This window comes from Lethenteron reissneri, chromosome 29 (genome assembly GCF_015708825.2).
Source record: "Lethenteron reissneri isolate LAM-NWPU_2019-01 chromosome 29, ASM1570882v1, whole genome shotgun sequence".
Classification (NCBI taxonomy): Eukaryota; Metazoa; Chordata; class Hyperoartia; order Petromyzontiformes; family Petromyzontidae; genus Lethenteron; species Lethenteron reissneri.
Window position 1 is genome coordinate 11744610 of NC_083807.1, and position 63743 is coordinate 11808352.

The 63743-nt window shown below is 46.2% G+C and overlaps 2 protein-coding genes across 8 annotated transcripts; both read right to left on the minus strand.

Annotated features, from left to right (window-relative positions):
- Positions 1-6823: 6823 nt before the first annotated feature.
- On the minus strand, positions 6824-44651 carry LOC133349247 (double-stranded RNA-binding protein Staufen homolog 2-like). Its single transcript, XM_061562582.1, is given in 18 exon segments — positions 6824-10570; positions 13853-13926; positions 16355-16402; positions 16404-16469; positions 19049-19166; positions 20092-20362; positions 21936-22008; positions 23564-23695; positions 24036-24122; positions 24124-24177; positions 24759-24974; positions 26621-26731; positions 28209-28380; positions 29521-29656; positions 30912-31071; positions 35947-36077; positions 37193-37376; positions 44539-44651. Coding segments are annotated over 17 exon segments (2127 nt in total). The 5' UTR covers positions 37371-37376; positions 44539-44651; the 3' UTR covers positions 6824-10470.
- A 2145-nt stretch (positions 44652-46796) lies between these two features.
- PPP1R42 (protein phosphatase 1 regulatory subunit 42) lies at positions 46797-59085 on the minus strand. 7 transcript variants are annotated; one of them, XM_061562585.1, is made up of 9 exons: positions 58912-59084; positions 58504-58703; positions 56786-56935; positions 55505-55671; positions 54661-54799; positions 52617-52733; positions 51534-51651; positions 50362-50502; positions 46797-47678 (listed from the first exon to the last, which is right to left on the minus strand). In XM_061562585.1, exons 3-9 carry the CDS (start codon positions 56915-56917, stop codon positions 47530-47532), a joined length of 963 nt encoding a protein of 320 aa, XP_061418569.1. In that variant the 5' UTR covers positions 56918-56935; positions 58504-58703; positions 58912-59084; the 3' UTR covers positions 46797-47529. The 7 variants fall into 7 exon arrangements, with proteins under 7 accessions (XP_061418569.1, XP_061418573.1, XP_061418572.1 ...); XM_061562589.1 differs by lacking the exon at positions 58504-58703 and having other exon boundaries at positions 58912-59085; XM_061562588.1 differs by lacking the exon at positions 58912-59084 and having other exon boundaries at positions 56786-56928; positions 58499-58874.
- Between the last annotated feature and the right edge of the window lie 4658 nt (positions 59086-63743).

The window sequence follows — 63743 nt, forward strand, 5'->3', positions numbered from 1 at the left end:
TAAAGCCACGGGGATAGAAAATAATAAATAAAATATCACGACGTTTCGATCGCAACCTGAAGACGATTGCTTGTGTTGCGATCGAAACGTCGTGATATTTGTTTTATTTTTCTATTTACGTGGCTTTACCGAAAGACCCATCGAATTTTAAGTATTGATGTGATTATCCGGTGTTTTTGAAAATCTGGCGCACCCTCCCATCGGATAATCGATTATCTACTGTCTGATTTGTTTGACCAGGTAAGGCCCACTGAGCTATACAGTATAGATTTTGACTTACGACTTTCGTGACTGCAGGAATTAATATTCTATGATTCTTTCGGTAAAATCACGTAGATAGAAAACAAATATTGCTGTGGTTTTCACACCTGATGACGATTGCTTGTGTTGCAATCGAAACGTCGTGATAATTTTATTTTTTATATTTTATTTATTTTATTATTTTATTTCTACGTGACTTTACCGAAAGAAAAAGAATATGAAACTGCAAAATGTTTATAGTCTGGTACCACCTACGAGCAACGGACTGACCACGGCTGATGATGATCGCCTGATATGGCACAACTGGAAGGTTTGTGCAACATCTTTTATTGGCCAATAAAGGGAATTATGCAATAACCTTGTTTCATAAGTATGTTATCACAATCCACCTTTATCTTTTTGGTTCTTTCGGTAAAGTCACGTAGAAGGGAAGTAATAAAATAATAAAAATAAAACATAATAAAATAATTCTCACGACGTTTCGGCCACAACGCAAGCAGCCGTCCTCAGGTGAAACCCAGGTCTGTCGAGGCGACAGCGTCTGAATGAAACAGCACACGAGCTTGGAGCATATATATAGACTGGGTTGGAAGGGGGGGAAAGGGCGCCTTGACGAAAGAATTTGCATATCAAGAGGAATTTAGCATATTTATGGGAAATGCAGGAATGTGATTAGTACTACATATGCCCGTGCATTATGCAGGACTAGCAGCATCAAAGGGAGGGGTAGCATTAATAAAGGGATGGAGTGTTAATAGTATGTAGCTGCAGTAACTAAAACCAACACGTAAACAACTAAAGTATAAACTACATAGTATCATCAGTATACTAACTATACTCTACAATAAGCTGAGTTACTAACAGTAAGTAATACATTACAATTCTACGTTGTAAAAATTATATAATATGCTTCCATCTAAACTTTATTCTCTTACATCACACGAGTCTACACCGTACTATATACTGCCATAGACAAACCCAACATTAAATTACATACTGTACTGTATTGCTATAAACCACCCTTATACATTGTAATATAACACTATGTATTATTCTACCCACCCTAATGTATATCACACTGCTATATATTCACTATACAATTACGATACTATATATTACTTTGTACATTGTATTAAGCATATAAATGTTATACTATTTGTTATTATACACTGTACCATTGACCGTCGTCTGAAAGATACTAAGAGGAAGCAACGAAATATGTCAATGGAAGAGTAGCGAAGCAAAGAATCCATTCCCTGCGGAGAATACAATGCCAGTGAGTGGAACGCGGTCTGAAAGTCACCGTAAACGTGAACACAATCAGTTAAGATCCGAAATGGTTTATTACGTCCTTCCAATGATTGCTAAGCCAGAATCCATCTTCTCGGTTAAAATTGTCTCTGTGTTTGTATATGTGGACCGCCTCATGAACGAATCTCTCATGGTAGCCAGATGGCTTGCAGAGAACCTCTGTCTTGGAGAAGTCAATATCATGTGAGCCCATTGAATTGTAACAGTGATCTGCCACGGCTGAGGTGTTTGTCCTACCGTGTTTCAAGTCTGCTTTATGTTTACGGATGCGGTCCGAGACATGTCGTTTGGTTTCTCCAATGTAACTGCTACCACAGAGGAAACTTAGTTTGTAGACGCCAGGGTACTGTATGTCTGGAACCACATCTTTTACAGACGGGACCAGATCACGGATTTTATGTACTGTGTTGAATCGGACCTGGATCCTGTGTTTAGCAGGATTTTAGAGATCTTTTTGTGACCCCAGCAATGTAGGGTAAGGTGATGGTCTTGAAAGGCTCCTCAACAGGATCCTTCTTGATGGTTGGAGTGATGGCCTTGCGGATTGTGTAGTCGGAGTAACCATTAGCCTTAAGAGCTTGGCGTACGTGTTTGAGTTCACTGGCAATGTGTTCCTGGTCAGAAATGCATTGGGCTCTATGGTATAGAGTCTAATGAGGGAATTCTTCTGGGATGGATGGTGGTGGGAATCCGGTTTTAGGTAAGCATCCGTATGGGTGGCTTTCCTGTAGACAGAGTGGCTCATTGAACCATCAGGTCTCCTTTTAATTAGGACATCCAAAAAGGGTAGCTTGCCATCTTTTTCGACTTCCATGGTGAATCTGATGGCTGGATGTATGGAATTGATGTGGTCGAGAAATTGGTCTAGAGCAGGCCGGCCATGTGGCCAGATGACAAAAGTGTCATCTACGTACCTCTTCCATAAGGTCGGGCGTAGAGTGGCAGTCTGGATGGCGTCAGTCTCAAATTTCTCCATGAAGACGTTGGCTACAACTGGAGATAAGGGGGGGCCCATTGGGGTGCCCTCAGTTTGCTTATAGAAAGTTCCATTCCAGGTGAAGTATGTATTGGTTAAGTAGTGTCTCACCAAGCTCGGTACCTAGTCCCGCTGTCCTAAAGGGACCGGGACTCTGTGTAACCCAGAGGCGGAATGAAGTGTGTGTAGCCAGAGGCATAGGGTCTACACGAGTCAAGTGAAGTGTGTGTAGCCAGAGGCATAGGGTCTACACGAGTCAAGTGAAGTGTGTGTAGCCAGAGGCATAGGGTCTACACGAGTCAAGTGAAGTGTGTGTAGCCAGAGGCATAGGGTCTACACGAGTCAAGTGAAGTGTGTGTAGCCAGAGGCATAGAGTCTACACGAGTTAAGTGAAGTGTATAGTCAGAAGAATAGAGACCACACGTTGTATCGTGACGCGTCAAGATTTAATAAAAAGTGTGTTACCCGTCAAGGAGTTTCCTGCCGTCATTTCCAATACTTCACATGTGTTGCACACTCGAAATGAAGGACGTGGGCAGGTGCTCCAAATGGAGGGCAGACACATTTATTGTGGTTAATAGCAATCTTGTGAAGAACAGCACCGTCACTCTGTAAAATGCAACAGCACATGTGTCACAAACAGCATTCCTTCCGAGTCGCCATTAACCACGTGGCTGGTTTACACGTGCGGTTATTCATTAACCCTGCCAGCCACCTACAGTCCCAACTCAGTCATAACATGCTGCTGTACACACATGCATTGATGCACTGCACAGCACATCAGGATTTTCACAGAACCACACTTTACTCCCTTGCTGCACAAGGATATAATTAAAAGAGTGATCCATTCCTAATGTGCCACACATGGCGATTTTCGCCTGCAGATTCGTCCGATAAATGTACCCATTTCGAACAAAGTGGTGCAAGCACAATGGAAATAGGCATAATCAGCCGTGATCAATCCACTGCTCTGTTGAAGCAGCCCCAAGTCTTCGCCACCTCTCACAGTCTCGTGGTGTAGCAGCATATCAAGCATGTGGCGTCATTATCACACTTTTTCAACGTAAGCTCAGCCTCGATGTATTAATACCTAAAGCGATCGACACCTTTTTAAGTGCATACAAAAGCAGTCACGCGCCTTTTGTTCAATCATTGTCGATTGGCAAAACAGCAAATTTTGGCAACACATTATTTAATTTTTTATATATTTTTTTAATTTCCCTTCTACGTGACTTTACCGAAAGAACCAAGAATATGAACACATTGAAATGTTATCAATGGACACTTCACCACACTGGCCAGTCCACGTAGGTGAAGGAAGGTCACAGGACGCGTTCAACATCATTCGCCACTGCTGTAAGCCATTGTTGGAGGATGACAATCAAGTTGCTGGCTTTGTCGCACAATTCTCGAAAACCACCCAGTGGTTTACCACTCCACCCCTTAAAATTAACATTTTACTGTCTTCCTGTTGTTTTCCTTGGTCTCGTTCCAGGTTTCCTTTATGATATCTCACCTGAAGGGTCTGTGTATATAACACCATAAACACGCGGGTTTGTTTACAATTAGATGCATAATAGTTGGATGTTGGAGGCGCAATCCAGAATTGTGGAGGCGACGTTTGATGGATCGCAGAAATGTTGTGCAACTTCCTTTCTCGGAGGCGTCGAGGCGTCTGTCATACACCCCGGCTTACCAAGAGAACGAATGTGCAGCAAAGTGCAGACAAATATCGCCTTCTCCCTTCTGTACGGGATCGAGTGTTGCCCCCTCACACGCGTGGGTTTTCTCCGAGCGCTCCCGTTTCCTCCCACACCTCTATTATGGATATTATTATGGATATTGGTCGCGAAAGCCTACGTGTTAAACAAAATATATAACGTTTCATACTCTTAGGTTTTTTCGGTAAAAAAATAATAAAAGTAAAATAATAATAAATGAAAATAAATCAATTAAATCACTTTATTTTCATGTACAGTATTATCATTTTATTTTTATTATTTTTTACCTACGTGACTTTACCGAAAAAACCTAAGAGTATGAATCATTGCAGTCACGAAAGCTTCAAATCTAGAATATATAACGTTTCTCAATGCAATTCGTGTTTTTGGTGATTTAGCTAATACGCTGATACGTCATCCTCGAATGTTACATAAAGTACAGGTCAGTTGACAATTGTGCTGAGACATCACCGACGGCTGGAATGACTGAACAGCCACAGCCGTGACCTCTGACAGCAGAAAAGTGGGGCTATAATACTGTTTATTGTGACCCCTTTTAGCGAAGAAACCAGCGAGCGATGATGTCGATGCAATACTGCGTGAATGCCACATGTCAGAGACTACACTTTAAAATATAGTTCTGTACAAGGCCGTAATTATAATATATATTAGGGGGGATCCCCCCAATATTCAAATATGCTCAAAATGTCCCCCCCAATATATTGCTGTAAAATAGATTTCTGTTTATATGATTGTGGTTATGGTTGTACTTTATTAATCCCTAATCTCTGCCATTATATACAATGAAACAAGAAAAAGAAAAAAAGGAAAAACAGCAATGTAATACAATACACTATTAGACATTATTGTCAAAATTTAATTTTAAAAAGTCCATCACATGTGTTAGTGAATGTTTTAATATTTTAGGCAGGAAATTCGTTTTCAATTTTTTTTTCTGGGGGGGGGGGGGGGGGGGGCCTAGAAGATTTGGTCCCCCCTCAATGTTGACTCCATGGCTACGGCCTTGGTTTTGTATATTAAAAAAAAACACAACTCAGTGGCCAAACACCCAGAATGAAATTTTCCTCCTGAAATAGAATTCTGATACTTAGGCTTTCCGTGGTACGTAAAGAGCATTACTGATTTGTTTTTGTGCTACATTGAGGTACCTATCGGATTTAAGGTTAAGACCAGCTACTACACACACATGGCCTGTGACCAAATCACCCAGAATTCGCCCAACTCAAGCTGCACAGGATTGAGGCTGCGAAATGTTTGAGCGACTACGGCGCATAATAAAATAAGCCGACAATCGGCCTCCCGCCAAAATCTGCCCCACCACATGAAAATACGTTAAATATTTTACACATCCAATCAGCCACAATGCCTTTTGAGAATGTATATTAGGAGTATACAAGCGCACTTTGGATGCGATTCCCAGTGTTTCTTCAGTAGCCATGCTTGCTTGATAAACTGCCAGATTTTTATAGCCAAGAAGGCAGCAAAACCAATTATTGTATTCTTTTACACTTCCACGTCGGTGCTGATCTTCGCTAACGCACACGGACCAGTGTGGTCAAATATGGTCAAAAAACCCCCACAGCTAACATGGTTTGTGGAGGCCCTCAACCAGATACTTGAGGCGCCACGGTGGTGAGATGTTAACTACCTCGCCTGGCATACAGGATGTCGTGGGGTCGATCCCGACCCAGATGCCTGTATATTTGGAGTTGGCATGTTCTCCCCGTGGTCGTGTCGATTTTTCTCCAGGTCCTCCAGTTTCCCCCTCTACATTTAGAACCATGGATTTACAGTGTTTGGCTGATTTACATTTCCCCAATGATAAGCCACTTCGTTGAGATATTATTTGTGGCCAGGTCGCTTCTGGTCCAAAAAAAGTGTCATCGTTTTAGTTGACGAGTCTGTGTGGTGAGTCTATGTGTGGCGAGTCTGTGGTTCTGTGTGGTGAGAAATGGACCACTCAAGAAGAGCCAAATAATTAAAAGTGTGTTACATAGCCTGACAGACGCTGTCACGAGTAATGGTTATTCAGGAAAACAGCCAATAGCCACCGTTCGAAATACGTACACCACCTGAACCACACTCAGGGGGTTATGGGTGAAATGTTCGGCTAATCATGCGCCAACATATTTCCAGTACATTGGCATAATTTAATCTCGATGTGTTAAACCATTACGTACCAGAGGTACAAAAAGCTGGGACATATCATGGGAAGAATATCATCCAATGGAAAGGGGGGGGGGGTGAGAGCACGACGTGTAAAAGCAGTCTTGAGCGGTGTCGTGTATTATCATGCCAGAAACAAACCCCGGGGCTTTTAACATCCTGAGAAGACCGACAGATTTCCCAGAACAGACGCTACCTCAAAAAGAATGGCGATCCGGGGAATACCAGAACAGGTGGTCTCATTCTTAGTCTTGCAGTCGCGTAGGAGCACCTACGAACAGCACGAACCGCTTTAATGAAGCACCAACACACCCACGTGAAATTTGGTGGCACCCGGACGCAACAAAACGAGACGCACACACGGAGCTGGTGGTACACAAACTGAAGGTGTCTTTACTGCAAGTTTCTGGGTTCAGCCACACCAACGAGAACACACTCCACGGCCACTCACTGGTAGGGGGGGGGTACACTATGGTGACTATGGGATGTGCATGCTTCCTTACACTTTGTTAAACCAACAGAGGGCGGGGGGGGGGGGGGATGGAAAAAAAATAACAAAAAGTGGCACCCGCGTGCAGGAGACTGTCGTCATTCGCGCTGCACCCGGGCGCGTCAAGAGTACAAAACCGCCACATCTCAATGTTCAAGCTCCAATTTAGTTATTTTTTTTTCTCAGTTACTCGTGTTTCTTCAACTGCGCCGCTATACCGTTCATGTGGAGGAGGAAGAAAGAAAAAAATGACACCGTACCGAATCGATTTTCGAAATGCTGCGACCGTCTCGTTTGCAGCCCGAAGAAAGGGTGCCTCTGTCATCGCGTCCCGCACACTGCGGAGGTTTGTCTGTCGCTGGCTGGTGTGGCTGCCCATTCTCAGGCCAGTCGGGATCCCAATCCCAGACCGCACCCACCGCTGGGATGCGGCGCTGGTGTTGGGAACGCAACATGCGTGCGCCCACCACAACCCCTCGGCGCGAGAGAAAAGAAAACTCAAAAGTGGGGGGATAGCAGTGGAAACATTGATCGAGTCACCCCCCCCCCCCCCACACGGTTTTTCATCATCATCATCATTAGTGACTCGTCCAAGGACGCTTTTACGCCGTGTACTTAACAGCGTTGCGGATTTAACTTTTAAAACGTGGAAATTTGAAAACGGCCCAAAAAACAGGAAGCCTCCAACTAAACCGATGAAGGCATCGTCGCCCACAGATGCTTCTGCGGGCATGCTCCACTCTTTTGTCAATGCTGGCACAGGCTGCGTGGGAGCTGACACAGACTGCAAAGGTCTGACACAGGTGTACAGGTCCTGGCACAGTCTGCAGAGAGCTAATGCAGCAACATAGGCTGTGACACAGGCTGCGTGGGTCCTGACAAAGGACATACAGATCCCGACGCTGGCAGCACAGGGCCGACAGGTTTTCACGGATCGTGACATAGTCTGCCAGGGACCCAACAGTCTAGACGCAACCTAACATAGGCCGAATGGCTCCTGACACAGGCTGGGCAGGTCCTGACGTAGCGACGTAGGTCCTGACGAACGATAAGTGACCTGACTCAGGCTGCACGAATCCTGGCCACCTGGTCTGGACCCAAACCAGGCTAGTGTCACCGAGCATGGAGAAGGGGTGGGGTGTGGTGGGATCAGGGTCAGGTGAGCTCGAGTTGGTGGAAGTCAGAACAGCCACTCGGACGCCACCCGCCACCCCTCACCGCCGCCCCACGCTCCAGAGCGTCGGCGCGTGCCGCCGATGCAGACAACGCAAAAAGATATCAGTCGTTTCCACCATTTATAATTTGTGTTCGGAGCAACAGGCAGGTCTAAATGGTGGGAACGGAATGCAAAAAAAAAAGATCACAACTTAGAGTAATTGATAAACACTTAGCAGTCAGCAACTACAAAAACACAACCTCTAGTCTGCAACCTTGCGTAAAACTAACACGAGATCGAATGTTTCTTTTAGCACTGCATTCTCATCACCGTTACGTGGCCTGACAATCCAACGGTAACCTCTCAGTGCGTTGCCGTCACAATTCTTGCAGACTAAACGAGTTGGATTTTACCGTCCTGACAGGTGATGTAGTGCTGCTAAAGTGGGTATACATGAAGACAACCGCCGTTTCCAAGCAAAGTCTGCAGGATATTCTATGCACAGCCACACCCATACTCCCCCCTCGCTATTTTCACGATAACACACGCATTTCACTGCCATTTCCAATTACTTCAACATTCACCTACAAAACGATGCGTGGGAGCAAACTGGGAGTCCTCGGTTAAACAAAGGTTTTTGAAAGAATCTGTTTGTTATCAGTATCGTTGAATATATTTCATTTTAAATGCAAACATCAAATGTTTCAGAAGCTTCGGTTCCAGTAGAGATGCGAGGAACTGCCAGCCACTGGATCTACTTTGCTACACTTTGAAACGCAAAAAGCAATCCTCTTCTCTAATTCCGTTGGTTACATGATCGCTTTAATCTAAAGCCTTGCCATCGGTTGTCTTCACGTACTGCACGTTTGTCTGGAATCGGCGTACACACGTACGCATACTCACGCACACACAGACACACGAATGGGTCACGCACGCACACACACACACACGAAAACTGCACCGAATCACATTGCACCATGGGGCCGGGCATGTCATGAAGAATTAACTAAATTATTGTCATAAAATTACGATGCAGCACAACCCATTGATCATTGAATCTGGCATGATAAACTGTGTAATCGACAAACTCAGCTGCAGTCGAGAGCAGTTCATCTGTTAATTGCGATCGATGCCGTGTACGTTTGCATGGTTTTCAAAATCGAATGCTCTCTCAGGATCTGTCGGGTCATTTCGATTCAGCTCAATTTGCGAGCACTGTTCAAGCCAAATGAAGGCCACTCCACAGGGGATGGGAGCCTTGTATTGGGCGGCTTGCTGTAGCAGCATGTCCGAATGCTGCCCTCACCATGAAACTCTTCTTCACAGTAAATTCAACTCTTTACCAATGTATCCGTCAGTCAACTTCGACTGACGACTGGCAAACTGCTGTAACTCTACAAGATTCTTGTATAAAGGAAAAATTTACCCTCGTCCTGCATGTCATTTTATTTCCATCAGCACTGCGTAACGTCGACTCAATTCTCGCTCCACCGCTTTGATTTGTCGATGGGGTCGCTTAAAAAACACTTTTGGCTGGGCCATGCGGTGACGACGGACGAGCTACGTGTGTGGTTAGGCCGTGTCCTAAACCAGCGTCTCGTCCAACACCCCTCTTCAGGGCTGAACTGAACACTCACACATTGTTTGTGGGAGTGTGCCGCAGTAATTTCACAGAGGCTGTGAAGTCCCACTCCAAAATGTAAATATCACCAATTAAGAACACATCACTGAAAGCACTTTCAGTTGCAACTAACTTAAAATTTAAAAAATATCAAGATAAATTTTGTTCGTCTGTGATAAATCCAATTCCATGGATGGCAGCCACTCGTAAAAAAATTCAATGCTGATTTCTTTTTTTAAAAATCGTGATTTTAAAATGAACGTGTGAATCGCCTGCCCGAGTTATGGTGCAATGTGTGCGGTTACACAGGCAGCGCGGACCAACGCACTACCACACGCGCCCCCCCCCCTCCCCCCACGGCACACGGAAAAAGACGGGAACCTGGCAGGGAAGATGGGGAGTTGTGAGAAAAGATGGGGAGCTGGGAGAGAATGGGAGTTGGGAAGAGGATGGCGAGCTGGGGGAAGAAGATTTGAAGCTGGGGGTGGATGCAGAACTGGAGAAGAGGATGGGTAGCTGGGGGGAAAGGATGGAGAGCTGGGAGAGATGGGGAGCTGAGAGAGCTGGGAGGGCTGGGAAGAGAAGATGGGAAAAGAGATTGGAAGCTTGGGGGTGGAGGAATCACTGGGGGAAAGGATGGAGAGCTGGGAGAGAAGATGGGGAGTTGTGGGAGGAGAAAAGAGGATCTGGGAAACAAGTTGAGTAGCGTGGGCGCGTGGGGTGTGCGTGGCATGGCGCGTTGCCCGTCTATGTGCCGATGGGCTCGGGGGACGGGCCAGGAGGGGTCTTCACGAGGCCCCCGCCTAAGTCCATCCCCTTGGGGTCCATCTTGTCAGCCAACCCCTTACTGCAGGGACACACAAACACGCCGAGACTTTAACGTTTTTTTTTATTAACACTTAACACATACAACAAGCATATGACCAAGTCACAAGGAATGTGCATGGTCTCACCAGATCTCGAAAGCTAAGCAGGCGCATTTTGCCTGGATAGCGCCTGGATCGGGGGGGGGGGAGAGGAAGCCACCATGCACAACATCTTGCTGCATGGCTGTGTTGGACAGCAAAAATAAATTTTGGTACTGCACTTCTATATTCCCACATCTACGGCCACTGCTTTCACCAACCCACACTGACCAGTGTGGTGAAGCCGGGAAGGCCTTCATCCGGCAGTGGATTGTCAATAGGGCTGTACATGTACAATGACATAGAACGAGTGGTAGGGTCACCAGGGAGAGTGATAAATAAACGTGGTACAGTGTGCTGGACTCAGCACCGACTGTGATCCGGTGTTCGTAATTAAACAATATTCTCACTTTGACGAGTGAACAATTACATTTTTTTATGCAATTGACTGTCATATCTCAGAAGCTAATACGGTTTTAAACTGTTTACTACTTGCATGGCAGACTGCCTGGGAATACCAGGTGTTGGATGCTTGGGCATTGAGGTGGCCGAGAGATGACAGGACAGCAACTTATTCTTGAATCTATCTGTTCCGAACTTTGATAGTTATCCCCAATGAAATGTTGCCAAATATGAAGTGCACATTGGAAAAAAGGACACACTCAGTAAAGCCTCCAGTTCACACCTACACATTCTGAAGCATGACTTTATACAACCTTGGATCATCATTGAACCCAAGCACTCGTTCTTTTTCCATACTTCTGGACTCTGCAAGACCCCGCAGCTACATCTGCACAACATTAGCCACTTTTTCACTGTAGCTACTGCTGAGAACCTTCACCCTTTTAAAGTCATCAACCTCTCACTTCCCCACATTCCTCACCTCAAAACTACAGATGATCCAAAATTCCACTAACAGATTTTCCCTTCGCACCCAAAAATTAGACCACATCTCTCCAATACTCAGATCCCTTCAATGAATACATCCAGACTTGGTCAAACTATGAGATTGCCATCATCGTCTTCAAGATCCTCTCTGGTCACGCCCCTGCCTGCTTGGCTGTCACACCGATGAATGTGCAGCTTCCTTCACGCCGTACGTAGCCGACCGGGCTAATCAGAGGTGCGAGGGAAGGACAACTAACTCTCACTCTATACCACGGCATGTGCTATCTGCTCCAGCAACCAAGGCTTTCAGTTGAAGCCCCAAGTCAATCTTTACTCTGCAAGCTCCACAATCTGAAACTACCCCCACTGGCCAACTGCACTGTCGACTGCCTGCCCCTGCTCATGTATAGGCTCAAGGCCGTCCACTCGCTAAGGGCCACTACTCCTACTACTGGACGGGTATGGCCAATTCAATAATGCACTGACGTGATTGTGTTTTTTTTTTGGGTTAAATCGCGTAAATGTCAACGTGTCGTACACCCATCTCCATCCAGCCAATTAGTAAGGATTAACACGTGAGCAGAACGTGTCAATTGATTACTACTTCAACACAACGGTTGTGTGTGAAAGAGCAAACTCACAATATTTACAATTCAGTACAACGTTTCACTGGTGATTACAACCAGCATCATAAGCATTTACGCGATTTAATAAAAAAAAGTTATCATTAATTCTATTCTTCGCAAAAGCCTACATGGTAATTGAACTGACAATTATTTTTGTTCGCATGCGAGAAGAAACTGGTAGCGAACAGAGAAAACCCATTTGTTCATGCGAAAAACATTAATGTCAGCAATTCTAGATTTGAAGCTTTCGTGACTGCAAGGATTACATACTCTTAGTTCTTTCGGTAAAGTCACGTAGCTAACAGCCAGGTTTGCTGCATCAAGTGATGCATCAAGTGATGCAGCAAATCTGGCTGTGACGATCCCACCTGATGACGGAGACTTGTGTTGCCTCCAAAACGTCGTCATTTTATTGTTTTATTTTTATTAATTTTAATTTCATTTTTTACCTACGTGACTTTACCGAAAGAACTAAGAGTATGAATGTCAGCAATCTCTACTTGCTGTACTGTCATCTTTAGGTCAAACCACATCATGGCCCAGCAGGTTGGGTGTCTCATGCAAGTAATAATGTCTGCTCGATCCACCAACACTGCCTACAAAGAGCCACACCACTAGGCCCAGCAATGCATGCTTATTGATTAGCCTGTGAACAAATGACCCCTCTGTACATAACCTCCCTCCCTTCTGGATTACGCTGATTCTGTTTGTAACTCCCCCGGCTATTTATACAATAATTCCCTGAAAGTGTCTGTCGTATCTAATCTCCCTTGCCGATCTCCCCATACCGGCTTTGTTGTTTCCCACTGTTCCTCTGATGTACAGGGTCTCGAATAATGTACATGCTTTACAAGAGGTCCAGTAAAAATGTTCGCAAGAATGACTTGATTACATTGTGTTAAAATTGACCTGAAAATCGAGGTGTCCGGGTGACTTAGAGTGCTGAGCTGTCACCGATGAGTTCTTGGGTTCGAATCCAGGCAGATACCTGTGATTAAACCGGGTTTTCAAGTGTAGCTAATTGATGGTCTAAGCCCACTCAACATTTATTGTACAAAAATATCCACCAAATAATGTTTTTACTTAATTTGGCCAAATACCAGCTTTGAGAATTAAAATATAGGTTTGACTTTAATGCGAAAAACACTCGTTTTATTTAGCATTGTGTAAAAGGTAATATAACATTTCCATTTGAAGGGTTTCTTTGAAAACGTTTTTACACAAATCTCCTGCAGAGTTGTTCTCATGCACACAGGGTCACAATTAGATTTCCAAATTGACTCTTTGTCCTACGACAGAATGCTAATACAAAACCAGGAATACAATTGTGGATATGTCCAAAGAATAAATATTCTTTAACTTAAACAATTCTTACCCCCATTACTCTCCACACTTTGGTATGCATTCAAGTTGTGTGATTTGGCAGGACAATTACAAAATTAGGACCTGTCAAAATATGCTTTTTTCCACCGTGTGCATTATCGTGCGTACATTTTAACGACGCAACATCAAATGTTCGTGTTAAATTCTCCAAGTTGCCCCCTCTGAGAATTCTGGGCACATTACAACATCCTTGGCAAAGAAATGGGAGCCTAAATCTCACTTCCCGAAGCAACTCAAGTCAAAGACCATGAGGACATGAGAGCGGCGGACGTGATGGGTCACTGAGACCCTTTTTAAAACCATTGGTTTCCAAGATGTGTGAAGTACTTGTCTGGTTTTCCTTTGCTGGCCAAAGCATCCAGGCCCTGTTCAGATAACTGCTTCAATGTGTTGAGGGCAGCCTGTGAAAGAAGATGGGGAGGGATACAAAGCGTTACCATCAGGACAGCTGGGCGATACCTTCCCGATCATCCCCAATAAGTACGCAGTTGGCACACAGCTGCCAAGCCGTGTTGTTGATAAGGATTTTAATTCCACTTTCATCCTCTTTATCCTCATCGATAAAAGTAGAGTGAAATGCCATCACACAGTCTCTGTTCAGCTTGCATAGCATTTTGTTTGTTTTCAACGATGCTGTACAGACTACATTGGTTCACATCTTAACGAATGGGTGTTCTGTACCTGCTAGGCATGCAACGATTCAATTAAAATACAAGTTTTTCTTGCAGGCCTATGGTCAGGGACAAGACATACGGTACAAATCAGCGAGAGAACAGAGATGATGATTGTGCTAAACAGAGCAGCACAAATGAAAGAGGTGGTGTGAGTGAGGTGGTGTGAGTGGGGTGGTGTGAGTGAGGTGGTGTGAGTGAGGTGGTGTGAGGTGGTGTGAGGTAGTGTGAATGAGATGGTGTGAGTGAGGTGGTGTGAGTGAGGTGGTGTGAGCGAGGTGGTGTGAGTGAAGTGGTGTGAGTGAGGTGGTGTGAGTGGGGTGGTGTAAGTGAGGTGGTGTGAGTGAGGTGGTGTGAGGTGGTGTGAGGTAGTGTGAATGAGATGGTGTGAGTGAGGTGGTGTGAGTGAGGTGGTGTGAGCGAGGTGGTGTGAGTGAAGTGGTGTGAGTGAGGTGGTGTGAGTGAGGTGAGTGAGTGAGGTGGGGTGAGTGAGGTGGTGTGAGTGAGGTGGTGTGAGTGAGGTGGTGTGAGTGAGGTGGTGTGAGTGAGGTGGTGTGAGTGAGGTGAGTGAGTGAGGTGGAGTGAGTGAGGTGGTGTGAGTGAGGTGAGTGAGTGAGGTGGGGTGAGTGAGGTGGTGTGAGTGAGGTGGTGTGAGTCAGGTGGTGTGAGTGAGGTGGTGTGAGGGAGGTGGTGTGAGTGAGGTGGTGAGGTGGTGTGAGTGAGGTGAGTGAGTGAGGTGGGGTGAGTGAGGTGGTGTGAGTGAGGTGGAGTGAGTGAGGTGGTGTGAGTGAAGTGGTGTGTGTGAGGTGGTGTGAGTGAGGTGGTGTGAGTGAAGTGGTGTGAGTGAAGTGGTGTGAGTGAGGTGAGTGAGTGAGGTGGGGTGAGTGAGGTGGTGTGAGGGAGGTGGTGTGAGTGAGGTGGTGTGTGTGAGGTGGTGTGAGTGAGGTGGTGTGAGTGAGGTGGTGAGGTGGTGTGAGTGAGGTGAGTGAGTGAGGTGGTGTGAGTGAGGTGGTGTGAGTGAGGTGGTGTGAGTAAGGTGGTGTGAGTGAGGTGGTGTGAGTGAGGTGGTGTGTGTGAGGTGGTGTGAGTGAGGTGGTGTGAGTGAGGTGGTGTGTGTGAGGTGGTGTGAGTGAGGTGGTGTGAGTGAGGTGGTGTGAGTGAGGTGGTGTGAGTGAGGTGGTGTGAGTGAGGTGGTGTGAGTGAGGTGGTGTGAGTGAGGTGGTGTGAGTGAGGTGGTGTGAGTGAGGTGGTGTGAGTGAGGTGGTGTGAGTGAGGTGGTGTGAGTGAGGTGGTGTGAGTGAGGTGGTGTGTGTGAGGTGGTGTGAGTGAGGTGGTGTGTGTGAGGTGGTGTGAGTGAGGTGGTGTGTGTGAGGTGGTGTGAGTGAGGTGGTGTGAGTGAGGTGGTGTGTGTGAGGTGGTGTGAGTGAGGTGAGTGAGTGAGGTGAGTGAGTGAGGTGAGTGAGTGAGGTGGTGTGAGTGAGGTGGTGTGAGTGAGGTGGTGTGTCACACATGTGTCGACTACATAATGGTATTATAGTGCATTTCAAATGTATAATAAACAGTGGTCACCTCATCCCAGGTTTACACTTGAATTTGCAAGTATACCATACCATCTGAGTATTTCTTACCGGTACATACCATCCCACTTTGACCACTGGGTGTATGATCAAGTGGGGTGTGGGTAAGCACGTGGATGAGCAAGCCAGTTGAGTGTATGTACAAGCGTGAGGTATGGGCGGGCGAGCGAGTGAGCGAACCAACATGCAGGTGACCAAATGAGTAGGGCGAGTGGGTGAGCGGGTGAGCAAGTGAGTGGGGAGCGGTGGTGTAGCAGTTAGAACGCTGCACTCTGAACCTGGCGAACCGGGTTCGATTCCCGGTCACGGAGAACACCAGTGATGATAATTATCTGAACCGATTATGGGCCTCCCCTAGGTCGCTCCGGCCTCAAATAAGTGCAGTGTGTAAAGATCGCCACTGGGGAAACAAAGGTGGCCGGGCATGGTGCTGGCCACTCAACCCTCGTGTGCCGTGCCTGCCTTCATAGGTGCTCGCTAACAGCACTTGCTCCTACAGTCTGTTAAGGCTACACGGGGGATCTTTGTGGTGTGGGTGAGCGAGCAAGCGGGCAGGTGTGGCGTGTTCAGTGCAGGAGCACCTGATCGCGTGCCGCCTCCACCGTGCTGCCCACGCCATGGAACGCTATCTTGCAGGGGCAGGATGGTCAGGGTGCTCATGATATCCTTCCCACGCTGCATGTCCATGTACTGCACCTGTTCATCACCAAACACACAAATCCCACATTGATTGTTAAAGTGTGCAATTGCTTTCCAATTTCGCGATCCGTGTCAGGGTCATGGGACAAAACGTCTATTAGGAAGTCTCAAAGAGCAGTGCATCAACCTATAGGTGAAATCATAGAATCAAAACCGCGATACTTTTGAAAAACCCGTTTTTTTCTAATCCACAGTAAGGAATGGTCCATATTCTCACGTGCCCAGCTATAGGGATATTCAGCACATGGCAGTCCAACCAATACTTTATTCATTTATAGAGCTAGACATATTTAAACGTGATGTATTAATGTCCAGTTATTGGTGCCAAAGCTGAGACCATCAACTCAAAAGACTTGAGAAACAAATGCAATAATGATTGGCTGACTGGATTAGAACCTAGGCCTCAGCGAAGCCACTTTATTGCTCTGAACTTTCAGCCACTCAGCCACCTCTGATTAATACATTAAAATCCTATTTGTAGATTTTTTTTAGCAGGTAAAGCCCACTGATCTATTAGTTCTATTCCAGAGGCAACCTGGCCATGCATGATAGCTCGTCTAAGTGGCTCACGTGGATTTTTTGAATTAGCAGCCAAATAATCTCAACGCAAGTTTCTGAAGGTGGAAGGCAAAACTGGTGAGGGCCCAGAGAAAAATCCACGCGACCACGTAGCGTGAGAACACGTCAACTCCAAATATACAGGAGTCAGGGTCTGTATCGAACCCACAACCTACTGCATACCAGGAGAGGGAGATAACATCTCACTAATGCAGTGCCCGAGGAATTCCTGATAATACTTGTTCACTGATTTCTATCCTTATTGCGCTGTTCGCGTTTCGATACGATTATAATGAATTTCCTGTAGAAACCCCACCAGTCGCTAGATTGAAACAATCGGCGTCAAGAACCAGCAACACCAGCAGTATCAGACAACACTATAACCATCAGGGGAGAAAGTGAGATGCTGAATTCAGTTAATGAAGAAGTTCATACTCTTAGGTTTTTTCGGTAAAGTCACGTAGGTAAAAATAAATAATAAAAATAATTGAAATAATAGAAATAAAATTATAAATAATTATAATAGAAATAAAATGATAAATCACGACGTTTCGGAGGCAACACAAGTCTCCGTCATCAGGTGGGACCGTCACAGCTAAATTTACTGTATCAATGATATCAATCAATGATATCAATCAATGATAGCAATAAATTATATCAATGATACAGTAAATTTAGCTGTGACGGTCCCACCTGATGACGGAGACTTGTGTTGCCTCCGAAACGTCGTGATTTAAAATTCTATTTCTATTATTTTTATTTTTACTATTTATTTTTACCTACGCGACTTCACCGAAAAAACCTAAGAGTATGAATCCTTGCAGTCACGAAAGCTTCAAATCTAGAATTAATGTAGAAGTTCCCAGCATGTGCAGTAAAAGGTCGGATATCATGCCGAACCACACAGGACAAAACCCAAAAACACATCTAAAACGCTCTCTGATATTTCAGTGCAAACATGGTCCTAAGAGCTCTTCTCCAGTAGCTGCCAGCTTGCTGTGTGTTCAAGACTATCCGACGCGAGTTTGAAGCTTTTGTGAGCGTAAAAAGACTTTCACATCACAGTCGAATCGGTTCACCGCGATGGTGCTCGAGTGACACCATCACTAAGAGGGTTTTGATTTGAAGCTTTCGTGCCTGCAGGGATTCATATTCTTGGTTCTTTCGGTAAAGTCACGTAGAAGGGAAATAATAAAATAATATTGATATAAAACAATAAAAATTCTCACGACGTTTCAACTGCAACACAAGCAGTCATCATCAGGTGTGAAATCCAATTGTCTTGCTGTGGATTTCACAGCTGATGATGATTGCTTGTGTTGCAGTCGAAACGTTGTGAGAAATTTTATTTTTTATTTTTTATTATTTCCCTTCTACGTGACTTTACCGAAAGAACCAAGAATACTAAGAGGGTTATAACGAAATGTTGTACAGTACATCTAAAGTCAGTGGTAGCACAATGGTCAACGCATTCCAGCACTACGTTATATTTTCCAGCCAAAGATAATATCAGTGGTGAGAAATATATGAACCAATCCTGGATGCCCTCCCGATCAACAATGAGCACTGACCGCCATGGCTAAGTATGGTCAAACAATCTCCACAACCAACAAGGTGTGGGTGATCTTCACGCAGCAGTAGATTTACTAAGGGAAAATCCCCCCCTATAGCCTTAATAGACTGTTGGGGCAAGTGCTGTTAGCGAGCACCTATGAAGGCCGGCACAGTGTATTCGGAGGTTGTATGGCCAGAACCACACCCGGCCAGCTTTGTCAATGTTTAGACACTGCACCAGGTACTCGTTTTAAGGGTGAGTTGACCTCAAGGAGGCCCGGGTCCGATTCACTGATATTGGCTCTGAGCAGAAAACGAACTCAGGTCGCTGGGTTTGTAGCGCCGTGCACTAACGACTCCGCTACCTGCGCTCCACTCAACATAAACACACGCGCGGTACTAAAACGCCGAGAGAAAACCCTTCGCTTGACACGCAGGGACACTGTCCACCGCGGAGCGGTCACCTGGAAGCCTTGTTCACGAGCCAGGTAGTCGAGTTGCTGGCACGCGTGGGCCATGTGGACGGGCGGCACCTTCACCATGGCCTCCGCCGTGGGTGAGCCGCCCTTCATCAGCAGCTCCCTGCATCGTCACACACACACACACACTCAGTTTTACGTAACCCGTGGGTTTTCGCTTCCGTTATTAAGATTGACGATTTTTGGATTAGAGTACGTAATGATTTCGAGAAATCTTTGTCGCGAGCCAAACAAATTAAATTCTTACTTCGTGGTTTCATGACCTGAAGATGCTCGATGCAGTTTCAAGCGAAACGTCTATTCTAACTTATATAATAAGATGAGAATTGTTCTTAACTTACGGATGAGCTGAAACAATAATTGGCACATTAAATTATTGTACACCTGACAATTTCATTTGTTTGACGATGCCGGATGGTGGAGGGTTTTATGACAAAACATTAGCTAGATCACGATGTGGCCTATGCCAAAATGATTAAACAGTTTTACATGCTAGCGCAGAAACCTGTCCAGCAGGACACTCGCTTAGACAAGTTTACCCAAGGGTCCTGGGGAGGCCGCGCTACTACAAAGTTAAAATAATAATAATAGGGGTTTTTCCCCTTTTTTCTGGCAACAAAACTCATGTCTGCATTAACCACAATACTTGCAGTCAAAATGCAAAAAAAAAACATACTATGATAATCCACTCTTCCCCATGCCGTATTAGTCATGGGGGTTGTTTAACCATACTCCACCATGACGGTCAGTGTAGGCTGATGAAGGGCGCACCCAAGACCCACTGGGATACCACACGCCAGTGCTGTTAGCCATGGCCGCGTATCGACCTCACATCGTCGAGTTAATAGCGCAGTACACTCACACCACTGTGCCATCACCCCACCCCGAATATAAAAATACTGCTGTTAAAACGGACACAAAGTTTCGCTCGCGTTTATCAAGAGCGATAGTTTAGCCCGACGCTTATGGGAATGCTCCCGCGTGAGCCGCCTGCTTGAGTGTGTTGCCATGGGGATCCACAAAAGCACCTGGGAATGGTGGCAGTGGTGTTTCCTAGGCCGTGGGGGTGCATGGGGCCTGGGCCCCCCCACGACGGCTCCTTCTTGCCGTAGCCCATGGCAGGATGCTGCTGCTGCTGCTGATGCTGCTGCTGCTGATGCTGCTGCTGCTGCTGCTGCTGCTGATGCTGCTGCTGCTGCTGATGCTGCTGCTGCTGGGGAGGGGGACCACCAGCCCGGTTTCGTGCAGCCTCCATCTGCTGGTAGACATCAGCTGACAGGTGCAGGATACCCTTTTGGTCTGAGCAGCAGAAAGGAGAGAGCGGCACGGGGAGACACGGGGTGGAGCAGGCGAGGTGCACCAATTGCATCTCTGATTAGCACGGTTGGCTATGTATGGTGCGAAAGAAGGTCAACATACATGTACAGTAAAACCTTGGATTCCGATTAACTTGGTCTGCGAGTGTTTTGCAAGACGAGCAAAGTTTTAAATAAATATTAATTTGATAAACGAGCGAGGTCTTGCAATACGAGTAGCACGTGTATACGCTTTGTCTGCCGAGCGTCACGTGATCACAACTGATATACGAGTGCTTTGGATTACAAACACGTTTCCGGAACGAATTATGCTCGCAATCCAAGGTTTTACTGTATAAGGTTTTGTCTACGTTTCAGGGTGCACTGTAGAGGTGGCCGGTGGCTTTGGGAGGCTAACACCATGTCAGAAGCACTGAGCCAACACCACTGAGATTCTGGGTTCGACTCCAGGTTTCAGCCACCTGTAATTAAACCTGGTTATCAAGAGCGACGAGTTGATGGTCTCTGCCTAAACTATGCATTCGTGCAAAGAACCAATAATGTTTAAAGATGTTTTCACTTAATTTAGTATATTCCAGCTCTGAGAATTAAAATAGTTGGTCACACAAAGATGCAATGCACACTCGTTGCAGGGAATATAACATCTGTACTTCATATTCTTGGTTCTTTCGGTAAAGTCACGTAGATAGAAAAACATAATAAAATACAATAAAAATTTCCAAAATAAATTGAAAATAATAAAGCAAAAAACCCACGACGTTTTGATCGCAACATAAGCGATCGAAACGTCGTGGGTTTTTTGCTTTCATTATTTTAAATTTATTAATGAATTTTTTATTTTTATTTGCTATCTACGTGACTTTACCGAAAGAGCCAAGAATATGAATTCCTGCAGTCACGAAAGTTAAGTTTAAAAAAAATCTGTACTCCAAGTGTGGATAAAAATGCCACCTGAAATTGACTTCAAGAGTAGTTCAATTACTTCTTCCAAGGCCATTTCTATCATCTGACATGCGGTGGTGGACGGCGAGCTGTGAGGGTGCCGAACGAAAAAGTTTTTGTCTCATGACATGATGCCAATGACTCAAATGGAATATAAATGAAAAACATAAAAAACACACTACACACAACACACGGAGGATGTGATAGCTGGGTGGTGGATGAGTGCAAAGCACTTCAACTTGACACGACAATCCTGGCTAATTTAATTCCAAATACCAAGTCGAGAACCACTCCAATACACAATTTCCACTGGCACATTCGAGCTGAGCCAGCATTGGGCGCTAGCGGTACAGGTGGTTTCCAATTGGCTATTTGCCATGCTAAGCTGGAACCAAGTGACTTCGCAAGACATCCGAGTCTGGCTCATGGCCAAGCAGGATCAGGGGCAGGAATAATGACTCATTCATTGGGTATGACGTCAATCAGTAGGGCAGAGGGTCGCTGCGATACCTGGCACCTGCTCAAATGCATCAGGCTCACATGTCCGTGTGAAGAGAGGCACAATTCAATCGGAGCCCAGACCACCCTGCCGCAGTAGGGAAAGAGCTACTTACTGGGACTGGCTGGTTCCGCGAAGGTCACTTTGCGTGTATCCACCGGCTTCTCACCCTCTTGCGGCTGACACTGCTAAGGGAGGGGCACAGGGGTAGGGAACAGGCGATGGTGGAGCAGGAATAGAGAGAGTGGGCAGAGTGCAACACATGGAGGAGATGAGGGTCAGCACAGAACATATCCACATTTCATGCTTTCTCGTAACTTTAATTTGTTGGTAAATGCATGATAGTTTTGTCCCTTATCTTCTTGGGAATCATATGACCCCTTCCTATAGGTACAGCCTTTTGCCAATCTTGATTTGAAGCTTTCGTGACTGCAGGAATCCATACTCTTTGGTTATTTCGGTCAAGTCACGTAGGTAGAAAAATAAAATACATCACGACGTTTTGGGCGCAACACAAGCGTCCGTCATCAGGTGGGAAAGCGTGGCCTGCTGCCGATGCAGACTGCGTGCAACAAATGGTTGAGTCATCCCCACGCTGTGCTGCTTGTGGGGGTTATTTGACCATACAATACTCCGCAGCGTTGGTCATTGTGGATTTGTGAAAGCATGGAACCTAGACCCGCAGATCTTTTGTTACACTTCCCCTCTGCTCAAAAAGTAGGCCAACAGCAGCCTTCAATACAGGCACTCCTTGACATAGACGATAGATGCGTTCCTGGAAAAAACGCACGTATCTCAAAATCGCGTATATCAAAAGCAATTTTCCCTACAAGAAGTAATGGTAAAGGAGGTCGGGGTTAGGGGATTTCACTCACGCAGACATAATCGGCTCTATTATCCTCGCTACATATCAATAGGCCTATTGCCAGCGAGGCTCCCCTTTTTAATCTCCCTCTCGATCTTTAATTCCTAACCACCTGTGTGTGTGTGTGTTCTATTGCTACAGTACCCTCTCAGTCATTATCCCTTCACCACCTGTGCCGCTTCCTCTCCGATGTTAGATATACAGTCACCTGTGTTCTCAATTATCCCTTACCAACCTGTTCTCTTTCTAATTTCCCTCAGCACCTGTGTTCTTTATATAAATCTTTAGTAGCTCTGTGTAACGTTTCTTCCCCATTTAGTCCCCTACACGTTGTAACTACGCCGGAGTTGCGTTGTGCAGACAAAGTGAAGGGCGCCCGTAGTACATGTGGCGAGATGCTGTACTTGTATAGCACGCGAGTTATCGTACCGCACTAGCTGCTGCCAACGCCACTGGGTCACGGTGCCTAGGCTAGGGTAGCATATGTCGCGTTGCGGGATGACGTTATTCCGAAAAGTACCTCGCGTATATCAATAAAAGGTCTAAATTCAAAGCGCGAGTTATTCCAAAATGGCGTACCACGAAAGTGCGTAAACCGAGGATTGCCTGGACCTGTTTAATGTTTGGTCATCACCCATCCAAGTATTATCCAGACTCACCCCTGATTAACTTCAAAGATCTGCATTCTAGGCCATTTGATCAGAGGCCATAACATTATCCACTGAGACGTTGCATTTCCTTTGACGCTGGAATGTCAAAGTTGTAGAGGAAAATCAATCAATAGAAAACCTGTTTACCAATTTATCCACACATTTCAATCGGCAACGATGAAGCCGTTGTCAAAAACCGGGCGACAGACAGCCCAGCCTCAGAGCCACCTTTTCATCGGGCGAGGCGGCCGGCAGCGAGGGCTTGTAGCCCAGCTGCAGCAGCAGCGTCTCCGCCGCGTTGCGCTTGGCGATCTTCTTGCTGGGACCAGTGCCCGACGCACAGTCATCGCCCACCTTCACCTGTACACAGCACAAAGGCACGGCACTTCCTTCAGCCTCGCAGACCACCACCGCTGGGACACAGGCCACTAGCGAGCACCCGTTAAGGCTGGCGTGGCGCACGAGGGAACCGGTGGGGATAGCACTACGCATGCCCCGCTGCCGGTGTTTATGATGATGACCACACACACCATGCAGTGAGCAGTCATTTTAAGCATAGTCAATCTTGAGGTGGCTCAGTGCAGGCTTGGATGCCAATTGCAATTTTTATTGCATGACTTGGCCAGGAATTGAAAGTAGGTCACAAGTACTGCTTGGGCATTTGCCCAGCATGCAACTGCATATGTGCCTGTGCCCGTGCCTGCATGATGAACTCGCGTCGACGCAGCGCCAGGCTGCGCTCCGAGACGACTGTGTAGTCGGGCTCACGCTCCTTCTTCGCCTGCTGGAATCTGTGCGAGCCGGCTGATGGGATTCATGCCCTGGCTGTACTCTGGGCTCACCTGCATAGCCACGCAGGTAGGTGAGAGACATCTTATCTAAATGTATATAGCACCTTAATACAAGGCGCTGCACAGCGATGATAAAAATGGTACATGTTATGAAAGTGGTTGTGATAAAAAGTGGGATTATTAAAAGTGGTGGTGCAGAAATGGTGAAATCTGAGAGAACAGGTGGAGGAGCTTAAGGATGGGTTGGGGGAGGGCTAGTCGTAGCTGGTAGGCGGGGGCAGGTAGTAATCAGCAGGATGGGCTAGAGAGAAGACACATGGCGCTGTATTAAGGGAGGAGCGGAAGCAGCTGAGTGAAGGTGATCGTTTCATGTGCAGTGGGAGTTTGTTCCAGTGAAGGGGAGCAAGAAGGGGAAAAGGAACGACATCGTGATTGGGTGCAGGGTGAGGGAAGCACAGAGGGGGACAGAAGAGATTGGGAGTGTAGAAGACGGGACAAGACATCGTAAGAAATCGCATGACACCTGTGCCGTGTATGCACGTGTGGCCCAAAACCAACGTAAGCGCATGCGCCAAGACCCAGGCGCCCACCACCATCCTCCGCACCACACCACCACGGGGCTGAGGCCTCACCTTCACGATCGACTTGGGTTTCTTCTTGAAGAGCGTGGGCCGCGGTTTTTCCACGACGGGCAGGGGCGGCAGCTTGAACAGCTCGGCCAGCACAATAGCGGCCGCCTTCTTCTTGGACAGCTTCTTGCTCTTGCCTTCCTCCTCGGCGGAGAACTGCCCCACCGAGAGCCTCGTCACAAAGCTCTTCATGTGCGGGGGGCCGCTCTCCCGCACCACCTGCACGGGGCGCACGCAGCGTGATGGCTCAGGGACTCGCAGCGACTCTAAACTAAACTATTTTTATTTTACCAGGTGAGGCCCACTGAGCTATATAGCTCTAATACAAAAGGGACCTGATTGCCCAATGTAGAGGCTTATCATGTGGAAATGTATAACAGCCAAATACTCTAAACGCATGTTTCTAATTGTGGAGGGAAAAAACAAAGGACCCGTAGAAAAATCTACGCGACCACGTGGAAAACATGCAAACTTCAAATATACAGGCATTAGTGTCGTGATCAAACCCACAACCTCCTGCATACCAGGCGAGGTATTTAACGTCTCACTACCGGAGTACCCCAACGGTGGCGTCGTGAAGACGCCAACGCTGGGCACACCAACCACGCCGGCGTCTACTCCTCCGTCACCAGTCAGACGCTGTCCCCACCTGCTGCCTGACAACTGCTTCCCAATGCCTTCGAAGTAAACAAACTCACAGAGCGTTGTTGTGCAGCATTGTGTGATAAAAAAATATTGAAATTACACTAGATCCTTCTCCACGTATCATAATCATAAAAATATTGTTTAAATCATATTTGGATACACAGAACGAGTGTCCGTTCGTATATATTAAAATATTTATTCAGTCCCATCAGCCTTTTGGCTTCCCAAACTAGTGTAATACCGTTGACGACTCTTGACGCCGGAGTTGGAGGCACACGGGTTTATTTCACAGCACAACAGTGGGCATATAACACTCGAGGGGGTATCGGCCCCCTCACCCGGCTAGCTGGGAATACACACGCTAGCTACCCTAGCCTGCCTCTTAGTCCTCCACTAACGGGCTAGGGGAGGCTATCTGGCCCGACACTGGTAAGTCGGGCCCGGTACCCGGAGTCCCAGACCTGCTCTGACAAGAGCACCGGCTCTGGCTCTCGGAACCACGCCGCTGGCTCGATCCTGTTCGGCCCTGATAAGGACGTCGAACTAGGGGAGTCCAGGGCTCTAGCTAAGATGTCTTCAGTCTTCTCGTTAGCTTAACATTTCCCCCCGAGCCCTCTGACACATCCCCTTTTATACTCAACCCCCGCTGAGGGGTGGGGCCCCGGGCTGCCCGGTGCGGACGTCGTTGAGAGCACCCCCCCATGCACTCACGTAGCCCCGCCCACTGTGTTTGTTTCCCATAAGCTGCCATGCATAACGGCTCTCTCTCTAACACCCCTACACTAGTAAGCAGATGGACTCACAAACATTTGATTTGTATGTGAAGACAGACGGTATGTCTGCTTATCTACATTTACTTCAGTGTAGTTTGTTGGCCTTTTGTAGGAGTTACGTAAAAATGTGGCTGCTGGGTCCTGTAAATATAATGAACTAAGGAATCCTGGGAAGGGGTCAGGTGACAGGAAGTGGCAGTAGCCTAAAGGACAGTTCCTGCAGCAAGTCAGGAACCGAATGGTGCTCAGGACCACGGGGAACAGGGCAACTATCTGCTAAAAAATGCAACTGTCGGCGAAAACATTTAACCGTCTTCTATACCTGCCACTATGGAGCTGTTTGCTAAACCTGGCACCGATCCGCCTGCCTCCTGGTGTTGGCACCAGTCAGTGGTGAGGGCCTTGTCATATCGGGAGAGCCGTCGTGCCAGGAGCCAAACCTGTCACCTCGAAGTTGACGGGCAAGTTCCTCTTGAGCGCGATCTCAAACACCTGGCTGATCTCAGACTTGTTGGCGTCATGGTCGTTCTCCTCGTCCTCATCCTCGTTTCCATTCTCCTATAACCGTGAGCCACACGCACACACCGCTACATAAGTAACATATGTACGCAAAGACAAAGATCCCCCGGGTAGCATACACATGCTGGGGCAGCTTCTGTTAGCAAGCGCTTATATGAATGCCGCCGTGGTGCGCAAGGGGGTGGTGTGGCCGGCACCATGCTTAAAGACCTGTGTCTGCCAAGTGCTGATGTTTACACACTGCACCAGGTACACACTGCACTAGTAGTGATTTCTCTTAAACCCAGGAGCGGTTAAAGAGAAATCAGCACTGATGTCGTATGTAGCCGAAAATTAAACTAAGGCCGTTGCATTTGTAGCGCAGTGCACTGCGTGTGTGTACATATGTACACATACACACACACATATATACACAGTTATATACTCACACACGTATAGACAAACAAAGACAAAGACCCCCCGTAAAGCCTTGACATAACATTGGGGCAAGTTCTGTCAGCGAGCACCTATGGGGGCCGGTAATGTATACGAGGGGGTGGGTCGGCAGCACTACGCCCACCGCCTTTCTCTCCCCAGTGATGTTTAACACACCGCACCAGACACTCATCATGTATAGACACACACACACACACAGTTACACGAATGCACATACAAAGACACATCCCAAATTCAGCAGACCATTTCTTCTCAAAGAAACAGTACAATCAATTAAAAGTGCTCCTTGGCAACCACTGATTAGTCAAAGGAATCAGTGCAGCCCTATAATTTATTTCTCATGCCACGATTGGCAGAAGGGCTTCAACTAGAGGCAAGCTCAAGAGAGCCCCTCCAGATGATAGCCAGCAGACAGTCTTGGAAGAGATGGGCATATCCACACTTTACTCCAGCACACATGCCCTGCTAACAAACTAACTCTGGCGCATCCATTTATAATACTGCTGGGTGGACATAGGGGGATGGAAACAAAAAGTGCACCGTTGTTTCAACTGGCATGCACGGAGATCATACCAAAGATGCCTTGATTGCAAAACCAACGTGCGAAACCATAATTCATAGTCACTTAATAAATTCGGTATTTGGGACATTCTTATAGTGCAGGGTGATCGCGAAATTGCTATATTTCACAGGTCGATATAGTGTGCTCGTGGGGAGTGATGTTGCTATGGCCTACTCTTTTACAATGGGATCAGAGGATATTTAACGTTGACATGAAGCAGAGGGTGTATTTTGTATGGTTGATACACCCGCAGTAACAGCCAGGGTGACCTGCAGGATTTGAACCGCAAACCTCAGCAACGAGCGACGGACGCTCTAACGTGGGCCATGTCACCGCCACATTACACGACCCCCGATTCGTCAACAACCGGCGTGGAAATGTGCAGAGCTGCAGGCAGCTTTTCTTTCACCCTCGGCCTCACTTGTAAGGGCGACGACGAGTCTCAACGAGCTGTCGCCTGCTTTGTCATGAAAGGAAGCCGGCTCCGTCCAAGCCGTCGGTGGTGCAGCAGAGCATAACCTGTGTGTCGGGCGCAGGCTTGGGAGGCAGCGGGTCGCTTTGAAGGTCCTTGAGCGCGTTGCTGGCAGCGTTGTGGCGCGCGGCCTGTCGCGTACGGCCCTCCCCCGTGAACTTGCGCTCGCCCACCTGCAGCTCCACCAGGAAGGCGCGTGGCATCGGGGGGTGGTGGTACCTGCCCGGCCAGAATCGCCAAACAAATGGGGTCACAATGCAACAGGGATCCAGTGACACAGCGCGGTTGGAATGTGTCCCGGTGTAAGAAATGCAATGGGGCACCGTGAATACTTTCCCTCCCCCCCCTCCCCCTTCATAACCTGGCGCATCGGCCGCTCTGGTCCATGGGTCTGCCCCAGTGCAGTTGTACCGCCTGCACACTCAATAGCTACACTATTGGATGCAGGGGAGTGTCGCAATAATGATCGAGGTTTTACAGGTTGGGGAGATGAGAGGCAGAAACTTCTTGAGATGTCACCCAAACATCTGTCTTGACGACTGGCTTTGCACACAACGCATGTTTGTGTAAGCATGTACATGAACTGTGCATGTGCGTACATATCTGTGTGAGACCGTGACGATGTGTATGCATGGATGTGTGGTTTATGTGTGTTGTGCACGAGCTCATGAGTATGTGTGCACACAACACCAAGTAAGCGTACACGTATGTGTAAAAGAAAATGAACGTGCACTTATGCATCTGCATGTGAGCCAAGTACATTTGCATGATCATGTCCGATGTGTGTGTGCGCACGTGTACACATTGCTGTGTGTGAGCAATGCGCGGGTGTGATTATGTGTTTCCATGCACGTGAGCTTGCATGTGCGAGTGGTGTGGATGTGTGCACTAAATTTGGGCGGCAGGGTGGCACAGTGGCAACATTTGTGTCTCACAGAAGGAAGGGCATGGATTCGATTTCCGGCTCGGGCGCCTTTCTGTGTGGAGTTTGTATGTTCTCCCCCTGTTCTGCATGGGTTTCCTCCGGGTCCTCAGGTTTCCTCCCATAGCTAAAAAAAAAAACATACAATGTAACTGGCATTGGACAAACATCCCAATGCTGAAAAAATATCTGCAAATTACTCAATTGGGATTAAACACAGCAGCAACAGTACCCCCCCCCGTACTGCGAAAACTCGGTAGGACCTTGCTGATAAGTCTTGTGACTCAGTAAGGCTTTTCTGGGTAAGAAAGCATAATAATAAAAATGTGTGCGTGTCAAAGTGCACGTGTGTATGCCTATATACAAGTGGTATAATGCGCAAGTGAATTCTGTGAGTGAACGCGCACGTGCGTGCACGCATGCTTGCAGATCACGACCTCTGGTGCGGCATGCCGCGGTAGTTGTAGTTTGGCCGATATCCGGGCATGGGCGGCGGGTCAAAGTGTCGGTAGAACACGGGCAGGCCCAGCTTCATGGCCATCCCATTGAGCTCCACGGTGGGTGTGATGCTCCCTGCGGGCAGCATAAAAACTGCGGCCATGTGACCACACACTGCGCCATGTCCCACAGATGCTCCGAACCAACGTCGGACTAACCGGCTGTGCCACCCATCGCTGTGGTCCCTTGCCTCCAGAAGCCACGTGGGTGTATCATGTGTCTGATACCCGTGCTATGGGTGGTTATCCATTTACTAGAATGATAGCACAGTCCGTGCAGACAATGCGAGTCGAGAGGAAGAGAAATGGAGATTCATGGAAGGTACAAGTTACATGAGTGAATACTGTACAACACTGTATACATGTTCATCATTTATTGTCAATCCACTGCAGAATTAGAGCCTCCCCATGCTGCGCAGGTGGGGCTCATGTGACCATACTTCACCGTGTTGGTCTATGCAGGTTGGTATAGGGGGAAAGCATAGATGTTAGAAGCATAGTACCGTACAAACATTAATTTTGCTGCACTGCCCTCTGCTGCCTACATAGCCCCGTAACAGCCTACGACACCTGTTTTGTGCAAGGTAATCACCCATCGAAGTTCTAGTCCAGGCTCAAGCCTACTTAGCTTCTGAGATCTAGTGAGATCGGCCGCATTGGAGGTGATATGATCACAATGCTCAACACAGGAGTGACAATACGAGGGGCAAATTAAAGCCAGCATGTGTAGTGGCATGTGGACACATCATGGTGTGTATGCACCAGTGTTTCTGTATTTACAGCATGTAATTACTACCATGTGTGTGTGTGCAAATGCATGTGCATACGTGCCCAAGTGTGTGTGCGCATGAGCAGCGGTAGTCAGAGGTCGCAATAGGGTACCCGATACCCGTACCCTACCCAATACCCGGCTACGGGTACGGGTACCCGTTTGCGACCCTGGTGCGGCCGGGTACGGGTAAGGAATCAAAACCCGTTTGTGACCTCTGGCGGTAGTTTAGAGGTTAGCACAATGTGCACTGTGCTATGCACCCAGCAGCCCGAGTTCGATTCCCTTTCACGGCTAACATCAGTGGCGAACATCTGCACCAGTTCTAGACCTCCCCTAGGTCAACTCAGCTTCAAACGAGGAGCAGGTGTGGTGTATAAACATCACCACTGGGGAGACAAACTGCGGCTTGGCATGCTGCTGGCTACCCGCCCCCTCGTGTCCCATGCCGGCCTTCATAGGTGCTGCACGCTAACTGCACTTGCCCCAACAGTCTGTTACGGGCTACACGGGGGATCATCTTTGTCTCGGTGTCCCTATACACGAGTGGCCCGAGCCGCACCTGGGTTGGTGCCAAGGTTGTGCTTGGGTGGGCGAGCGGGCGGCCGGGGCAGCGCCGTCTCGGCGAGGGCACGCGTGGCAGCTGAGTGTTGCGCCTTCTTGATGCTGCTGCCCTCGGCCTCCCAGGTCTGCTCCCCCAGCGCCAGCTCGACCGTGAACAACTGCGCGCGAGCATGGTGGCAAGCGGGGGAACAAGGCACCGACTCCGCTCAGAACACATGCAACAACAACGACCACTGCGGTTCACCGCTAAGTGGCAGTGACGTCACCATGGCGCTTGTGCCATGCTAGGTGCACTCTGAGGCCACGTGAAGTGTCGAAGGCCCGCTGGCAGGAGGTCACGGAACAGACCCAGGTGCCATGCATTGACTGAGAAGACTGGCAGAACACATGCTGACACACACACACCGTGCATTGGTAGCAAACCTCATTACTGCCATCACCTAATACTAATAATTTGGCATGTGACGTTGCATTAGACACGTACAAGGAATGATGGTCGGAGTACATGTATGTCCAATGGGGAGGTACAACAATAGAATCTGCTTCTGTACAGGTAATAGGCAGATTGTTACTTCAAAGGGCAATGATGGGCGGCTTGGTGAGGCCTTAATCCAGCTGTGTATTGATCATGGCTACTGATGATGACGATGACTGATGTATTGGTTCAACGATTATTAGAAATTCCTATTGTGCACTGTACAATCAACCATCACGCATAATTCTAGATTCAAAGCTTTCGTGACTGCAAGGATTCATACTCTTAGGTTTTTCGGTAAAGTCACGTAGGTAAAAAATAAAATTAAAATTAATAAAAGTAATAATAGAAATAAAATAATAAATCACCTACGTGACATCACACATAAATTGAATGTATAATGCACGCGTCAAATTGTGCATGTTAGAAACAATGGTTATACAGGTGACCCCCGACTTACGACGGCCATCGTCCTGGAACCAATCAGATCGTAGGTGCGGAGATCGCCTGGACATTGGTATATGTTGTGGGGCACTGTGTTGTGCGCATCAGATGGTAGTGCAGTAAAATACATAGTTATACCGTACGTCTATGCTCTCATGTCGCTGCTCCCAGCTTTCACCAACCCGCACTGTTCAGCATGGTGAAGTATGGTCAAATAACCCCCAAAACCTGCATGGCGTGGGTAGGATCCCATCCAGCAGTGGATTGACGAAAGGGCTGTACATGTCCTTATGCGATATAGTATTATTTTATGCGAACTCTACAGCCACTAGATTATACATGCAGCACAACGCTAAACCGTAGAATGTATTATGAAATCGAATCGCGACCCTGAATTGTGAATTTCATCGAAATGTTATGCGTATTAAGGACGTCAAAACATATGCATCCATGGTACAGTGAGTCATTATTTGGGGTCATGCCACGATTAAAACATCTCTTCTTTAAGGAAGCCAATGGGCTACCCATAGAAACGCCTGGGAAACATTTTGTCCGTCTGTCCATACAAGATCATTTTTTTTTACGAAAACTAGAAAACCCTTAAAGCGATCGCCACAAAATTCAGCACAGAATTTACCAACACCAACTGCCAGATCTGCATCGAATTGGGAATGGACTAGCAATTAAATAATTCAACACTAGTGTCATGTTAGAAAATGTTACTCTGCATATCATAACATTTCTAACGGGTGTCTTGCATGGAGAACGGAATTGAGTCTTCCTTAATTTATTGGTATGACAGCTTGTTTTGTTAAAAGGGTTAGGGTGTGATGGTTTACCCCCCTCATTGATTTGATGAATTGTCATAAACCTGGGTCGCATTTTATTCCAATAATTGTTAAATTTTTGTTATAATTGTTGTCTCGTTTGGATTGTTTCTCACTTGCTCCGTATGCTCTCTATTTTCTCTATTAACTCCCTTCACTTGCTACAGCGACTTTGGCTGTAATTGTTCCACCTGAAGACGGACGCTTGTGTTGCCTCCGAAACGTCGTGATTGAATTTAGTTGTTTTCATTTATTTTATTTTATTATTTTTTACCTACGTGACTTTACTGAAAAAACCAAAGAGTATGAATCCTTGCAGTCACGAAAGCTTCAAATCTAGAATTGCTCCGTATGCTTTGTGCGGCTTTGTTTGTTCTACGTGCCTGCATGTAACGGTAGCCTACGTAAATGGTACGCTTAAAACTCTTCGTATACGTCACAATTTCATATGTTTGGCTCCATCGCCTAGATCAGTACCTGGTGTTGTGTATGTACCCCCTTTTTATTTTTTTTTTATATTATTTTTTTTAAGAATTATTCTGCCAACATAGATAATATCGTTTTTCTAATAGACGCGGCCACGTGGGAACGAACACGCCCCCCACACTTCCACAGAGGCCCCCACACTTCCACAGATGCGCGCATACCTCATTTCAAAGGAAAGAGGACATGAAAGGGGGGCAATAAGGTAATAAACTCCCCTAAATTCACACAAGAGGAACAAGGGAGGGGGGAATTGCAGGCGGGGGGGGGGTCAGCAGGGCGCCCTTTTGAAAAAAAACCCCACAGAACCAGGAGACACGGAGGAAGAGATAATTATATTCTTAACAAAGAAACAGCATCGACGACAAAAAGCACAGATGGGTCTTTGAACCATGTTAAATACACAAGTTACCAACTTAACCATAAAGATTAAGCAAACAGTATCCATCCTCACTCCAATTGAAAACCAGACAAAAATTGCACCAGAATCGCGACCCATCATTGTTAATTAAGTACTGACATTATTTACCTTTAAAGAATATCTACACGGCCGGACCGAAGCATCAAAGAATAATTAGGGCATCTATTTCGCTCCAAAACAAATTCCTAGCCGGGATATCAGATCAAATAATCACAAGAAGTCGAATAATAAGTACGGAATTAAAATAGAAGAGGAATCAAGGGCGGAGAAGGCTCTCAAAATTAACCAAACACAACACCCATGGGAAGCGAGCAACACGACCGCCTTTGTCTTTCCGAGAGGATCTCCACACACAGGCACCAAGCCAGGAAATGACACCCATAAAGGTTGGGTCACGATGAAACATCGTGAACACGGTTTCGGCATAACCAAGCAGCAAATAAGTCGCATTTCAACTTCCAAACCAAACCAACTTAAGCTGTGTGAGACAAAGGATGTGATCCCAGAGCAAGGGAGTGAATAGTTAAGCGCGCTTAACGCGTAGGTTTTCGCGACAAATATTATTCAGTAACAAAACATGGATTCGAATGTTTTTTTTTAACTCAACGCGAATCATCGGTCTGGCTAATGGATAACTTCTGAAGCAGCCGACACGAGGCCCCCACCCCCACCCCCTTTCTTCCAGAACGACACACACAGCTGTGTCTTCAAAGCTAATAAACACACGGACAAACACGCACGCGAAACACACGGACGGACACACACACGGACGCAGATGGTCCACCCCCACAGGAAGGTTTTATGACACAGCTTTTGAACAACTCGGGAAGCCGAGTGGAATTTTCCGATATAAACCGAAGGAAAATCCATACAACTCAGATCGACAGGGGCTCTGGCCCCCATCACAGATCTCCAGGGCTGTGGCTCCATCTCTCCTCGTCGCCGCCAACGAAGAAGCTCCTGTCATTCAGAATGACGAGGTTTGCGGAGTAGCGACGCGTAGCTACAAGCCGAGGTCTGCACCACCTGAGAAGAATCGCTACCCTGAGTCGCAGAGCTGCGAGTGAAGCCAACAAAGACGCCAACGTCCACCCTGCCACGAACGAAGCATCGCTCCTCGTCAGAGTGACGACCAGCGAACAACCCGCAGGAAAGGCGGAGATCGCTGAACGAGCGCTGACCGTGCGCCACCTTGCGCCACCGTGCGCCACCTTGCGCCACCGTGCGGCACCGCGCGCCATCGAGCGACAACGAGCGACACCTTGCGCCACCGAGCAACACCGAGCGACACGAGCGACCGAGCATCTTCAAGGACAGCATCGTGCCAACTCGTCATCTAGCAGTAGAAAGAGAGAGCGCACGAGCAGCACCAAGCCCCCGGAACCATCAAGCGCCAAGCAAGCAAGTTTCTTCAAGGAACATCGTGCCAACGCCGCTCAATCCAGCAGTGGAGAGAGAGAGAGAGAGCAAATACCGAGCGACACGCCGAGCGAGGGAGCAGCAGGAGCTGTTCGTATCCTCCCACACCACACAAGCTAACGACACAATTAATATTACGAGAGGACAACGCACACACAGCACGCACACGAATAAGACTTTAAAAGAAAAACTGTCTTTTCGTTTCAAAAAAGGTTGCCATTTCGAGGTGGTGCGTTCAATATCAACTGATCGTGCAAAGCAGTTGCTGCCGTCGAGTTACATAAATGCATAAGAGTTTTCGTTATTCATATTGCATAATTGCATAATTTCGCAACTGCATAAGTTTTTGTCGTTCATATTAGTTAATTGCATAATCTTGCCCATGAATTATTGACGCATGTTTAACCTGCATGATAGAATGTCACGTGCTTGTTAGAATAAAATTGTAATCAAGAAGCATATCGAGTGTTCCTTCCAAGTTCATGCAAAACTGTCTTATTCTTGACAACTGTATCCTGTGATGAGATATGAAAATGGAGACCTAAAATATTATAACACACACTAGGATAATCGGTAAATGAATCTATGATAATCGTGTTATCCTGATTGATAACTCTGGATAAACGAAACTAAGCAAATTATCATAACTGCACACATTAACATAATCACAAGCCTCCGCATAAATTACTACGATTAGCATAATTTATGCATATAATCACACGCATTATCATAATTTATGCCTATTAATACACACATTAACATAATTCATGCGATTTGCGCATTTTTCGGAAAATTATTAATTTTTATTATTTTCATAAAAATTTCATAACCCAACACATACAACACTGGCCTCACCCAAACATTAATTACGAACAAATTAAATCATTGCTAATGCCTCAGCCAATGGCCCTGCATCACACCACTGCATGAAGCACTGACGGCCTACAGTGACCGGGCGACGCACCTTGGCATGTGCGGGCCCCTCCTCCCGCACCAGCTTGTACTGGGCCTGCAGCTTGTTGTAGCGGGCCAGCTCATTCACCAGACACATTGGGGTCTTCTCTTTGGGGTTTGCCATGTTTTCCTCCAGAGATACTGTGGCAGACACGCACAGTATTATGTACACAAACACAAAGAAAAAGATCCCCCCCTTATAGCCTTGACAAGATTGTTGGGGCAAGTGCTGTTAGCGAGCACCTATGAAGGCTGGCACGCAAACGAGGCGGTGGGTGGCCAGCACTACACCCGGCCACTTTTGTCTCCCTAGTGGCAACATGTTTTACACATGGCACTAGGTACTTATTTGAGGCCGAGTCGACCTAGAGGAGGCCGAGGACCGGTTCAGATAATCATCACTGGTGTTGGCCGTGAGCAGGAAACGAACTCGGTTTGCCGGGTTCGAAACACGTACATATACACACACACACAAAGAAAATATCCACAAAGACAACAGGTACTCAAAAATACAGATATAAATAAAGAAGACGAAGATAATGCTCCTTATTCAGCCATCATGACCAAACTATAAAGCGCTGGTGTGACCAATTCTAGGCCGATTGCAAAAGGCAGTGCATGTGGATAAAAATCAAGCCCCGAAATACAGGTTGATAGTGCAATGTACAAATACCACTTGGCCACCACGACGTACTAGCACACTACAAACACCAAGTTTCAGCACAAAGTATTTAGACTACTGGAGCAGGTGTTGGTAATAAGCATATATTAGGCCAGCAGAGTACAGAAGGGGACAGTGTAGACGGGACTGAGAAGATCCACCTTTGTTTACCCAGTTTTGAAATTAATTTAAGGCCGAGTTTAGCGAGGAAGAGGCCCAGGACCAGTTACGATACCGCTTGCCAATGATGTTAGCTGTGGAATGGAATTGAAAGCAGGTTACTGAGTTTGTGGCACAGTGGGTCAACGACTCCGCCACTAAAGCTTAAATGCCTCGTGCGGCACAGAGTCCTGATTTCACAAGTAAGCAACATATATTTGTAAGACTGAATTGGCAGTGGTGTGCAAGCACACATAACAGAAACTCAACACATACGGTCAATAGCTTTGCCACAAAAGGGAAAATTATATAACAGGTGACGTTTTGGGAAATTGCCCTACTTCCTAACAGAGCGAGGTTAAATAAATTGAACAACTTATTGAACAAGTCCCATTTCTGAGAAACGGCATCACACACACACACGTTGGAACCTCACCAGAGGACATGCCGTCAATGATGGTGCCGATGGCGTTGGTAGTGGCTGTGACGGGGCACTGACCAGCCGGCGGGGCCAGCAGTGGGCTTGTGGGCTCCAGGCCGCATGCGTCACCGGCCACAGAGGGGAGGGGGGCACCCACAGACAGAGCCGGGGCCGCGACCGAGACCTGCGCCATCCTCTGCTGCAGAGGGTGCCAACGGCAGAGGAGAAGACATGGGGGTGAAGGGAGAGAATTAGGACTCTGCTTACCCAGGATTGGCCCAGGGCCTAGGTCCATGTCCCCACTCTGTGAGCGGTGAGGCTCTGTGGGTTCTGCCCCTGGATGGCTCCCCTCCTCTTCACTTTCCTTCAGTCAGAAGGTGGATGTTGTAAATGAAGGGACATTTTTTAAAAGTTGGTTTTAGATACAAATTTTCATAGGCATGGGTTAATGTAGGCTGTTTGTTTTGTCAATGTTTTCTGTGCGTCTTTAAAACACTAACATAGCCAGGAAGATAAACGAAGTGAACATCTAAATTCTGTGTTAGGCTTACAGAACTGAGCATGTGGCTCAGTGTGTGAAGAGATTTCAGAGTCTGGAACACATTGCAAGTGGAAGGTTGCCTGAGCAATTCATCCCTCTGGGGTTTATAAAACGAGTGTCATTGTGGAAAGTCAACAGTTGTCGTCCGATGGACGAACTTACCTCCGCCATAGCATTGTGTAAATTTAAGCAACTGACTATGGTCTGCAATAAGATGAGCACCACCCTACGATTATTTGAGCAGATGCTTTTTTCTTACAGTAACTGTAACTTTTTAGAGACGACACTAGTCTTCAACAGTTCATGAACAGCTACAGAGCAGGCACTGATTCATGAATTGTTTGTCTTGGAAGGGGCACTTATGGGGGAGTGCTCTGGCACCACCATTGCCCAGTGATGCCACCGCTGTGTGTTCAACACCTTCAGCCCAGTTTGCTTCCTGCTGTCCCTTTCCTCTCCCACAGTGCAAGAGTTAACAGAAAAATCAATCATCAATTTTATGTAAATTGTGCAATGGTAGTGTAAGCTTAACACGTAGGCTTTTGCAAGCACTCAGAACGGACGTTTTTACTGGAATTTCTACAGTTGGCACACCCAAAACATCGTCGTCATCACAGTCTTGAAATGGAACCTCGGAAGTTGATGCAACAGATCTAGTTCATGGGTTCTGGCTTCAAAAGATCAGAGGGCTATTAGATTCAGCAGCCCTCTCACAATGACTAAATGGCCATGCTTCCAGCACCATTGGACATGGTTCATGCAAAGCAGGATGAAGGCCTCCTCAAGCCACCAAGTTTCATGACCCTCTTTCCGAGATCCTGCGATGTTAACAACCCACCTAGAATCTGTACATTAGATTGTTTCATTGCGCCATCTTTGTGGAGGACAACATTTCAAGTGTGTCACCCCATCTGGCTGCTACTCCTTTTCGAGTCTCAATCACTGGCCACCATCCATTGAAATGACACGTCCTGACTTTTCTTTTCACATACCGTATAAAGTGTCTTTGGATTAAAAAAATATCCTGCAGAGATGGGGTTGGGCTAAATTCAGTGAAAAACCAGACACTTATATTTGCATCAATCTAACTCACTAAAACATAAAAGCCTGGCTTAATCTCAATGTGGCTGCGCTGATTCCAGTTGTGGATCTCACGTCAGTAAGTGCACGTCGTAGTTCCAGGCACAAAGCAAACTCTATGCAACACGCACTGTCCTGTGGGAGCGGTGTGAATGGCCTCTGAAGACACATCAGAGAAGCATCGTAAAATCAACAGTCGTTGGTCATTTATGAAAAATGAACTTGGAATTTCCATCAGTGGCTCTGGAGATAAGGATATACAGTATTAATATTTGAGCACAAGCAGACAATTACATTTCTCTTTCATGTAATATGAACACTGAAAATAGACCACCTTCAAATAACTGTTGTTCCATTACTGAGAGAACGACCGATGTGCAGGTGGAGAGATGAGATTCATTCATTCGCAGGAGATAGATTGTAGAATTGCAGAAAGAACCATGAGGGATGGCCACAACTTAGGAAGTCTTCATCCAAAAGTAGATCGACAAAGGCTACAGTTTACAACACTTTTTTAGGAATGTACCTGCAATACTGGACTGTTTTGCAACAACTAAAAGTTAAGTTCAAATGTTTGAAAATGCATTACCACTGCCTGAAGACATCATTAAGTTTTGCTCTAATGCTGGCAGTGTCCATTCTGAAAATGTTGGCGTGTACTAATAATGTGATTTTTCCCAGTTTATTTAAGTAGTCCTATAAAAAAGAGAACACTTCCACAAAAGACGTCGTAAACTTGTGCTGTGGCAGATGCTTGTTTGGGCCGTTGTCTCTGACTTCATTATAGGTGGGAATGAGAGAAAGTGAATTAGGCCGCAAGGCTCACCACGACCTCCTCACGACGCGCACCAACAAGTGGCTGTGCGTGGAGGGATATCGCAAGTAGTGCGAGAGGTGAGGTCTGGATGTGGCACATAGCTAAATGGGCTCAAGTTGAAGAGGATTCATGGCCTGAATTTAACCCCACTCATAGACCACACTGACATTAAGAAATACTGTATACTGAAATCATGTAATCATTGTAAGCTTCCTCACTCATAAAAAGGCTCAAAAACCTTTTACGTCATTGAATACTGTTATGGACACATTAACAATATCACCAGCCATGAACGATCCACTACTAGATGCCTTCCTAAAGCTGTTGCCATTTCTTACAATCCTGCAAAGCACTAATCCACCTACCGCCTGCACACAAGGTGCTTTCGTCGCTTAACAATGTGCACGAATCACCCAATACTGTACTGCCCTATTAATATCATCCAAGGACTGTAACGTGAACACTGTACGTGGTGTTCAGATGCTTAATTAGAAATCATGCAAGGGAACCATTCGTGCAAAGACCGCATCTCTTTTTTTTTAAGGGAGACCGGTAACATTGACACGCTGCGATATTAATGTGAAATAATTGTGCCTGATGGTCTCAATCATGCGACTGCGAGGCTGCAAACCGGCGAGCAAAATGACGGTGGAGATATAATGAACTACACAGACAACGAGAGAGAGAGATGGGCCCGTTCATTCACAAGTGGGTGATGTCATCCTCCCTGTGCCACTGTTAGCGAGCGGATGATGGCCCCAAAGACCCTCTTTTCCCTCAAAACTCCCACAGCAACCCATCCACGTCCCCCCGACCGAATTGTGGCAATCCTAGCAAAACTGTCCCCACAACTGCTCACGGAACTAAGTAGAAGCCTACATTGTACAGCAACTGCTTCAATACACATCGACCCCATCAGCCACATCCATATCACAACTACACCTACCTCTCCCACAACAATGAATCACGTTCATGCTCCCACCGACTCCATCATCATCATCAGCTTCCCTGCATCGCTCCAGACAGCAGAGAACCAATCCCCACTGCCCCTATGAAGCCCTCTCACCATGTACCCTGGATAAGACCCCATCGGTTGCCAAATACATTCATATTACCAACAATTGGAGTAATGTAATGTAGACACATATTACCAATTACTTTGTGGTGCGTTAATTAGATTGCAATTACAAATGTCTTTAAATTACACATTTGAATTACATGTTAGAAAGATTCTGCCAATTTCCACTCCAAATTGCAGCTTCATTCCATCAGACTTCACAGACAGATCCAACTCCGAACATCAACCACCCCAACAACTCCATCACCCACAATATCCCTGCCAGAGCCCTCGAGATTACTAAACCATATCACTGCAATGTCCTACTTGGCCTCATCTAATGCCAGACCCTCCTCTCCTACCCCCATCTTCTTGAAGACACCCCATTTACACACCCATCAGACTAACCTCCCCGCCAAATCCTTTCTCCTCCACCTCCCAGTACAAACCATGAGCAGCAGATCCCTTACCTAACCACTTTTAATCGTTCTTTCAGCGACCTCGATGCCAAGAACCTTTCAGGAATCCCTCAGACGCTCTTCATTAACCCAGCATGTCACACAGACCCCCCCCCCCCCCCGTGAACCCCTCACTCAAGACCCCTTCTCTGTCCACACCTCACCCAGAGCAATGACAGAGACATCCTCACCCAGAGAACCCAACTAAGACATCCTCACCCAGACAACCCATCTCACACATCCTCACCCTGACAACCCATCTCACACATCCTCACCCAGACAACCCATCTCACACATCCTCACCCTGACAACCCATGTCAGACATCCTCACCCAGACAACCCATCTCAGACATCCTCACCAGAACCCATCAAAGACATCCTCACCCAGACAACCCATCTCAGACATCCTCATCCAGACAACCCAACTCACACATCCTCACCCTGACAACCCATCTCACACATCCTCACCCTGACAACCCATCTCACACATCCTCACCCTGACAACCCATCTCACACATCCTCACCCTGACAACCCAACTCACACATCCTCACCCAGACAACCCAACTCACACATCCTCACCCAGACAACCCATCTCACACATCCTCACCCTGACAACCCAACTCACACATCCTCACCCAGACAACCCAACTCACACATCCTCACCCAGACAACCCATCTCACACATCCTCACCCTGACAACCCATCTCACACATCCTCACCCTGACAACCCATCTCACACATCCTCACCCAGACAACCCATCTCAGACATCCTCACCCAGACAACCCATCTCAGACATCCTCACCCAGACAACCCATCTCACACATCCTCACCCAGACAACCCATCTCACACATCCTCACCCTGACAACCCATCTCACACATCCTCACCCAGACAACCCAACTAAGACATCCTCACCCAGACAACCCATCTCACACATTCTCACCCAGACAACCCATCTCACACATCCTCACCCAGACAACCCAACTCACACATCCTCACCCAGACAACCCATCTCACACATCCTCACACAGACAACCCATCTCAGACATCCTCACCCTGACAACCCATCTCACACATCCTCACCCAGACAACCCATCTCAGACATCCTCACCCAGACATCCCATCTCACACATCCTCACCCTGACAACCCATCTCAGACATCCTCACACAGACAACCCATCTCACACATTCTCACCCTGACAACCCATCTCACACATCCTCACCCTGACAACCCATCTCAGACATCCTCACCCAGACAACCCATCTCAGACATCCTCACCCTGACAACCCAACTAAGACATCCTCACCCTGACAACCCATCTCACACATCCTCACCCAGACAACCCATCTCACACATCCTCACCCTGACAACCCATCTCACACATCCTCACCCAGACAACCCAACTAAGACATCCTCACCCAGACAACCCATCTCACACATTCTCACCCAGACAACCCATCTCACACATCCTCACCCAGACAACCCATCAAAGACATCCTCACCCAGACAACCCATCTCACACATCCTCACCCTGACAACCCATCTCACACATCCTCACCCAGACAACCCAACTAAGACATCCTCACCCAGACAACCCATCTCACACATTCTCACCCAGACAACCCATATCACACATCCTCACCCAGACAACCCAACTAAGACATCCTCACCCAGACAACCCATCTCACACATCCTCACCCTGACAACCCATCTCACACATCCTCACCCAGACAACCCAACTAAGACATCCTCACCCAGACAACCCAATCTCACACATCCTCACCCAGACAACCCATCTCACACATCCTCACACAGACAACCCATCTCAGACATCCTCACCCTGACAACCTATCTCACACATCCTCACCCAGACAACCCATCTCAGACATCCTCACCCAGACATCCCATCTCAGACATCCTCACACAGACAACCCATCTCACACATTCTCACCCTGACAACCCATCTCAGACATCCTCACCCTGACAACCCATCTCAGACATCCTCACACAGACAACCCATCTCACACATTCTCACCCTGACAACCCATCTCAGACATCCTCACCCAGACAACCCATCTCACACATCCTCACCCAGACAACCCATCTCACACATTCTCACCCAGACAACCCAACTAAGACATCCTCACCCTGACAACCCATCTCACACATCCTCACCCTGACAACCCATCTCAGACATCCTCACCCAGACAACCCATCTCAGACATCCTCACCCTGACAACCCATCTCAGACATCCTCACCCAGACAACCCATCTCAGGCATCCTCACCCAGACAACCCATCTCACACATCCTCACCCAGACAACCCATCTCACACATCCTCACCCTGACAACCCATCTCACACATCCTCACCCAGACAACCCATCTCACACATCCTCACCCTAACAACCCATCTCACACATCCTCACCCTGACAACCCATCTCAGACATCCTTACCAGAACCCATCTCAAGACATCCTCACCCAGACAACCCAACTCAAGACATCCTCACCCAGACAACCCATCTCAGACATCCTCACCAGAACCCATCTCAAGACATCCTCACCCTGACAACCCATCTCAGACATCCTCACCCAGACAACCCAACTCACACATCCTCACCCTGACAACCCATCTCAGACATCCTCACCCTGACAACCCATCTCAGACATCCTCACCCAGACAACCCAACTCACACATCCTCACCCTGACAACCCATCTCAGACATCCTCACCCAGACAACCCAACTCACACATCCTCACCCTGACAACCCATCTCAGACATCCTCACCCAGACAACCCAACTAAGACATCCTCACCAGAACCCATCTCAAGACATCCTCACCCTGACAACCCATCTCACACATCCTCACCCAGACAACCCATCAAAGACATCCTCACCCTGACAACCCATCAAAGACATCCTCACCACAACTCATCTCACACATCCTCACCCAGACAACACCCCCCACACATGAAGTGCTCAATCAACCCCCTGCTCCCTCCCAGACCCCCCAAATCCACATCTCCATACATCCTCATACCCTAACTACTTAAACGCAAGCTCCCTGTTTGTCCCACCACTCACCCCCCCCGCCAACCCCCCCACTCCCGCCCCTCACCTCCCCCCTACCTCACCCTGCCCCCACCTCACCCCCAGGGCGCCCCCGAACCGGCTCGGGCCTAGTCAGGCGGCGCAGCCTGAGCGGCCGCTGGGGTGAGCGAGGGAAATCCGGCAGCGCCGTCAGGCGACGCAGGGGTTGAGGGGGGGGGTGTCGGCCATTTGCCGTCCTCGCCGTTTTTTGTCTCTTTAAATTCTGGGAAAGCGTGCAGATTGCAGCGAAACGCAAAGCAGCCACGCGTCCCAAATTGAGCGGGGCACTGCCCCGACGCCGAGGTGCATACTCACCACTCGTCGTGGTCGCGAAGCGCCAGTAAAGCGGCGTCAAGCTGCGTGAACTGAGCGCGGAACGCGACGCACAATGGCAAACACTAAAGAGAAGTGCGGGCCCGGCGTGTACCACTCACCCATGGGGGCGTCTTGGGCCAACCAATAAACTCACATTGCTAGCCCGTCAACGCTTACATTTTCTTACGCGGTCAGAGCGATGGTTATATTAATTATATCCAGTGTTGTAAGTGATGTCGGAGTGGTAGTGTGATTTAAAGTGTAAGAATCTGACTACGCTGCTGCATGCTGTATAATAACCCCCCCACCCACCCCGTGCGGTAATGGTATGAGCCGCTTAACTCTGTGCTAAAGTATTAGTGCCATCACTACAGAAGTTTGCATTACAATAGACTTGGTTGAGTTTGTGTTTATTGCAAAGTGCAAGGTATTCCCGAATACATGGCATTACGAGTGTGAAGCTTAACATGCTATATGTAAGTGGGACTTGTAGCTGGAACATTATGAGCAAACATTTATTATACAAACTCGATGAGCTTTTACAAAATATCAAAAGTGCACGTGCATTGCCGAGATTTTTGTGTGCAAACACTCTATAAAGTGCTGCACATGACATGCAGCGTCGTGTTTGTGGTACAGTGTTTCAAGGCTGCACAGACACAACTAAAGCCCTCGGTTGAAAATACATCAAATCTAAATCCCACTTTATACAATTACTAAGTTGTATTTCACTTTTTTTCTTGATTTGGCAGGATCTTTTAAACTCTGCATTCCATTTGCTGTACTGGTTTTTTTTGTCAACCAGATCTACCTTTAATAAGACCCCCACTCATCTATATTTAAGCATTTAAATTAAGCTCAAGCCTCTCGTAAACCACGTGACTTGTGTGGCCACACCCACTTTTAATCCCTCCCTTCTGCCCGCCCCCTGTCAAAACAGACGACGCTCAATGCAGATCACTTTTGAGTGCTCATTTTCTCTCTCTGTTCTCTCCCCCCTTTCATTCATCATCCCTGATATCTTGGCCTGGTCATTCCTTCTCCTCCACCTCTCCTTTATGCACGGTGGTCCCCTTTTTTTTGCTGCTGCACGTCTTGAGCAGTACACTATTGGTGTGTCTTGAAAGAGTTCTATCCTGGCATTCCTTTCCAAATACGTTTTCTTATTACATATCCTTGACTCTACTCCCTTTTTGTAGTGTGCCACAGGTAAAACGTGTTATTTGCTTTAAATAAGAGAGTAAATTGTCCCCGAATTTTTGTTTGTATTAATATAGATTTCCATCCAAAAGCATGCCTTCTTTGGGTCTCATTTACCTGATAGGGTTAATGAAATATGAAATTATGTCACTTCTGTCGTTTACATTTAGGATTAGGACTGAGGGCTAGTACTCAGGGTTGGGCGTTTTTGGCTCGAGATCAGGATTTCGAGGTAAGGTTTCGAGTTTGGAGTTATTAGTTCAAACTAAGGCTGTTTTACTATCACATCCATGCTGGGACAGTAGTGTCAGACTTTAAATAAAGGCCGACGGCAAACAAGGTAAATTGTGCATCGGCCTTATTGACTTTTTTATTTTACTAGGCAAGGCCTACTGAGCTATATAGCTCTTTGACTGGTAGGAACCTCCTGGTTACACCAGCCCACAGGGGATTATTGTGTCCGTCCGTCCGTCGTGCATCCAAAAATGGGAGGGGTGGGGCTGGGTGGAGAGGTGAGGGTGGGGAGGGGCTGGGTGGGGCTGGGTGGGTGGGGAGGGTGGGGCTGGGTGGGAGGGGTGGGGCTGGGTGGGGAGGGGCTGGTCACCCAGTGGTGCCCTTATAAAACTCAACGTTTAACCTACTCACACCAGCTTGTGCCCACCCTCACAGTCGGGCATATTTGCGGAATACACCACGCCGCCATTGACCCTGGCCATTGACCGAGCAACCCAACGTTACTACCAGCTCCCTCCACAGGAATGCGTTTCAGAAGTGAACTGGCCACAAATGAAAGCTCAAAGTGGCTTATAATGTGGACATTTATAGCAGCCAAATACTCTGAACGCATTATTCTGAATGTGGAGGGAAAAACCTGAGTACCCGGAGGGAAATCCACACGACCACGGGATGAACATGCAAACTCCAAATGTACAGGCGTCAGTGTCGAGATCGAACCCACAACCTCCTTCATACCAGGTGAGGGAGTTAGCATCACTCCACCACAGCGCCAATGTCGATTTACAGGCAGCCCTTTCAACATATCAAGGTCAAGCACATAATTAATGAGACATGTTAAGACTTATTTAATGGATGCTTTCAATGTTAGTGAATGGCTTATACACATCATGCTTGATCTGAATTCAAATGATCGTATTTAACCCTGGAGATCTTTGGCCAGTTTCATGTATTGCCCACAAATCTCATCGCTAATGTATTGAAAAAAATCACACCAATGTTGACATTGCAAACAATTAAGAAACTCATTAAGATGTGTCATCCGATTCGTCAAAATGTGAATGCAAAATGTGCACCTTATGTTTCTCATTCCAGGCTAGAGTTGCAAAAACGATAAGAGTAAATTGTGTCTATGCACTACTCACACATATCACAGCACTTCCAGTAAACTTTCTAAGTCAGCAGTTTGAAACTTTAATCCTTAAAGCCTTGGTCATTACACCAATACACTGCCTCCGATATCAGAGTGCGTGTGCGTAAATGCTTCTGATGGCTGCCAGGCCATGTGTTGTTGCTGGTGTATGTGTGTGTATTTTGCTGTTGCTGAAAACTTAAATACTGAGTTTCGTTGTTGCTTATGGACAACAGACTGTTTAGTTATTGGCTGACATGCTGGATGACATGCTGTGTGTGATTTGTTGTTGCTAATGGCTGACACGCTGTGTTAAGTTGTTGGCAAAGAATGTGTTTAGTTTTTGATAATGGTCAGCAGCCAGTTGCTTGAAGACTTGAGAGGCTGTGTGTTTAGTTGCTGCTGATGGCTGACACACTAAATGTTTAGTTGTTGCCTATGGCTGGCAGGCTGTAGCTGCGTGGTGGGGCCGTGACCCGACGTGGACGGACGACGCTCCCGGCTAGCGGTGGGCAGATGTAGTGCTGTGGTAGGTCTAGCAGCATGCTGCGCCGCCTGGCTTCTGTGTCTCCTGCTGGAAGGGAAACGTTGAGACATGCTGATCATCTCATCTCACGCACATACCAGATGGGGCCCCTCTCCTACAAAAATGAGTGTTGAATTCTTTAACTTAAAAAAAAAAATTTGCAGGTGGCCTGGTAGCTCAGCATGCTAATATCATTTCAAGAGCACTGAGCTGGAACCGCTGAATCTGGATTTCAGCCACCGATGAATAAACTGGCTTTTCAAGTGTCGCCAAGAGATGGTCTCAGCCCAGTCACAAAAAAAACTCTGCAAAGACTCATCAGATTAAATTAGTTTTTTCACTTGATTTGGCTTATTTCCACTTAAACACTAACATTTTCAGTTCGATATGCAACAGTCTTTGCAAGGTGTATCAAAAGTGTGCCACTTCTAAAGCTGTTCTGAATGCCATCCTCTTGATACAAGTTGGCACAATGCTAGCTGCAAGAGTAATGTGGAATTTTCTTCATATTATGATACCGAGAATATAACTGCAATGTAATTGTTATAAAAAATAAAGAAAACCCGTTTTCAATTTGAGAGCCTATTTTATACTCAGCGATCCTCCATGCCAGCGAGTTGCAGAGCATGGGTGGTGTTGCATTGTTAACTGACTATGCTTGTAGCATTGGGACACAAGATGTCTGAGCATTAATTATTCAGACAGCTGATGGACTCAATAAACGTTTTTCTTGTCACTTAGGGGCCATCCATTTAGTACGTACTCAACAATCTGTCAGAACTTGACCCCCCCCCCCCCCTCTGTACGTACGCGTACTTTTTACACCCCTCCCACACCTGCGTATGTACGCTTGACGCACCCCCCCCCCCCTCCGAATCCTATAGAATGGCCGATATTTAATCCATGCAGAAACGATCAAGGATTAATAATATTAATGTGTTTAAGCAAAGAGATAGTCCACCGCCGGACTATCTAACTCATGTGAAGGCCAATGTAGATAAATTATCGAGGCTTCACCCCTTCCCCCCTCTGTTTCCTATGCATACATTGTCAGTAGACCCCCCATACGCAAGCGTACGCATTTTGGTTAACCCCCCCCCCCCCCCATGCGTATGTACCAAATTGATGGCCCCTTATTAAACAGATGCCTTCACTTTTTTTTATTTGACTGAGTAACAACCCTTCTCAAACGACAAAGATACCCTGCAGTTGATCATGACCCAGATTGAGAAATGCTGGACTATAATATGCATAACCATTACCTTGAACAATAACGAACTCAGAATATGGCATATTGGTCTCTTTTGAAATCCAGTATATATTTCAGGGAAATACTGTACAGGGAAAGGGGAGTCTGGACCGCCCTACTCAACAGCCTACTGCCGCGACCCTCACCTGGACAAGCGGACTGAGAAACGAACACACTATATATTTCTAGGGTTTTAATGGTAATTGGTATTACTATTTTGCCAAGACAGGTGTACTGCAGCAGTCTTGCACTTTTCCCTCTATGGTCTCCACATGCCAGTGCAATCTGGTTTCTGCCAAGGCAAATCTACTAAGACCACTCTTCCATGTGTGGGTAGTGACATTCTTATCTCTTCAGAATGTGGGCCGTTCTAACTCATAGTTCTCATAGACGTTTTCAATGCTTTTGAAACCATAGACTACTCCATTCTCCTGAAGTGTCTCCATAATTATGAAGGCATCTTCGGCAAAGTTCTCTCGTGATCCCACTCTTATCTCTGATACAGCTCCTCCTATGTTTGCATACAATGACCAGTCTTCCTCTCAGAAATTCCTGAGCTATGGTGTACCACACAGCTGATAGTATCCTCAGCCACCAGCTGTTATAAATATATTTCCTCCCTCTTGGCACAATCATCTCCAGTTGTAATTTCGAGCATCATTAATTTGTATAATGATGTAGCCCAGCTCAACATCACCATTATCACTGTGAATCCAACCTCACTGTCGACTTCCACAGTCTCATCTGAGATTGATTTTAACTTTTACAACTAAATTGCCAAAACAGAAGTACAGTAAACCCTTAATATTCACGGGGGTACGGTCCTGGAGAACAGCGCAAAAATCTATTCCGCGAATATGAATACTTAAAACTTATGATAAATATAGTGTTGGGAGGCATAAGCATATTAGTTTCACGCTCCTCCGATTAACACAGTTGGCTACGTATGGTGCGAAAAAAGTTCAACATATATACATACAAATTCATAAAATGAAGGTATATATTAACAAATACTGTAAATATATTGTATTGTGTTAACTTACCTTTAATAAGGAACATAAACATTTAAAAGTGCAAATAGCAATGAACACATGAATATTATACGATATTACTTAAACTTACCTTTAAAGATGTCCCTTCCTCTTCGCTCAGGGGCCATGGTTATCAATAACGCAGTACATCATTCCAAAAAATGATAAAGCAAAGCACTTCGCTTGTAAACAGTGCGGCAGACGTGGGCACTTTCTGTGGGCACTTTCCATGGACAACGCAGCTCCCATGCCTCACTTCAGTCCAGTACTTCTAGTCGGGTAGTAGCGTGCTACAGCCGCCAATATTTAAAAAACTGCGCGAATTTCAAATAGCGCTACAACAAATACGCAAACCCTATATTATGAAACCCGCGAATATTAAGGGTTTGCTATACTCCTAAACTATCTCCCGAGCAATAAAGCTTTGCTGATATGCAATGCACAGCTTCACCTGTTTGCACAACCAGATCTTCACTGGTTTCTCCAAATGTCGACATTTGTTCATGAGCTTTCCTCTTCGCCTCCCGCGAAGCCTTCCAATTGAGGAGGAATTGGCGAGCACTCTCTTTGATCTCCTTTCCATCCAGGATGTCTGGGAAACACATCATCAACACAAACGGTGCCGCATCATGGTTTTCAGGAGACCATGTTGCAAATGTCCATAGAGGTGAGGCAAGGGAAATCTGTGCGGCCACCAATACATGCAAATGCATCTTATGTTTAAAATGTTAAAACGACAGTTCAGTGCATGTGTAGAGGTGTTACGGAAGGGCGAACAAACACACCAGGGGTGGTTATGGCCGCACGCCGAAGGATGCTTACATCCACGTCCGCACCGTTTAGTCTGGGGTGCTAAAACGGCGCTGGGATCCCCCACGGCCCCACCCCTCGGTGGGGGAGTTACTATATAAGGCTCGGGGTTCAGTGTTTAGCTTAAACCAGCGAAGAAAGAAGACCGGCTAGATAGGCCCTGGGACTCCCCTGGATCACCGACCAGGGAAAGCCAGTGGCGTGGCCCCGAGAGCCCAGAACCGATGTTCTTATAAGAGCCGGTCTGGGGACTCAGGGTGCCGTAATCCCAGCTTGACCAGAGCTGGGTCAGCTAGCCTCCCCTAGCTCTGTAGTGGAGGACCTGGGAGTAGGCTAGCCGGGACAGAGATTGTGGGATCTCCCTGTTAGGCGGGTGAAGGGGCCGATACCCCTTCGAGTGTCGTATACCTTGGCCTGTATATAGTGGAACGTTTAATAAATAAGTGTGCCTCCATCTACATCGTCCAAGTCTCCTTAAACCCACTACACATGAATCATCAATGGGATTTATCGTGTATACAAACACTTCCAACATATCATTGTGGACAAATAAAACATGTAAGGACTGCATTGGCAGTGGTGTACACGTACAAATATCACCACTTTCATGATTAACATCATCTTACAATACACATTTTTCAATTACAATGTGGTGAGTTTAAAAAAAATTCTAATCATGGACAAACATTCATAAAATTGCTACGGCTCAGTGTTTAAAAAAAAAAATCTGCTTCGTATCATTTCATTATTTCTATATGTTGAGGATGGTGTGTTGATATGAAAGCTTCCCCTTTCCAAGTAATTGCAGCTCACCCAGGGAAGCACTCATCATTATGACACGATCCCTGTACTTGGGCTTCTGGCAGAAGGGGTTCCCCGATAACTCCAGCCTCCAAAGCTTGGGCCAGCAAGTCAGTACGTCTGCCAGATCCTGCCACAGATTCACAGAAAATACTCACTTTGAATTACGCACATTTCAAGATAAAAAATAAAATTATGAGATTCCGTTGCCAGTGGAACACAAGTAAAATAAAACAAATTGAACACTTTTCTCATTAAAACGGCCTTATAACTGAATTTTTTTAATCTAATATTTAAAGCATTGGCCATCAACTATGAGGAAAGGGCATTGCCTGGAACGTTCGCCTATTATGCATTAAAAACAATCTGTGATAAGACAATGTTAATCATGAATATGATGAATGGCTCTACTTTTTAATATGTAAAACTAATGTGACTAAATCACGAATGTAAAGTAGTATTGAAACTTTATAACAAATGAATAAAAGTATCTCAACTCAAAGATTTTGGTCAAAATGGTTGCATTAAATGAGTTGATATTTTTGCTGTGAAAGGCTAGTGATTAACAACTGCAATAATTTAGTGAAAGAACATGCACTAAATAACATTAGTTGATCACTCCAATGGATCATAGGGGAAATATCTGTGCAGCAGTAAAGCAGTATTTAATTTAGTCTTCTCTGCACACTCTGGTTGCCTCTCACATGTAAACAAATACTCAGAAACCAATTGGCCACTAAACATGAAAATAAGCCCTGAAGCGTCAGCGAGGTTTCTTGGGTAATACGTGAACGATCACGACGATAGATCTCCGATGTCTTTTCGGGTTGTACCTCATGCTGTTTGACATTATGTCCAATATTTCACTCCACGTGCATGACGATTCTTCAGGAACTGAATTTAAGCTCCCACAACGTACATTCCGAAAACATATCAGAAGCTATACAACACAAACACAAAAATAAACGCAGCAGTATCATAACTACATTACACATTGAGCTGCAGGGGCATTACTGGAGCTTGGCTCCATGCCTCAGTCATGGTCATTTATGTCTGACAAATGCTCTGTGTGTTATCATTTTTATTATGATTTACCTGCAGGTCAGTGAGCTGGTTTTCACAGGCCATGAACTGCATCATGTGACTCAAGCAGGTCAGCTCCTGCAGCTCCTCCAGGCCATTGCCGCTCACGTTGAGGACACACAGGCTGCCCTGTAATGTGGGGCAAGGGAACCGAGATAGTGGCAATTATGGCAATTGTGACAAAAGCCAGAATAGGCTTCGAGTGTGACAGGGGTACCTGCAACAATTACCAGCACGTTGACCATTGCCCACAGAAACTCCCACTTATTTTTTTGTATTTGATACTATATATTTATTTCAACAATCATGCTAAACATATATAAAACAGATCTTGTCAAGGTGTACATTCTACGTTTGCTATCTTGTCCCATTGTCTGTTTCAGACAAGTCAGATTTCTCCTTTTCCATAATTACAGATATGGCATGGGACTGGGTGTGAAGTGAGGGAGAGAGGGGGTGTAAGTAGGTGGTCAATTGTCTCTTCTTTTAATTGCACTCTCCCACTCTCACAGCCCTATGTCAATCCACTGCTGGATGGTAGCCTCCCCCACACTGTATCGATCATGAGGGTTGTTTAACCATACTTTACCATGCTGATCAGCCCAGGTTTGACTCACTTTCAACTGATGTTAGCCGTGGCCAGAACTTGAACTCAGGTTCATGGTTTCATAGCCATGAATCAACCATTATACCACGCTGCTCCCCCTACTCTATCACGTTCCACACATCACAACATGGGCTGATGGAACATTATGCTATTCACAAAAGAGCCAAACTGCTTTCAACAAAATGTGTGCAAATCAAGACAAAATATCGGATATAAAATACGTTCTACCTGCATAAGATTGCTGAAGCAGCGTCTATTTAATTCCCAAAAATATTTTCCCATAACTTTTTTCTAGGGATGGCGTGAAGCAAAAAATTGGCAATGATGGAAATACGTCAGCAGTGGCAGACATAGTGATTCGGTGCTTCCGTTTGAGAGCTACGTATTCTGCTTCGAATATTCCGGTCTCAGGTGATGCATTCAGGTGAATGTGACAGCAGTGCTTTTTCCACCTGACACACAGCTTTCCATAAAAAAAAGACTCGTCAGGTGGGTGCCCAGCACTCTAGCGCATTATCACATGTTGCCTTCACGTTCCAGCCATCAATTTATCTAACTGCATGTATCACCAGAGACTGCAAAACCTTAGACAACATTTTAGCCTGCTAAAATCTGGCACTATGAGCTGCCGTCAATGATTCTTCATTTCTACTACCACTGGGAACCGGGCTCTACCGGTCCAGGAATGGCCCAGGAATGGCCGAATCCCCACGCGCTCATTGAGTTATGAGTCTCCAAGGGCTCAGCCTGTCCCGCTACGTTATCCCACCTCCCCCTTACCCACCATGGCCCATACAGGTGGAACGACTTGTCCCCTTGCCAATTTGCAGAATTGTGGTTCAAAGTCACGATGTGATTAAAATATTTTAAAAAATCACCTTGTTTTTACCATCTTGCATTGTTTTTCTGTCTTGTATGTAGTTTTGTTTACTTTGTTAGCCTAATCGTAGAATCATATAATTTGCTTATTTCCATAATATATAAAATAATACATTTGTTTATCAATCTTTATTGATAAAAAAATGCATCGTCACAGTTATTGGCGGAGGGATGGAGACCGGCATGTGCTCGTCACAAATGCATGTTTTTTAATTAAGTTTAACGTGGGCACAGCTGAAGTTGGATTACTATACTACATTTTGCATCACATACTTTGAACACGAACATTGGTGTTAAGTTGATGTGTCATCATGATGCGCATGTTTATTTCCATGTCGACTCCGTGACAGCACGACTGGCTCTTCAGCCGGCCTGGGCAAATGCGTGCGATTCGGATTGAGCAGGGAGCTTGGTGGCTCAGTTCCGGAGTTCCAGCTGCCAGGGCATGATCGTGTGGGTGCATAGGCCCTTGAGCCCAACCCTGCGCCCAACTGCACGATAGGGGCCCTTGAAGCTTTGGTAGAGCACAAACGCTGGGTGGCACTGTGGGCTTGACAATGCGACACTCACAGCCAAGGTCGACAGGCAGCGAGGATCAAACAGAAGCTTCTCCCCAGGTGGCAGGTGCTGGTTCTCCACATGTAGCTCTGTGAGCTCGCTCAACATCTCCACACCCTCCACCACGGAGATGGCATTGCCTCCAAGGTACCTGTGGTCCATGCCAGGATCAAACTGAAAGTGGCTCCGTGGCAGCGTGGACACAGCATTACGGATATAATTTTAATTTATCAAGCATTAAAATGTTACTGGATTAGAGTTTTATTTTATACCCTCCCATGTGCAACTCTTCTCCGAGTACTCTGGTTTCGTGTCCAATTTAAAAATGCTCAACATACAATTCATCAAACATTTCAAACAAGATCCTCATGAGTCTTCGTGTGCTTCTGAGAAAGTTAATGACGACTTTTATAGTAAATGGATAACTGGTCCAGTGTTGTGACCTATAGAAGTATAGCTTGGAAAGGTTGTTTTTAATGGCTTCTTTAATTCCAAAAAGATTTGTGTTGTGGCGATGACCAGGTCACCTGAAATGCAGCCAATCTTGTCAGTTCTTAGGAACCAAGCAAAGTTAGGCCTGGATAATGCTTGGATCGGAAACAGCCATGAAGAAAAGGTTATTATTATAGGCTGCAGGTTTACTAGCAGAGAACAGTAAAGATAAATTAATTGTTCTACTATACTTATGTGCTCCCACATCTACGACGTCGGGAAGCCCTCATCAGGTAGTGGATAGATAAAAGGGCTGTTTGTGCCTGGACATAATTAATACGATTAGAACATAACTAACTGTGCCTACACACTCTGTGAACAGTGTGATGCAGAGGTGTAAGAAGTTTATCGTCAGACGGCATACAGTTTGGAGAGGTGTCGCAGGCCGGTAAGGCCTTCCATGCGCTCCAGAGCATTGTTTTGCAGGTACAGGTGCGTCAGGTGACTTGCAAAGGCCAGGTTGGGCATGCGGCTCAGCCGGTTGTCATAGAGGTAGAGAACAGCAAGGTTGCGGCACGCCGACAAGTCCTCCTGGAGAACGGACGTCACATGCTTCAGCCAGCAGCGCTAACATAGGGTTAGATGGTGGTGATGTTGTTGGGATGGCAGTGATGTCGATGTGCCAATTGTGGTAGTTGGACTATGGTGATGTCTGTGGTAATATTGCTGGAGTTGGTAGTGATGGTGAGAGACACAGTTAAGTGATACTGTTAACGATATCCTTGGTAATATTGCTGATGTTGGTGGCAGTTTTATTTATGTTGGTAGTGATGTCGGTGGTTGTAGTTATATTACTGATGCTTACAGTAATTATGGTCGTCTTGTCGGTGGTAATGTTGGGATTGCTGTTACTGGTGAGTAAAGCTTACAATTGTACAAGTTTATTTTTGTTAAACCACGTGACAACTCAAGAGACCAGAATAGTCTTATTTACAAGTGTGACCCTGGGGCATTCATGTGCCAGTAGGGGGCGATTATTGCTTTGTAAATTCCAATTTAATAATTTGCAGGTAATGTTTTCAAATGTGGTAAATTTGTCTCTGATGCAGTCCATCGTGTGTGTACCAGGTCACGTGTTGTTCCCAGTGTCCAGTAAGGAGGCAGTGAGGTTCAGTCACCCAGGATTTTTATTTAATTATTTTTCCCATTCTATACATTTACTGTACAAGTTATATTTAACACTGTAGAAAATGTAGGGTAACATAAAACAAACGGAGGGGGTGTCAAATTACAAACCCGGAACAAAACTCAAGTTTTCCCATTTGCCTTTGAGTTTGCGGATCGTGGATTTCCCAATTGCGGCTATTTTCAAGAACGTAACCCCCGCGATGGGCAAGGGTTTGTTGCATTATGATTATTACACCCACAGTAATAATCAGGGCGGCCACTGGATTCGAACAGGGACAACAGATAGAGTGATAATGACTATGTGATAGTGATTATGATTGTATTCACGTTGATGTCGGTCGTTACGTTTCTGGTTTTGGCAGTCATACTTAGTTGCAACTGCGAACACGTTGGTGGTGATGTCTGTGGTGATGTTATTGATATTGGCGGAATTTTTAGTACTTGTAATATTTTTTCTGAGACCAGCACAGTGATGATGGTGCCGTGTACTGTGGTGGCAATACTGCTGACATAGCACCACATGCTCAATGTCCTTCTCTCCCAGGTGCAGGTGCGTCAGTCTGCCCAGGTAGAGTCCCAGGGGCTCTCCCCGCCTCCTGCGCACGTGTTGCTCGCTCCGGCCGATCAGCTCAGCTGTCAACCGCACCATGGTCCTGGAACCTACTCACTTTCAAAGGGAGAAGTGTGATCGAACAAGTGTCACCAGCAACCGTGACGACCACTCTCACTGAGCAAGCACGCAGATGTTAAAGGGCTGAGTGCCGGGGGATCATGTAGGTGCCCACTGGAGAGGTGCAACCTCAAGAACTGGTCAACCAAAACAACTATTAACGGTCTAGGGTTCAGACTCTAATTAGAGTTGGTGAAAGGAGAAGAGTTAAGTTTAGGGATAAATTGTAAATACGGTTTAATTTGGGATAGAGCTGAGTTTACGGATAAGCATTGCAATTAGAATTAGATGTTGTGCATAGGGATGGTTAGGGTTTATGGTGTTATAATTATCATATACTATACAGTACAATCATTGAACGATGTTATATTGAGAGGTACGGCACTGTTAAGTGGTAATGGTCGACTTTAATGAGATTCAGGGATACATTTAGACAGTGTTAAAGTAATGGTAAGGATGAGCGTAAATTATAAGAATGTAATTACGTTTAACTTCGAGACGGGTGTATTGTGTTAGGCAAATATGAATGGGAGTTGTAGACGAGGATTTATACAAGGATAAGACGGGGTTAAGGTCAGGGTTTGAGACAAGATTGGACAAGGTTATTGAAAAGTTTATAAATAAGGAGAGGAGCTGGGTTAGACGCAGGATTAGTAACAGGGCTAGGGTTATGGCGTTGGTAACAGTTTTAGACGGGTTTAGAGACAAGGTTAGGGAGAAGTCAGGGTGATGGAGAGTTAAGGTTGTCCGGTTAGATGTACAGAGGGTTAGGGTTTGCGAAAGTGGAGTTATGGAGCTTTGGATCAGAGTAAAAGTTATGGAGCTTTGGGTCACAGTCAAAGTTATGGAGCTTTGGGTCACAGTCAAAGTTATGGAGCTTTGGGTCATAGTCAAGGCTATGGAGCTTTGGGTCAGAGTCAAGGTTATGGAGTTTTGGGTCAGAGTCAAGGTTATGGAGCTTTGGGTCAGAGTCAAGGTTATGGAGCTTTGGGTCAGAGTCAAGGCTATGGAGTTTTGGGCCAAAGTCAAGGTTATAGAGTTTTGGGTCAAAGTCAAGGTTATAGAGTTTTGGGTCAAAGTCAAGGTTATGGAGCTTTGGGTCAAAGTCAAAGTTATGGAGCTTTGTGTCAGAGTCAAAGTTATGGAGTTTGCGTTAAGATAGGGTTTGAGTAATGGAATTAGAAAATCTTGATTTGAAGCTTTCGCGACTGCAAGTAATTCATACTCTCTGGTTCTTTCGGTAAAGCCACGTCGGTAGAAAAATAAAATAAAACAAAAAAAACAATCTCTGCACGACGTTTCGATCACAGCAAAAGCGGTCGTCCTCAGGCGGAAACAAATCGAATCCAGCACTTTAACAAAATAACCAAAGGGATGAGAAAATGTTTAGATACCGGTCTAAGGCTGTTGGTCAGTTTTATAAATAGGTTCAGGGATAGAGATAGAGTCAGAGAGTTACGAAGTAAGGGTTAGAGACGGGGTGGTGAGAGGGTTTTGTAAGAACTCAGGGGCGGATTTCGTGGATGCGACAAAGTCCACACAAAAAACAAAACCCCGAACCTTACACAGAGTCCACGGCTAACCCAGGTCGCACTTGCAAGAGAGTCTACCCCTCCTCGTATCTCGTCTTGATCCCCAAAACATCAACTTGAGCCCCCATGCCTCCTCTGATGAATCCCCATGCCTCTGAGGGCCCAGTGAAGAACTCCACGAAAACGCTGCCAGATCACTCGCAAGTCCAGCCCCAATCGCCTCGCACAAGCCGCTGGAACAGCCCCACGTAGCAGCAACAACAACAACAATCCAGTGTAAACAAGCAAGTAGTTTATCGCGATATAATTTAAATTCGGGTTGTTATACGAAGTTGTGAAGCCGCCGCCGCCGTCTCCGCGACTTTGAACCGGCGAAGACGCGGCCACTGCGCCGCCTTCTCAAGCGGCCGCACCAATCCGCGCGGCGCAAATAGCTCCAACCTTTGAAGCGTCTTGCGAGAAGAACAACAAAAACCCCGCCCGCTTTATTCGTAAGAATTATATTCCTTTTTAATACAAAAAAAACTATTTGGCTCTCGTCTATTTGGTAGTCATTCGGATTTTTTTTTTAACAATAACGAAATGAGTGAACCGGCCAGCGGAATGATACACTCCGGCAGGGGGGCGGGGCATCACCATAGCAACCGACGCGCAGCGACTCCGTGTAACAGCAACAAAACGAGACTTTTAAATCGCGTTATTTTAGCATTAACAGTTTTAAAAACAGCGTAACAACAAGTAAACCTTCGATTTGAAGCTTTCGTGACTGTAGGGATTCATTTTCTTGGTTCTTTTGGTAAAGTCATGTAGAAGGGAAAAAATAAAATAATAAAAATATAAAACAATTCTCACGACATTCTTGGTTCTTTCGGTAAAGTCACGTAGAAGGGAAAAAATAAAATAATAAAAATATAAAACAATTCTCACGACATTCTTGGTTCTTTCGGTAAAGTCACGTAGAAGGGAAAAAATAAAATAATAAAAATAAAACAATTCTCACAACATATTCTTGGTTCTTTCGGTAAAGTCACGTAGAAAGGAAATGATAAAATACTAAAAATAAAACATAATAAAATAAAATTCTCACGACGTTTCGATTGCAACACAAGCAATCATCATCAGGTGTAAAAACCATAGCAATATTTGTTTTTTTAAGTGGCAGATTTTAAATAAAAAAACCTGATGATGATTGCTTGTGTTGCAATCGAAACGTCGTGAGAATTTTTTTCTTATTTCTCTTCTACGTGACTTTACCGCAAGAATCAAGAATATGTCGTGAGAATTGTTTTATTTTTATTATTTTATTTTTTCCCTTCTACGTGACTTTACCGAAAGAACCAAGAATATGTCGTGAGAATTGTTTTATTTTTATTATTTTATTTTTTCCCTTCTACGTGACTTTACCGAAAGAACCAAGAATATGTCGTGAGAATTGTTTTATTTTTATTATTTTATTTTTTCCCTTCTACGTGACTTTACCGAAACAACCAAGAATATAATCACCGTGACGATGGCGGTGCCAATAAGTCACCGGCCTAAATATTCGCGGCGACTGAGACGGCCGGTTGACCCCGAGAGGTCAGAGGGCCGATGTGGCAACTTTGATGGGAGGAAGCCGGGTCCCAAGTGTCCTGAGGTTAAATCCACAGCTGTCAACCCCCTATCATCAGTGCCTACCTTATTACAAACTAATTCAGACCTTTGAGATGTATAAGGCAAGGTCGTAATTCTAATATATATTTGGGGGAACACATTCCCCCTAATATTGCTATAAAAAAGAATTGCTATGCTATGTAAATAAAAACAATGATGAAATGATGCACTCCCAGAAGGCCCGTGTGGCTGATGGAATGTGTGAAAAAAGGGTTTATATTTGTATGTGGGGGGAAGAGTATTATTTACATCATGGTGTGGACCAATCAATTTCAAGGACAATGCATACATTATATATTCTTGGTTCTTTCGGTAAAGTCACGTTGAAGGGAAATAATAAAATAATAAAGATATTTTTCTTATTTGATTATAATAAAAATAAAAAAATATATTTTGTATTACTTTATTATAATAAAAATAGAAAAATATTTTATTTTATTATTTCACTTCTACGTGACTTTACCGAAAGAACCAAGAATATGAATCCCTGCAGTCAGGAAATCTTTAAATAAAAATGCATACATTATCAGAGTGTGTTTTTGTTTTCATTCTGACTGCAGGTATTGTGGCTAATGCAAACATAATTCCTTGTTAAAAAAGGTTTCAGTTTTGGTGCCAGAAAAAAGGGTAAAACCCCTATTATTAAGGGTATGATTATTAGAGGCAATTTTTTCTGCTTCATCGTTCACCACCACAAGAGCGCCGAGTGCTGACTGCTGCCACCAGGGGGCACCACAGGGCAATGTGTCTTGGGCCATAACAATTGGGTCGTCTTTTGTTTTGACTTAAAACTTTCGTGACTGCAGGAATTCATATTCTATGATTATTTTGGTAAAGTCACGTAGATAGAAAAAATAATAACGATAAAATAATAAAAATAAAGCGAATAAAGAATAATACAAATATCACGACGTTTCTATCGCAACACAAGCGGTCGTCATCAGGAACGACCGCTTGTGTAGCGATCGAAACGTCGTGATATATTTTTTATTGTTTTATCCACTTTTCATTTTTCTTATTTTATTGTTATTATTTTTTCTATCTACGTCACGTTACCGAAAGAACCATAGAATATAAAAATTGGGTAGTCATTCGTTACTGTATTTAAAACGAGGTTAGACTAAAAGTCTCGTTTTCAAACAGATACCTCGGTAAATACGGAATACAGGTTTAAAGCAACGTAAATATATATACATTTCAGGTTAGGTTGCATATTAGAGTGAGGATTAACTTCGGCAACGCGGAGGAAATTGTTTTCAAATGTAAAGCGAATGGAATGTTTCCATGTGTACGGAGTATTCTGGTGGAAGAAATAATTGCAGAACGAAGCATTTATTTTTTGGAACGAGACAAGAATCGTGTAGGATATCTAAGGGTATGATTATAGGGTTAGTAAACTCGCTACAGTCGGGAATGATTTATTTGTAGATGACTTAAAGGCAAATTTATATCCCAAAGTACTGTAGATCAGGGGTCGGGAACCTTTTTGACTGGGAGAGCCATAAAAGCCAAATATTTCTAAATATATTTCATTGAGAGCCATATAGTATTTCTAACGTATAATAAATTAAATGTCTTACTTTTAATGCGACTTCTGGTGCTGCATGATTTTGCTGATGGTCTTGTAGTCTGGTTCATATGTGGTGAGATTGAACTTCATGCAGGCTTGACCCGTGAAATTTATCTTCAAAACTAATTTGTTTACTTTAAAATGACACAGTATTATTAAGCAATATCACGAGTATTTTAAAATCAGTTCCAAACTGATTTTTTTATTTTTTCAACTCAAAATTGTCTGGGAGCCATATGCCGTCACTAGAAGAGCCATATATGGCTCGCGAGCCATAGGTTCCCGACCGCTGCTGTAGATGTTTCTCTTATACTGGTAGGAACCTCCTGGTTACACTAGCCCACATGGGATTATTGTGTCCGTCCGTCCGTCGTGCATCCAAAAATGGGAGGGGTGGGGCTGGGTGGAGAGGGGAGGGTGGGGAGGGGCTGGGTGGGGAGGGTGGGGCTGGGTGGGGCTGGGTGGAAAGGGGAGGGTGGGGAGGGGCTGGGTGGGGAGGGTGGGGCTGGGTGGGGCTGGGTGGAGAGGGGAGGGTGGGGAGAAGTTGGGTGGGGCTGGGAGGGGCTGGGTGGGGCTGGGTGGGGCTGGGTGGAGAGGGGAGGGTGGGGAGAAGCTGGGTGGGGAGGGTGGGGTTGAGTGGGGCTGGGTGGAGAGGGGAGGGTGGGAAGGGGCTGGGTGGGGAGGGTGGGGAGGGGGAGGGTGGGGCTGGGTGGGGGGTGGGAGGGGTGGGGCTGGGTGGGGTGGGGCTGGGTGGGGAGGGGCTGGTCACCCCGTGGTGCCCTTACGTTTAACCTACTCACGCCGGCTTGTGCCCGCCCTCACAGTCGGGCATACTTGCGGAATACACCACGCCGCCGTTGACCCTGGCCATTGACCGAGCAACCCAACGTTCCTATCAGCTCCCTCCGCAGGAATGTGTTCGATAGCAGGAGGCAATCAGTCATTATGGAGATCACAGTGATAGTTCTGAGTACGAATAAATGGTAAATCCGAATTGAAAACCGAATTCAATCTGTTTCTTGCTGTAATTTGGCCTGATTGTACATGTTCATCATCATCATCATACACCAAGTGCTTGCACACGAGATCATTTCGTCGCTCCATCTCCGGAGTGGACGTCTGCTGGGAGGCATGACCCTGCCTCTGGCTGCCAATCCAATATTAGTCTCGACCACCAAACCACATGTCGTAACCGTAAATGTGAAGTCTCTGACATGAGTTTTGTTCTCTCAATCTACGTATTCTCTCATTGTAATTCCAAGAATAAGCTGCTCTATGCTTGTGTGCGAATTTTTCACATGTTGTTCAATTGTCTGAACCGGTCCTGGGCCTCCCCTAGGTCGACTCAGCCTCAAATTTGTACCTGGTGCGATGTGTAAACATCGCCACTGGGGAGACAAAGGCGGCCGGGCGCGGTGTTGCCCACCCACCCCCACGTGTGCCGTGCCGGCCTTCACAGCACTTGCCCCCACAGTCTGTAAAGGCTACACGGGGGACCTTTGCCTTGAACACGTCACTCCCGTGACGTCACGCCCTTCGTTCACAAAGTAAAGTGACGTCACGCCCTTCGTTCACAAAGTAAAGTGACGTCACGCCCTTCGTTCCCAAAGTAAAGTGCCGTCACGTCCTTTGTTCACAGAGTAAAGTGACGTCACGCCCTTCGTTCCCAAAGTAAAGTGACGTCACGCCCTTCGTTCCCAGAGTAAAGTGACGTCACGCCCTTCGTTCACAAAGTAAAGTGACGTCACGCCCTTCGTTCACAGAGTAAAGTGACGTCACGCCCTTCGTTCACAAAGTAAAGTGACGTCACGCCCTTCGTTCACAAAGTAAAGTGACGTCACGCCCTTCGTTCCCAAAGTAAAGTGACGTCACGCCCTTCGTTCCCAAAGTAAAGTGACGTCACGCCCTTCGTTCCCAAAGTAAAGTTACGTCACGCCCTTCATTCACAAAGCAAAGTGACGTCACGCCCTTCGTTCACAGAGTAAAGTGACGTCACGCCCTTCGTTCACAAAGTAAAGGGACGTCACGCCCTTCGTTCACAAAGTAAAGT

Coding starts and splice junctions, on each gene's coding strand:
- PPP1R42 (XM_061562589.1), bottom strand. CDS start 56,917: ATGGTGCGGTTGACAGCTGAGCTGATCGGCCGGAGCGAGCAACACGTG. Junction 55,672..56,785: donor AGAAGGACATTGAGCATGTG/GTGCTATGTCAG, acceptor TCCGTTCTCCAG/GAGGACTTGTCGGCGTGCCG. Junction 54,800..55,504: donor CTGCGACACCTCTCCAAACT/GTATGCCGTCTG, acceptor CATGGACCACAG/GTACCTTGGAGGCAATGCCA.